Genomic DNA, 71,878 nt, shown 5'->3' on the forward strand with positions numbered 1-71,878 from the left:
TCATGAGGGCCATAAATCTAAGTAAGAAAAGAAACAACAACGGTTGGAGAATCCATCCACCGTTGTAAGTCAAGAATGGTTGGATGAGGCCAAAGATTCTAATGAAATCACTAAAATGCCTACTCATGTAAGAAGAATATCTTGTCAAGTCATGGGCATTTTTAGTGAAATTTGCTATGATCCTAGCCTTGGGATGAACATCATTCCTCATTTCCATGTTCAGAGTTCATCAAAGAATCACCTACTCCAATCCCAAAAACATCTTAGGCTCCCGAATGGTCAAAACCTTGATTGTTTAGGAGTTCTTCAAGGCGTACCTATGGTGGTTGATGATCTAAAGACCTCCCTAGATTTCCACATCTTTGACCTTCCTAGACTTTCCTTTCATCTCACTTTTATTGGAAGGCCAATTGAGCAAATCTTGGAGCATGCTTTGGGAATTGAGAAGCTTGGTCATAGAATAGGCAAGGAATACCTACCTGTTTGGTCTTCCCAACCTCTTAGCACAAGGGTAGAATCCAATCTTGTTCTTGATCCAAGGGGTGAGCTTAAGATGATTTCACAAACAACCATGACATATCCAAGTCTTGAGGAGGATTTGGAATGTCATGAGAAGGAAAGCGCTCACCCACTCCTTGAGATGGAGGATTTCATCAATGAACATGGAAGTTATCCTTTGATCCTCTCATCAAGTCCTTGCTCATTTGAGAAATCTCCCAACTCAATTCTTTCTACCACTACCAAACAAGAGATCTACAACTCCCTCACTCTTCCTGTGTCCAAAATCTTTGCAGTAGAGGTTGTAGATGCTTTTGTTTATCATAAGTTCTCCAAATCTCGTAGTGGTATGAGTTCTTGCAGTTAGGTCCCCACTAGTTGGCTTCGAATTAACATCATGCAACTTGTGTGCCTAACTTGAGTAGGTTAGTAAGACTTGTGGTTCTGCTGGTGTGTTGCCACCAGTAGAAGCCCTGCACTTGATGTTGTCTTGGTTTCCATGACTCAAGGCACACCTTACACTAAGTGTGGGGGGTTCATTTGACCCCCTCAAGCACATTTGGACATTGAGGGACATCTTGAGCAAAAAGCATCAGTGCAGGAACACATCATTAGAGGTAAGAATGCACCAGGAAGGGACTAAGTGGTTGGAGCCTCCAAGGTAGGGTCGGCCGACCCCACCATGGGCCCCTCAGCCCACCAGTCAAACTATACTATGTTAAGACATACTTCTTGACTGGTTTGTCACGTTCCATCCCTCTTGTTTTGTGCATTTCTCTTACTTTTGTCTTTCTCCCTTCAAAGTAAAAAAATGCTTCTTGTCTTCACCGATCAAACTCTTGTCTCTAATTGAATGAATCTTGTATATCCTATCATGTTTCCTTTTTCTATGTTAGCATGCTTTGGTTTGGGTGTACTGATCGATCGATCGATCATACCTCCATAGTCTTTTTAAATTAAGCATGGTGCTTAGGTTGAATAGACTACCTTAATCAAACAAGACATGGTGTTAAGCTTGATTATTGAATCAAACATGCTTGCATGGAACTTGGTTGCACTTTTGGACTATCCCTTGTAGCAAAAACATTGATATCTTAATGGGATATAGTCATGACATCATTCATAGAGACAAATTACTCATGCTAGAGGCTCAAGTTATTTGGCCAAGGAAAACTTTGAAACTCTTAATGTTAAATGACCACCATCTTAAAGTTTTCCTTGAACGTGATCCACTAAAAGAAGAATTTGACATGTTAGAATTTATTCTTGATAATGAATTGACATAACTAAAATCTACATGCTTTTCTTCTTTTTGTTTCTATATAACTTGACCACTAGAATAGCATGCTCATATCTATACCACTCTTCACCTGAAATCTGGGCCCAGGAAGCCCCAAGACATGGGTCGGGCGACCCCCTCTTGGTGGCTAACCAAGCCCATATTTGGCCAAATCATCTCTTACACTTGGGTGAGTACAAATCCAGAATCCGTTTGCTCCAAACCTCCGATACAGGGGTCGGGCGACCTGGGCATGGTGCCCACTTGGGCCCAAACTTTGCCAAGCCATCCCACAACACCTAGAGAGCATAGAACCAATATCCACGTGTTCTGAACCTTTCAAGTAGGGGTCGGGCGACCCCAACTTAACACGATACAAAAGTCTCGAGACTGGTTCTACGATAAGGAGAGTTTAGAGAGATGGTGGATGAAGTTTAAACACTTGGTTCCACCAAGTGGGGGTCGGGCGATCCCTAGTTTGGAGGTCCAGCCTGACCCGTTTGTCCCAGAGCACTGCACCAACACTTTGGCAATAGCTCCCTTTTACCTCTCCTCCTCTTCTTCACCCCACTTCTCCTCACCTTAAATTCAACACCTTCTAGCCTCCTTTATGTCGCCTAAGTTACCTAGAGTAACTTCACCATGGCCCCCACTAGCACAAATGTCATTATTTCCTTTAATGAGGGCCCTTCCAATCATGAGGGAGACCTATTTGAGAACCTAAAGGTCGCCATGGAGGTCAATGTGCTTGAGGCTAAGCCCTACCATGCCTTTGATGCCCACCTTTCATGAAGAACCACAAGGGTAGTTGGCGGTAGGCTGGGACAAGGGAAGGTGTTTGTTCCCTTGTTCACCTTAGAGGGGAAGAAGCAGTTGTGGGAATAGCTGAACTCCACTACTCCCCCAAAACCATATGATGAAAGTTAATCCTCCATGATCAAGGAGCCGTCAAAGCTATTCGAGGATGACCGCTTGAGAAGAGTGTCATGGAGAAGGTCCTTAGTGCGGTTTGCACACTTAGAAACAACAATAGGGCACGAGGACCTCCTCCTTCCACATCTCAGAAAATCTCTTCACAAATATGCTAGGCACATAGCTAAGTTTATTCAATCTTTGTAACTTGTGCCTATGATCCATTAAATGAAATGAATAAAATTTTGTTCTGCTGGTGTGTTGCCACCAGCAGGACACCTGCACTTGATGTTTTCCCTGTCATGGCAATCAGATTACGCAGATAACCAAGTGTGGGGGGGGTCGGGCGACCCCCGAAACACACTTCTGTATGTCTCTGAATGTACCACGACACAATGCATGACACGACATGTTGGCATGACAAGACCTGGCTCAAGAAGCCCAAGAAGAGGGGTCGGGCGACCCCCACTTTCAAGGTCAAAGGGAAAACAAAACTGCAGGGGTACGTCTTCAGAGGTGACGATTCGAATGGTGGTCACCGAAGTGGCCAGAGACCCCAGAGAGGGGTCGGCCGACCCCTCCTTGGGTCCCTGGACCCACTAGTCAGCATCCACTCATCGACTACATGCCTCCTGACTGGTTTGCCACTCCTACTCCCCCTCTGTTCTTTCATTTTTACTTTTATCTTTTATTTACTTTCCTTAGATGAAATAAAAAAACAAGAAGACTTGCATCTAAAAATAAAAAGGTGACATGATTTATGACATTTAAGGGGTAAAAGGCATCCAAAGTCTAATTCTTGCATATGCTTATGCTTGTGGGATACATATCTTGATAGGAGTATCATATTGACTAAGTTGTTGATAAATGTGATATAGTTCTTGGCTCATGATTCATACCTTTTCTATTCAAAGTGCTTAGAGATTCATTTTTTTTGAAAATGTCATAAAACCATAGTGTCACTTACTCCTCAATAGTGAGAAAATTCCTACCAAAGCCATATATGTTCATACCATGTTCAAAACCCCTTCTATATAAGCTACTTGCACTTGTTTTGAGTTTGGTCAAACCTTGTAGACCTTTGTTGAGAATTATGTCATAGTCCCAAGATCAAGATCATGTACACGCCACATATACACATGCTGCTTCTACACTGGAAGTACGCAAAAACATGCCATCCATTTCCACCATATAGATGCTCCATGTTTTAAAGTTTTAGAATATCTCTCTAAGTATGGCTTAGTAGATGAGACACAAAGGCTATGCAAAAGAAAAGAAAAGAAAAAAAATGTGGACACATGAAGGTCCATTGCTTTGAAAAAAAAATTGAGCACATGAAGGCTCATAAAAAAAGAAAAATGCTAGCCATGTCTCAAATAAAATAAAGTAGAGAGAGATCTTATCAAATAGAGGAGCATTCTAGTCCACATATTTCCACACACTTGCACATCTTGATCTAGGACTATGACATTCTTCTCCTTGGATCCTTGTTTTGACTTTACAATATATGCAATGCAAGTACGCTATCTTGTTTATCCCTACCTAAGCCCCACATAAGCTTGATAGATGTAGGATGAAACAAAAGAAGGCAATCTTATGCTATGCCTTGGTGAGGAATCATATACTTACTGAGTGACTAGAGAGTACTATTTGAGGAGTAAGAATGAACTATGTGCTCTTTCTTTTTGAAAACCATTATCAAAAGCTCTAAGTACTAAGGATATGAAAATGGGAAGACGACCTTGCTTTGAGAACTATTCCATTTTTCAACATCTGAAGGATATATGCTAGACAGTACCACATAACCCACTTGTATGAGATATGTCTTGAGTAAAGCTTTGTGTTTGCTAATATCCTAAAGATGTCATAATCATATTTTATCATTCTCTCTAACCTTTGCTCGAGGACGAGCAAAGACTTAAGTGTGGGGGATCTTGTTGATGGTAGATATACCATGTTTTTACCCCATCAAAACCGTCAACAAGACATTCTTTCTGGAAGGAAACAACCAAATACATAGTGACTTAGGTAGAAATAACTTGGTTCCACATGTACTTGTCATTATTTGGTTGCAGGCACTCAGAACAGGTACTTTTAAGTGTCCGGAAGCTCCATATGTAGGTTGGGCAACCAACCAAGTATGGACAAATGACAAACTAACTTCACAATCATCAATGTCATAGCTTTTGGAGACAATGTGCAAAAGATGGGCACAAGGTAGGGGTCGCCTGACCCCTACTTGGGCACACCAGGGCCCTGCTGATGTGCCATGATCCATGACACACTCCCAAGAGTCCATTTCCACCCTTGGATCGCAAGTGTGTTTCCTTTCAACGGTAAAAGATGAAGTCACATGGATCCATGGGCCCACAACGAAAGAACCGATGTGACCAATACTTCACCAACACATGAGACACACTCTATGACACATGGGGACACAGCAGGTGGGCCAGACCTATCATAGGGGGGTCGGGCGACCCCCACTTGGTGGGCCCAGGAGCTCAACTTTGCTCCACCGCCTCTCTGCATGCCTCCATGCATGATGATCAATCCAGGGCGTCCATCCAAGGTCGGTTCTAAGGCGGTTCATCCAAGGGTTGAGAAGGAGAAGCACACGGATCACTGACGTGGCACTACCCTTCACCCCCCCTATAAATATGCCCCATAGGCCTTCACTTTAGAGCATGAAACTTAGGAGAAAACCACTATCTAGAATCTTTTAGAGTTATGCTAGTAGAGATAGAGTGATGAGTCTCCAAGGAGGAGTCCTAGCCTGTCGAGAATCTTCTCCAAGGTGCGCCTCAGCGGATGCGAGCTTCTTGTAAGTAATACATCCGAGTTCTTTAATAGTAATTGATATTCTGGTTCTGGTATTTTAAGTATATACTCTTGTTACTAGTACATTGCTTTACTTAGTGAAGTGCTCTAGTCTCTTGCAAGGATTAGAGTAGTAAGTGTAGTGTAGACGTGGTGTCTACACTATATCTTGCCTGTGTAAGTTTCTTGTCGCACCAGCAAGGCGCCTAGCAAAGTGGTGACCGGGCTTGTTAGGTCTAAGGGTCCCTATGCGTGTTGTTAGACAAGTTGTTAAATAATTGGGTAGCAAGGTAGCCACCTCGGTAGGGGTTCTGTCTCCTACTATTTCGCCTATCGCCCCTAGTAAGGGAGGAGGTGATCAACCTCTTTATTCTTAGAATACCTTAACCAGATATCTTTACTAGCTAGAACCTCTCTACCCTATTATCATAGATCCTTGGTTTCATCACTGGACGATCTTGAGCCTAGTTAGTTCACTTCGCGTTCCCAGTGGACAAATACGATACCTGGAATACTCCTGGTGATGGCTACATTGACTACCGTACGCTTGCGGTATAACCGTTTGCCACTTCTGGTGTCAACACCAACATGTTGTGCGTTGGGTTTTCTTCTGAGTCCGAGGTCTTCGTCTTTTATGTTTTTCCTTACCACCTGAGAGTCTCTCCACTTCTTGGTTTGGGATTGATACTTTGCAATATTTTTGATAGCTTCTAGTCTTGTGGCTTCTATTGTTTCTTTTGCATATTCTTCATCTTGCAACATTAACTGTTTTGTTGTGCGGAGGCTTTAATGCTTGATTTCGTCTGGCATCATGGCCTCTTCGCCATATAGCAGTTTGAAAGGTGTGAATCCTGTGGTTCTTGAGACAGTTGTGTTGTGTGACCAAGTAACTCTGGGTAATTCATCTACCCATTTTTCTTTGCGGAGGCCCAGCAAAGTTTTTGATATTGCTGAAAACACTGCTCTGTTTGCTCTTTCCACAGCACCATTGGACTCTGGGTGATAAACTGAGGCGAAGGCTAGTTTTGTCCCAATGTTATGACAGAATTCTCTGAAGTTCTCTGAGTCAAACTGCTTTCCATTGTCTACTGTTAGAATCCTTGGTACTCCGAATCTGCAAATAATATTTTGCCAGAAGAATTTTTTGATCATTTCTGATGTTATCTTCGCTAGTGGCTTTGCCTCAATCCATCTTGTGAAATATTCTACTGCTACCACTACAAATTTGTTTTCTCCCTGGGATGGTGGTAATGGGCCGACTAGGTCCATACCCCATCTCTGTAGTGGCCATGTTGGAGGTTTGAGTTGGGTCTCCGACGATGGTTTTGACTGCTCTGGAGAGAATGTCTGGCATGCTTTGCAAGTTTTGACCGTCTGTTTTGCATATTGTATATGCATTGGCCAGTAAAAACCCTGCCTTATTGCCTTTTCTGATAGGGCTCTTGACCCAATGTGTGACCCACAAATTCCTGAGTGTATTTCTTGTAGCAACTCTATGCCTTCGCTCTGAGATATGCATTTGAGGAGAGGCTGGACTACTTCTTTCTTGTATAACACTCCATCTATGATTGTGTAGTTTCTTGCCCTGGCCTGTACCCTTGCTGCTTTTGCTTCATCTTCTTGGGTACTTTTTCCTTCTAAGAATTTTGTTATTGTCTTTCTCCAATCCTCATATTGCAGGGATAATACTGCCTTTAGTGCCTTTGATGTCTCCGCTGTCGCCGGAGACTGTAGGATCTGGTAAAAAGTGTCTGGTGGCATTGGCAGGTTGTTTGCCGCAGCTTTTGCTAGCTTGTTTGCCTCCATGTTTTCTGATCTTGGGATGTATTTTAGGGTGAAGCCCTTGAACCTCCACTCTAGGTTTCTGACAATGGATAGGTATTTGACTAGTGCTGGCTCTCTTGCTGTGTACTCTTTCTCTACCTGGCCTGTGACCACTTGAGAATTTGTTTTGACTTTCAGTGTTTTTGCCCCAAGGGCCTTTGCTTTGCTGAGTGCTAGGATTAAGCCCTCATATTGTGCAATGTTGTTTGTTGATTTGAACTCTAGTCTTGCTGCGTATTTCAGTCTGACACCGAAGGGTGCCACTAGGATGGTGGAGGCTCCTGCTCCAGCTTGGCCCTAGGCTTCGTCTATGAATGCTGTCCAGCCTTTGGCAGCTGGCTGTGTCTTGGGCTCTATCGGAGGTGTCCAGTCCGCTACAAAATCTGCTAGGGCCTGAGACTTGATTGCTGTTCTGGGGACATATGAAATGTCAAATTGTGATAACTCTGTCGCCCATTTGCTTATTCTACCGGAGGCTTCTTTGTTTTTGAGCAAGTCTCCCAGTGGCAGCGATGTTGGTACTGAGATTTTGTGGGCTTCGAAATAGTGCTTTAGTTTTCTTGATGCCATCAGTACGGTGTAGGCAACTTTTTCCACCTCAGTATAGTTTAGCTTGGCCCCAGACAGTGCTTCTGAGATAAAATAAACTAGCTTTTGAATTTTGCCTGATTCTTTTTCTAGCTCGTGAACTAAGACTGCGCTGACTGCATGGTCAGAGGCCGCTACATATAGTAGTAGGTGGCTATTCGATTCTAGGACGGAGACCACCAGTGAGCTTGCCAGATACTCTTTCAACTTATGAAATGCCTCTGACTGCTCGGCCCCCCACTCGAAGTTGTCTTCGCCCCTCAAGGCTTTGAAGAAGGGGAGGCTGCGTTCTGCTGATTTTGAGATGAATCTGTTCAGTGCTGCTATTCTTCCTTTCAACTTCTGCACTTCTCTCTTGTTTTTTGGTTCTGCCATTGACATTATTGCCCTGGTTTTGTCCGGGTTCGCTTTGATGCCTTCGGCGCTGATGATGTATCCGAGCATTTTTTCCCTTTGTGACTCCAAATATGCATTTTTCTGGGTTGAGGTGGAGGACAGCTGTCCTAAGGTTGGCGAAGGTCTCGAGTCGGAGATGTGATCATCCTTGCATTTGCTCATGACCACTATGTCGTCAACATAGGCTATGATGTTTCTTTCTAGCTGTGAGCCCAAGACTTCCTTTGTCATTCTAGCGAAGGTTGCTCCGGCATTTTTGAGTCCCTCCGGCATTCTAGTGTAACAATATGTCCCGAATGGAGTGGTGAAACTTGTCTTGTCTTCATCTTCTTTTTTCATCCAGATTTGGTGATACCCCGAGAAACAGTCAAGGAGAGAAAACCTCTGGCACCTAGCTGCCTTATCGACGGAGGCATCTATCCTTGGTAGTGGGAAAGGGTCTTTTTTGCAGGCCTTATTCAGGTCTGTAAAATCTATACACATTCTCATTTTGCCATTCTTCTTTGGTATTAGTACTACATTTGTGAGCCATTCTAAATATTTGACTTCCCCGATGACTTTTGCATCTTACAATCTTTGCACCTCTGCCTTTGCTGCCAAGACTCTGTCCTCTGACATTTTTCTCTTCTTCTGCTTTCTTGGTCTCATGTTTTCATTGATATCCAGCTCGTGTTGTATGACGCCCCTGCTGACTCCCTGGAGGTCGGAGGCCGACTAGGCGAAGATGTCCTTGCTTTTCACCAAGGTTTCCATGAGTTCTTCCTCTTCTTCTTTACTCAATTCTGAGCTAATGGTTACTTTTCTATCTGTTAATTCCTTTTCCAAAGGGGCCACCTTTGTCTCTTCTTGTCCTGCCATGTCTGTTTTTCCTCTAGGCATGTCTAGAGGCTCTGATTCTTTATCGGGTGATTCAACTGTGTTGATGTTTCTTTGGGCCCTGTAGATTGCTTTCTCTATGTTTCTGGCTTCTTTTTGGCTGCCTCGGACAGTGATGATACCATGAAGGGCTGGTATTTTCATGCACAGGTAGGCCATGTGCAAGGCTGCATTGAATCTTGTTATGAACCCTCTGCCTAGAATGGCGTTGTAGGGGTAGTACAGATCGATGACGTCGAAGGTTACGTATTCAGTTCTTGCATTTGCTTGAGTCCCAAACGATACTGGCAGTGATATCTTTCCCAGTGCTTGTATCTGCTTGCCTCCGAATCCTATCAAAGGCGATTCTGAGGGCTGTAGTTGACTTCTGCTAAGTTTCATTTGGTCGAAGGTATTTGCAAAGATGATGTTTGCTGAACTGCCTGTATCAATCTGTCGATGTTTTACCACCGATAGCCTGCCACGGGGGTTCCCAGGATAGTTGTTCGGTCTTCGGCAAATAGTGGAACTTGACGGTTACGCAAAGAGACTCACAATTTATACTGGTTCGGGCCCTCGACTTAGTCGAGTGATAACCGTACGTCCAGTCGGCGTTAGCCTGTTTGCGTCGTGTTGCTTTGAGTATTTAGTATGCGTTGTTTACAGGGGATACCCTCAACAGCCCTTTATAGTCCAGGCACTACCGAGGGCTTGTTTGAATCCTACTCGGATACAAGGTTAGAGTCCTAATCTATGCTTCGGGTATCTTTCCTTGTATAGTCCGAGTTATAGAATTGATTCTGCATGTTGCTTTGCTCTGTGTTATCTTGATGATTGGACCATGAGCCTCATTACTAAGGCCCACTTCCCTATAGTACAGTCTATGGGGGCCCATAGGGTTTCCCATCGACAATCCCCCGAGCATTTTATGATTGATCTTCAGGAACCGGGTCGTTGTAGATATGATCCGGGTTCTTCTTGAAGTGAAATCTTGAGATGATCCTTCTGTTTTTTCTTCCGGTTGAAGTGCACTTTTATATGAAAAAGTGCACTCAGTGAGTGTAACCCCCGAGCCTCTTGCTATTTGGTACAAAAAGCCAGAGGGTCTTCTTGTCTTGGCGCCTTCCGGGTTCTTTGAGTGCAATTTTCTCAAAATTGCACTCACTGAGTGTAGCCCCCGAGCCTCTTGTTTTTGGTACAAAAAACTAGAGGGTCAAAAATTTGAAAATATATTTTTCTATGGTGGGTACTTGCAGCCCCCGAGCCTTCTTCGGGTTCTTTTCTAACAAGAAGTCGGTTGAAGGGTCTTGGATTGTCTTTTGTTGTCTTGTTTGCGTGGCCACGAGTAGATTCAATATATCCACGGGTGGACGTTCTTTGCTTCTACATGGGTTGAATAGTTGCCAGGAATCTTTTGCTTTTTGACATTGTTTGCTTCTTTTGTTGTTTTGCTTCTTTGTTTCTTTCTTCTTTCCTTTCTCATGATCCTTGTCCTTGTGTGTCTTTGACTGGGTATAAATACCTCCCTTGTGATCTGTAGTTTTGCCTTGAGTAGGAAAAAATTTTGAGTCTCCTTTATGCCTTTCATCTATAGATATGCTGGTGTGCGAGGTTGAGCAGCCCCCGGGCTTCTGTCCGCTTGGTAACGGATATGCTGCCAGTTAGAAGAGTTCTTGTGAAAGGGGTTAGAAGCAGACTAACCCCTTGGGGAGATTTTCCTGAGAAGTTTGAGGGAGCAGGTACAAGAGTTCTTATGATGTGGCTTCCATGCCTGCTCTATCTGCTTTTCAATCTTCGGGCTATCACTGTTGCTGGTCCTGGGTTGGTAGATGTGGTGCGCTCCACCTTTTTGGCGGTCAATGTTTTGCACCAGACTCCTGCTGGCTGATCCTAAGTTGGAGTTTGATGACCATATCAGTGTGCTCGTCCAGGACGTGGTTGTCTCCCTGTCCACAACCTAGGATTTGCTTCATCTCTTGAAGTTGTAGTGTATCCAGGTTGTTTTTATTCTGCTAGGCATTAACCAGGGTCTTCATGTTCTTTACCATGGTGATTCTATCGTGGCCTTCGCTTTGCCTTGTATTTTGTGACTTGTGGTCTTCTGTGGAAGACTACAAGTCATGGTATTTAGGGACTCCTTCTGTTTGTATTTGCCTGTTTATTGTGGCTCTGTAAACCATGTAATCCTGTATCCTTATGATTGATAAGATGAATATATTTACTTGTTCTATTTTGCCCTGATACTTGCTCTCCTTGTGACGATTTCTCTCTCGAGTTGCGAGTTGTTTGCTTGGCTGCTTATTGCTGCACCCGTTATCATACTGGTTGTTGGAGAATTCAACATATGTCCTCATGGGTTGCACTGGAATACTCTCTTGGATATGTTTTATCTTGTACTGTGGCCGTCCTGGGTACGTACTATTCCCTCATGTTGGTCTAGTAATGTCTAACTTTTACTATAGTTCCTGTGACTCACAAGACTGTCCTTTTGGAATCTTTTTTCTTCATGGACTCGGTGTATGTGCACCTGAGCTGTTCTATAAATACTGCTGGTCTGATGCTTTCTTGCTACATATCGCTTGTAGTTTCTTTTCATCTTTTGTATCCATGGGTATTGTAGTTTGTGATCTTGATGAGCCCCTGGGCCTGTTCTCTTCCTTTTGTTTCTTCTGCTGGTAAATGGTGTAGGTCTTGTGATAGGGGTTAGTAGTAGGCTAATCTCAGGGTGGTATTTAGCTATAAGGAGCATTGAGGCAAATGGTGTAGGACTTGTGATGCAAGTGGTGCGTATTGCGCTGCCTGATCTTCCAGTGCCTGCCCTTCATCCTTTTTGCTCTCCTTACAGTGATGATTGGCACATGGTCCGGTTTGTTCTTCAATAGTCCATTAAAGATCAGCCATTGTTCTGTCTTCTGTTGTGCCATTATGGCTCAGTCCGGTGCAAATCAGCACGTGTTGGGAGGTGGTGCCGGGTTCTCCCATATTGATGCGGTTGTCGCTGTCAATCTTGGATGACTTATGGGTGTCGCCTCTGCCATCTATAGCAACCTAGATGTGCGTCCTTCCTTTGGAGAAAAGTATGTTCGGGTTATTTTAACCTGCCTAGCAATATCGAATCTTGGTGCGGGGGGTTGCAACCTTGAATTCCACTGGGTTCTTTGCTGCCGTTCTAGAATGATTTCCTTTGCTTTCTTTGTCGAATTCATCAGATCTTGTACTCTGTTATAATCCTAATGTCTTTCCGATTAGAGAAATAAAGGAAAAGATTGTTTATGTTGGAGGCCGAGTTGTTGGTCGCTGTATCTGAGTTCTTTTATGTATTAATTCCTTCTTTGTATGCTAGGCTGTAATCTAGTGTTATTGCCGACTTGTTGTACCCCTCTTTCTGCGTTGTTTCCTTGTAAACAGATTAGTCTGGCATCTGACCATTACACACTGATTGGACCATTGCTTTCCTTATCTACCGTGTATGCCATTAATTGTGGAACGGTAATTTTTGGTAACTGCATCATTTGGGCCGCGTGGGCCGCGTATTTCTCCTTATAAGAATAACCGTCTTGTTACTATTTTGTTTCACTTGCTCTTGCCATTGGAAAAATTCCCCAATCTCCCTTCAAACCCTAGCGCCGCTTTTGGAATCCCTAGTCCTCTGCTTTCCGCTGCTGCACCTGGATTTGATTGATGGTGAAGAAGGGTAGCAAGGGCAAGGACAAGCTTGTTGACGAGGAGCAGACTCTGGAGAAAATTGTGAATTCTGACTTCATCGCTATGAGAAAGATGCAGAAATAGTTCCCCAAGCCGACGACTTAGGAAGCTAATTTGGATCTTCTCGTTGCCCATGGGCTTATCCAAGAGCAAATCTCTCTGGCTTCGAGCTGCCAGGTGGTCATGAGGTTCCTTCTCCAACTCCTAATCAATCCATTCTTTTTGTGCATTTTGTGCGGGCGGGGCTCTGTTTTCCCCCGTCTGACTTCCTTCTTGAGTTTCTGCAGTTTTATCAAATCCAGCTGCATCATCTTACCCCTAATGGGGTTATCTTTCTTTTTGCTTTCGCACATCTTTGCGAAACTTGGAATCCCTCCATGTCTTGTTCTGTTTCGTTATTTCTTCTGTATGAAACTTTCTGATTCTTCTAATCCTCCTCTCCTTGGTTGTTGTATCTTGCAATCTTGTCAGGGATTGAAAAAGAGCTTCCCCTCTTTTTCTCTTTCTGATTCTATCAAAGAATGGGCCGAGAAATGGTTCTATGTGCCTAAGCCTTCCTCTTCCTTTTCTTCTGATTTTTCCTCTGTTCCTACTATTCTTCCGGTTTGGAAGGACAAGATTTCTGCTGCCGAGCTTGAGTCAATCAAGCCTTTGCTTGCTCATGTCGACTAGCTCAAACAGGCCGGTCTTACTGGAAACGGTCTGGTTGCCAGTTTTGTCCATTGCCGGGTTTAGCCCCATATGAAGAGGGAGAACTACGGCTTTGAGTATACGGGTTCTGAGGATTCTTCTCATCTTATAACTGAGACCGAGTTGTCTGAAGAAGCGGTGTTCGAGAGGCTGAAAAGGATTTCCAGTAATGTGTCTGCGATGCTTGTCCGGGCTCCTGAATATGATGCTGCTCATCCTCCTCCTGAGGTAACTTTTGGCTCTGTTTGAGTTCTTTTTATTTCTGCTTTTGATTGGACTAGCTTTTGAGTATTATTTTTTGTAGGGTTATGGTCGGGCCGTTGAACTCGTTATTCCTGCTGCTGTTGCTACTGCTGATGATGTAGCTGTTGAAGATGCTGCTAATGATGATGCTGCCCCTTCTAGGGATGAGTTTGCCCCTCCTGGGCCGGGTTCTTCTTCCACCAGGTTGCTTCCTGGTTTAACTGAAGGTCAAGTCTCTTATGTTGAATACACTCCCGATCCTCGAATTGTTGGATATATAATGTCATCTAGGAGGCGTCAAACTGGTGCTGCTTCTGAGCAGCCGTTGCCCAAGAGGCGGCGTTCAACTCATCAGCATCCTTCGACAAGTAATGTATTTGTAGGTGAGCTTGTACTAAGCTTTCTCCGGGTTGTTTTCTGCCTTTATTTTTCCTTATTTATTAATCTTGAATCTTTATGTCTTCTTTTTCAATTAGATGGGCAATCTGTCGCCATTAATGAGAATGTTTCTGAAGATGAGACTCCTCTTGTCCATAGACCGTGAGTTCCTATTTTTACCTTTGTATCTTTCTGTTATTTTTGTCTTGACTAAGCTTTTTTGCTTTTCCAATCATGAATGGGCTCCTTGTACTCCTGTCTTATCAGCCATTCCTCTTTCTTGTTCTGGGGTGGCTATTGATGGTTTATTTTCTATGCCCCTGTCAATGTTTTACCACCGATAGCCTGCCACGGGGGTACTCGGGACAGTTGTTTGGGCTTCAGTGAATAGTGGAACTCGGCGGTTATGCAAAGCGACTCATGATTTATACTGGTTCAGGCCCTTGACTTGGTCGGGTAATAACCTTACGTCCAGTCAGCGTTAGCCTATTTGCGTCGTGTTGCTTTGAGTATTCGGTGTGCGTTGTTTATAGGTGATACCCTCAGCAGCCCTTTATAGTCTAGGTACTGCAGAGGGTTGTTTGAATACTACTCGGATACAAGGTTGGAGTCCTAAGCTATGCTTCGGGTGTCTTTCCTTATACAATCCGAGTTGTAGATTTGCTTCTGCACGTTGCTTTTGCTCCGTGTCATCTTGATGATTGGGCCGTGAGCCTTATTATTAAGGCCCACTTCCCTATAGTATGGTCTATGGGGGGCCCATAGGGTTCCCCATCGACAAGCCCCCAAGCATTTCATGATTGAGCTTCAAGGGCCAGATTGTTGTAGACTTGATCTGGGTTCTTCTTGAAGTGAAATCTTGAGATGGTCTTCTTGGTCTTCTTGCTGTCTGATGTGCACTTTTTGTGAAAAAAGTGCACTCAGTGAGTGTAGCCCCCGAGCCTCTTGCTATTTGGTACAAAAAACTGGAGGGTCTTGATGTTTTCAATGTTCTTTTCTTGAGTGCAGCGAGTGTAATTTTATAAAAATTGCACTCACCGAGTGTAGCCCCCGAGCCTCTTGTTTTTTGGTACAAAAAGCTGGAGGGTCAAGGAGTTGAAAAATTAGATCTAGTGTGGTGGGTACTTAGCAGCCCCCGAGCCTTCTCTGGGTTCTTTTCTGTTTAAAAGAAGCCGGTAGAAGGGTCTTTACTTGTATTCCTCTGGTCTTTATCTTTTGTTGTTCACGGGTGGGTTCTGTATACCCACGAGTGGATGCCTTCTTGTGATTTTGTCATTTTGCATTTTAGGAATCCAGGCAGGAATCTCACTGTTTGCTTCTTTTGTTGTTTTCCTTTTCTCTTTCTCGTGATCCATGGCTTGGTATGCCCTTGACTTGCTATAAATTTCTTCCTGGTGGTTTGCATTTTTGCTTTGAGTAGGAAAGAGTTTTGAGTCCCCTTTGTGTCTTTGATCTATGGATATGCTGGTGTGCGAGGTTGAGCAGCCCCCGGGCTTTTGCTCTATCTGTCTTTTAATCTTTGGGCTATCACTGTTGCCGGTCCTAGGTTGGTAGATGTGGTGCGCTCCACTTTCTTGGCGGTCAATGTTTGCACCTAACTCCTGCTGGCTGACCCTGAGTTGGAGGTGACCATATCGGTGTGCTCATCTAGGATGTGGCTGTCTCCCTGTCCACAACCCAGGATTTGCTTCATCCTTTGTAGTTGTAGTGTATCCGGGTTGTTTTTATTCTGCTAGGCATTAAACAGGGTCCTCCTGTTCTTTACCACGGTGATTCTATCGTGGCCTTGGTTTTGTCTTGTATTTTATGACTTGTGGTCTTTTGTAGTAGTTGAATTCCTCAGGGTTCCTTATCATGGTATTTAGAGAATCCTTCTTGTTGTCATTCTGTAAACCTTGTAATCTTGTATCCTTGTAATTGAGAAGATGAATATATTCCCTTGCTCCAATTTGCCCTGATGCTTGCTTTTCCTATGATGATGCGTTCTTTTCTGAATTCCGGGTTGTTTCTTTAGCTGATCCTTGCTGCTGTCAATCTAGTTGTTTGAAGAATTTAATGCATGTCCTCATGGGTTGTACTGTTGTTGTAGAATATTCTTTTGGATATGCTTTATTTTGTACTGCGGCAGTCCTGGGTATGCACTGTTCCCTCGTGGTAGTCTAGTCATGCCTGACTGTTACTGTAGTTCTTGTGACTCATCAAGATTGTCCTTTTGGAATCTTTTTTCTCCATGGACTTGGTGTATGTGCAAATGTTTTTGCTCTATAAATACTTGTCGGTCTGATGCTTCTCTGTTCTTTTGGAATCTCTGTTCTTACCTCTGCCATCTATAGCAATCTGGATGTGCATCTTTCCTTTGGAGAAAAGTACGTTTGGGTTGTTTTATCCTACTTGGCAATATCAAATCTTGGTGCGGAGGGTTGCAACCTCGAATTCCACTGGGTTCTTTGCTGCCACTCTAGAATGATTTCCTTTGCTTTCTTTGTTGAATTTATCAGATCTTGTACTCTGTTGTAATCTCAATGTTCTTCCAATTAGAGAAATAATGAATAAGATTGTTTCTGTTGGAGGCCGAGTTATCTGTTACTGTATCCGAGTTCTTTTCTGTATGTGCATGCTTTGGCTGTAGTATAGTGTTTTTACCGACTTGTTGTACCCCTTTTTCTGCGTTGTTTCCTTGTGAACGGTTCATTTTGGTATGTGACCGTTGTGATCTGAATGGACCGTTGCTTTCCTTTTCCGTTGTGTGTGCCATTGATTGTGGAACGGTAATTTTTGGTAACCGCATCACTTGGGCCGTATGGGCCGTGTGTTTTTCCCCTTATAAAAATAACTGCCCTATTACTGTTGGCTCCACCTACCTTCACGGTGAAAAAATTCCCCAATCTCCTTTTGCTGAAAACCCTAGCCTTGCATCCGCCATAGCAATTCCGGCTCTCTGCTGCTGCTACTGTCCTCTATTCGCGTTTGATGGTGAAGAAGAACAAAGGCAAGGGCAAGCTTGTTGATCAAGAGAAGACCCTCAAGCAGATTGATAATCCTGAGTTCATGGCTATGAGGCGGATGCAGAAATAGTTCCCAAAGCCGTCAACATAGGAGGCGGAGCTGGATCTGCTTGTTGCCCATGGGCTTATTCAAGAGAAGCTTCTTTCCAATTTCTTGCCACGTGAGCATGTGATTCCATCCCCTTCTCCTGATCAATCTATCTTGTTTATTCCTTTTGTGCGGGCGGGGCTCTGTTTTCCCCCGTTCAATTTTTTGCTAGAATTTCTTGAATCTTACCAGATTCAGCTTCACCATCTTACCCCAAACGGGGTTCTTTTCCTTTTTGCCTTCGCACATCTTTGCGAAGTTTTATTGGAATCTTGCCTTCTCTGCTTCTCTTTTGTTATTTCTTTCGCATGCGACTTTCTGACGGCAAGAATCCCCCTTTTTTGGTTGCTGTCTCCTTCAATCTCGTCAGGGACATAAGGAAACTTTTCCTTCTTTCACTCTTTCTGATTCTGTCAAGGACTGGGCCGAGAAGTGGTTCTATGTCCCAAAACCGACCCCTTCTTTTTCTTCTGATCTTTCTTCTACTCTGAGTTCTCTTCCTATTTGGAAGGACAAGCTTTCTTCTTCCGAGCTCAAGGCTCTTAAACCCTTGCTTGCTCGAGTTAGCCAGCTTAAGTAGGCTGGCTTGATTGGTAATGGGATTGTTGCTAGTTTTTTGCGCCGCCGGGTTCAACCTCTTATGAAGAGGGAGAATCTTGGCTTTGAATATACTGGTCCGAGGGATTCTTCTCGGCTTATCCTTGATGCCGAGTTGCCTGAGGAAATTTTTCTTGAATGAATGAGGAGAATTCTCAGCAACGTGACTACGATGCCAGCCTTGGTTGCGGAGTATGATGCTGCTCACCCTCCTCCTCAGGTATGGTTTTTGCTCTTTTCTGGGTTCTTTTATATTGAGTTTTTTATCTTGTGCTGATTTTGTCTTTTTTTCACAGGGCTATGGTCGGGCTTTTGAGCTCATCATCCCTGCTGCTGCTGATGATGATGATGTGGCCGAGGAGGAGGCCAAAGAAGATCAAGATGATGTTGTTGCCGCTGCTGGCAACGTGACCGAGGGTGCCATTCCAGGGCCGAGTTCTTCTTCTGCCAGGTTGTTTACTGGCTTGTTTGAAGGTCAAAACTCCTACGTTGAGTATGTTCCTGATCCTCGAATTGCTCAATATATCTTGTCATCTAGGAAGCAGAGGTCAAAGACCGCTGCTAAGCAGACTTTGCCCAAGAGGTGGCGTTCGACCCGTCAGAGTGCTTCAACAAGTAATGTTCTCATAGGTGAGCTTGTGCTGAGCCTTTCCCAAGTTGTTTTCCTGGCTTTGTTTCGATTTGTCTTGCTAATCCGAGCTCTGTTTGTTGCTTTGATAGATGGTCATTCTGTTATTGTGCAGGAGGGGGAGTCTGACAATAACATCCCCTTAGCCTTCACCCGTAAGTCTTTTGTCTTAGATAAACCTTTGTGTTGTGCTTCCTGTGTTGATTCTCTCAGTGATATAGTTCTTTAATATGTAGTCGCAGGCCGGCAGCTTGTGCCTCTAGTGTGACAGTTGCGTCTGCTTCTGTCCCGCCGACCGTCCCTCTTTTTTCTTCTAGGATGGCTGATGATGATTTGTTTTCATGCCACTTCCTGACTTCACTTTCTCGGAGGTGGTCGGCGACTTTAAGAAGGTCATCAAGTAAGTCTTTCTTCTTGATTCATTTTTCGATATCTTGCTTTGTTCTTGATGAGTCTGGGTTCTTTTGTTGCAGGCCTTCTGAAGATGCCACTTCTTCCCTTGCCCTTGATGCTGGGAAATCTTTACAAGAATCTTCTGCTGGTGAATTTTTGTTTTGTCTTCCCTTTGCTTTTTAGTCCTTTTTCAGTCTGTTTTTTCTAAAAAAAATTGTACTTCTTTTGAAGCTTCTTCTCCACATGTTGTTTCACCTGAACCACGTGTTGAGGAGCAGAATGTCGGGTCCCTAGTGTCCTCTCAGGAGGAGCACCGGGTTGTGGATAGTCCCTCGGGCATTTTTGCTGCTGCCCGTCTGCCGCCTGGGTCGTCTTTGTTGGACTCCCTCGAGGCTGCTGCTCGAGTTGATGAGATAGTGGGTGAGGGTTCTAACAACCACCCTCCCCCTGCTTCTGCTGCTGATGTTGGTCGGCCCTCAACATCTGGGCCGACTACTCTTCTGTTAACTCAGTCAGGAGAGGAGATGGCTCAGCTTGGCTGTGTTGAATGACTAGCTGAGTTGGTTTCTTCTTGGGAATCTTGCTCTGGTACTTATGGTGCCAAGCTCAAGGTAACAAAGTTTTTTTGCTTCTTTATCTTGATTTCTTTTTTATTGTTGCTTTTTCATCAGATTTCCTTCTACAGGCTTTATTTGATGATCAGGATCTCTTGTTTGGTCCTCAAGAGATGCAATCTGCTACTCTCATTGAGGCCAATCCAAAGAATGCTGAATCCGAGTTGGCCCGGGTTCGTGTTGAGCTGGCTCAGGAGAGGGAGCAGCGTGGAGTTATGGAGGCTGCCCTCAATGCAAAGGTTGCAGATGCTGAGTCGGTGCACCAATCTGCTTTGTAGGCTATAGCTGAGGCTCAGATCGAGAATTCTGACTTGAAATGTGATCGAGCTGGTGAGTTGCTTTAAATATAATTATTTTTCCTGGGTTCTTCCTTTTGTTTTTTATTCCTCTGACTTGGTTGTTCTTTTCTAGCTCTTGCGAGGGAAAAAGAAGCTTGGTTGAAGGAGCGGGAGGAGATGGTCAATACCCTCCACACCTCTGAAAATAATGCTGAATCTATAAGTGCTTTTGCTGACCAGAGGTTGAAAGAGGCCCCAGATTTGTTTGCTCAGGCCGCGTTGATTCGATCTAGAGCTGATCATGATCTTATTCAGGCGATGAAGTCAGTGCAAGACTTGCAGGGGAAGTTGACGGCTGCCCAAAATCAATTGCGGGCTCTTTATGCAGCTGTCACTCCTGTGATTGCTTCTGTTTGCCGGCGGGAGGACAAGGAGCTGGGCCTTGGAGGCATAATACCGATGCTTTCTTCCCGATTTTATGATTTTGTGAAGGGTGTCTTCCACCGGTGCATCAACAATGTAGTTTCATATGTCCGGGTTGTTGCCCCTGATGCACCACTTGAGCAGATCACTGAAGCTTCCGTAACGGCTAAGTTCTCAAGACGGTGGGAGGAGGCCAAAGTAGAGCTTAGTGGTCTATCAGACCAAATTCTTGATCAAATGAATGTACTTCCTCCATCTCCTCCATCTTCTTGAACAGATGTGTAAAGTCAACTTTCTTTTGATGTCCTTGTAATATACTTTGTCTCTGAATTTTTAAGATGTGAGCAGGCTTCGCCCTGCCTTCTTTTTTAATTTATATTTCCTTTATTGATATAGGCTTCGGTAGCCTCTTGTGCCTTGTCATAGTTTGTTCCTTTCTTGGAACAAAGTAGTTGATTGCACCCTTTTTGGGTAGACTGCCGGGTTGTAGAAATGGTTGCGCCGCTCTTGGGGCGAGGTAGTCGATCGTACCATTCTTGGGGTAGACGACTGAGTTGTAGAAATGATTGCGCCGCTCTTGGGGCGAAGTAGTCGATTGTACCGTTCTTGGGGTAGGAGACCGAGTTGTAGAAATGATTGCGCTGCTTCTTTGGGCGAAGTAGTCGATCGTACCGCTCTTGGGGTAGGCGACCAAGTTGTAGAAATGATTGCGCCGCTCTTGGGGCGAAGTAGTCGATTGTACCGCTCTTGGGGTAGTTGACCGAGTTGTAGAAATGATTGCGCCGCTCTTGGGGTGAAGTAGTCGATTGTACCGCTCTTGGGGTAGGCGACCGAGTTGTAGAAATAGTTGCGCCGCTCTTGGGGCGAGGTAGTCGATTGTACCATTCTTGGGGTAGGCGACCGAGTTGTAGAAATGATTGCGCCGCTCTTTGGGCGAAGTAGTCGATCGTACCGCTCTTGGGGTAGACTACCGAGTTGTAGAAATGATTGCGCCGCTCGTGGGGCGAAGTAGTTGATCGTACCGCTCTTGGGGTAGGCGATCGAGTTGTTTTTGGCCGTTGGCCGTTAGTCATACCATCTCCATATGGTTGAGTGACAAAATTGCCCGTATAGCACAACCGTTTCTGGGTTGGCTGTTAGCAGGGCTGCCCCTTTTATCCCCAACCTGATTACGGGTTGGTTTGTCGGTTCAACAGGGCTTATGATTGTTTTGAAATCTTCTTTGAGGAACTCTTCTTTATTTCTCTTGAATATTGAGTACAGTATGCTTTGCTAATTGTAGAATCTCTTGAGTTGGCTAATGTGCCATGTATTCTTTACTGGAATTTCATCTGGAGTCATCAACTCGTATGTTCCGGGTCCTGTTGCCGTCTTGACGATGAAGGGCCCTTCTCATGGACTGAGTAGTTTGTGTCGTCCATCTTTTTTCTGGATCAAGCGCAATACTGAGTCCCCTGGTTTTAGTGATCGGGGTTGAGTGCTTTTATCATAATGCCTTCGTAGTCCTTGTTGGTATCTTGCATTTTGAATTATTGCACTGTCTCTTATTTCTTCAATTGTGTCGATTTCTAGCCGCCTTGTTTCTTCTGCTTCTCCTTCTTCATATTGCTTGATTCTTGGAGATAGCCATATTAAGTCGGCTGGTAGTACTGCCTCTGATCCGTAAACCAGAAAGAAAGGTGAGTAGCCGGTGGCTCTACTGATCTGGGTTCTTAAACCCCATACTACTTTTGGTAGCTCGTCAATCCATTTTCCACCATAATTTTTCAAATCTTCGTATAATCTTGGTTTTAGGCCTTGTAATATGAGTCTGTTTGCTCTTTCGACTTGTCGATTGGCCTATGGGTGTGCTAACGATGCAAAATCGATTTCTATTCCACAATCTTTTGCCTAGTATTGGAATTCTCTTGCTATAAATGGTGAACCAAGATCTGTGATTATTCTGTTGGGCGTGCCAAACCTGTGCATGATGTCTTGTATGAATTCTACTACTTTTTCTACACTGTATTTGACCAAGGGTTTGTATTCAATCCACTTTGTAAATTTGTCGATTGCCACAAATATGTATTCAAAGCCTCCTTTTGCTTTCTTAAGTGGTCCGACTTGATCCAGCCCCCAACATGAGAAGGGCCAAGCCGGTGGTATGCATATCAGATTGTGAGCTGGTACATGTGATTGTCTTGCAAACATTTGGCAATTTTTGCATGTTCTGACGAGCTCTTCTGCATCTTTGAGTGCTGCTGGCCAATAGAACCTGGTTCTGAATGCTTTGCCGATCAGTGTTCTAGAGGCTGCATGATTTCCACAACATCCTGAGTGGATTTCATCTAATATTTCTTTTCCTTCTTCTATTGGCACACACTTGAGTAGTACTCCTGATGAAGCTGCTCTTTTGTATAATTTGTCTCCCACTAGGACGTAGTTTTTGCTTCTTCGCACAACCCGTGTTGCTTCTGTTTTGTCTTCAGGTAGCTTCTTTTTTTATATAATCAATATACACTTGTCTCTAGTCTGTTTGGATCATCATGACTTGTCTGGAGTGAATTGTTTCTTCTATTTGATCAATGTCCATTAGATCTGTTGTTTCTTTCTCTGTGTTCCTGGGTTGTTTGATGGATGGAGCTGTGAGTTCTTCTACAAATATGTCAGGTGGTACTTTTGCTCTATCTGATCTCAATTTGGCTAGTACATCTACTGCAACATTGGAATCTCTTAGTACATGATGGATTTCGAGTCCTTGAAAATTTTTCTCTAATTTTCTGACTTCTGCACAGTATGCATCCATATTGTCTTTTGTACAATCCCAATCTTTGTTGACTTGATTGATTACCACGGCTGAATCACCATAAACAAGTAGTCTTTTGATTCCAAGTGAGTTTGCAACTCTTAGACCATGTATTAATGCTTCATATTCTACCTCATTGTTAGTTGCTTGCCAAAGTATTTGTAGCACATATTTCAGCTGTCTTCCTTCTGGTGATATGAATAAAACCCCTGCTCTGGCCCCTCCTAATTTCAGAGAGCCGTCGAAGTACATTTTCCAATGATTAAGAATTGGTTCGAGTTCTTTCTGACTGATTTCTGTCCATTCAGCGATGAAGTCTGATAATGCTTGTGATTTGATTGCTATTCTTGGCTTGAAGTTTAGGTTGAGGGCACCGAGTTCTACTGCCCATTTGGATATCCGACCTGTTGCATCCTTGTTGCGTAGAATGTCTTGTAGTGGAAAATTGGTTATCACTGTAATCTTGTGCTCGTGGAAGCAATGTCTTAACTTTCTTGATGATATCAATATGGCATAGAGCAGTTTCTGTACGTGTGGGTATCTGACTTTTGATTCTATTAGTACCTCGTCCGTTTATGTAATAGACTGGCCTTTGCACTTTATATGCGTGTCCGGCTTCTTCTCTTTCAACCAGTATTGCTGTGCTGACAACATTTTTGTCGTTGTAATATATAGCATCATGTCTTCCTTGCCTTTTGGAGGTGTCATCACTGGTGATGAGGCTAGGTATTCTTTTAATTTTTGAAATGCTCCTTCTGCTTCCTCTATCCACTCAAAGTTTCCTGTCTTTTTTTGAAGAACGGTAATCCTTTTTCTCCTAGCCGGGAGATGAATCTGTTGAGTGCTGCCATACAACCTGTAAGCTTCTGTATGTCTTTGACCTTTTTTGGAGGTTTCATGTCCATGATGGCTTTGACTTGCTTTGTGCTAGCTTCAACTCCTCGGTTGCTGACTAAGAATCCGAGTAGTTGTCCTGATGGGACTCCAAAGACGCATTTTGTGGGATTCAACTTCCACTGCCATGCTTTTAGGTTCTTGAAAGTTTTCTTGAGGTCTTTTATTAATGAGCCGGGTTCTTTTGTCTTGATCACTACATCGTCAATGTATGCTTCTGCGTTTCTTCTGACTTGATCTCCCAAACAAGTTTGAATTGCTCTTTGATATGTTGCCCCTGCATTTTTTAGTCCAAACGGCATTGATTTGTAGCAATATGCCCCAAAGGGTGTAATGAAGGATGTCTTGCTTTGATCTTCTTCTCTCAGTGATATTTGATGATAACCCGAATAACAATCCAGAAAAGATAGTAGAGCTGATCTTGCTTTTGAGTCTATGATTTGATCAATCCTTGGCGGGCTGTATGGATCTTTTGAGCAGTGTTTGTTGAGGTCTGTGTAGTCAATGCACATGCGCCATTATTTTGAGTTCTTCTTCTCCACGAGGACTGGGTTGGCTCGCCAATCCGGGTTGAGTATTTCTCTGATAAATCCTGTTGCCATGAGCTTGGTAATTTCTTTTTTGATTGCTGCTTTTTTGCCTAGAGCGAATCTTCTTAGCTTTTGCTTGACGGGTTTGGACCCTTTGTTTACATCAATTATGTGCTCAGCCAACTCTCTTGGGACCCCTGGCATGTCGGCCGGCTTCCAGGCAAAGATATCTTTGTTGTCCTGAAGAAAGTTGGTGAGCGTGAGTTCCTATTTGGGATCAAGATTTGCGCTGATGATTGCCATCTTCTCTGGGTCACCAAGCAGCAAGTCGATTATCTTTGTAGCGGCTTCTTTTGGAGGAGCGAAATTGCTTGGTTTCTTAGCTAGTATCTGAATCTCGTCTGGGTTCATTTCGTTGGCTAGTGTTGCAATCTCCTTTCCTTCCTTTATGTCTTGCAATCTTTCTGATATTTGTACTGCCTGTACATCGCAATCATGTGCTTTCTTTAGATCTCCTTTTAATGACAACACACCCCTTGTTGTTGGCATCTTGAGTAGTAGGTATGGATAGTGTGGTACTGCCATGTATTTTGTCAAAGCTGGTCTCCCAAGTATTGCGTGATAGCATGATTCAAAATCTGCTACTTCAAATTTGATGAATTATGTCCGGTATTTCTCTGGTGTGCCAAAGGTGACTGGTAAGGTTATCTACCCGAGGGGCATAGCTGCTCTGCCGGGTACTATCCCATAGAATGGTGTGCTTGTTGGTGTCATTAAGCCTTCACAGTCTAGGTTCATCCTTCTGAGTGTGTCGGCAAAAATAATATTGAGTCCGGCTCCTCCGTCGATGAGTACCTTAGTTACTGCAACTCCTGTAATGGTTGGACCTAGTACCAGTGGGTAGCTTCTTGCGTTTGTTGCACTGGTCCATTGGTCTTCTCTTGTGAAGTGGATGGGGTACTCCGACCAGTCCAGATATCTTGGGGTGGCTGGTTCAGCTGCCATGATGGCTCTGTGAGCCAATTTCTCTTGTCTTTTGCTTCGTGTGTTCGGAACACCTGAAAATATCATTGCTAATTGGCATTGGGGTTCTTGATAATCCCCTTCAGCTTTCTTTTCCTCCTTCTTGGGTTCTTCTTGCTTTTGCTCTGAGTTGTTTTGATTTCTGTTTTCTCTCTTCATGAATTGTCGCTGAAAAGTGCTGCATTCAACCAATTTATGTCTGGCCCCTAGGTGTATATGACATGGCATGTTTTCTATGTTCTCCGGTGCTCTTCCTCGGTAGTTGTTGCCCTGATAGCTACTATTATTGTTGTAACCATTGTTGTGGCCGCCATTGTTGTTGTTGTTGTTGTTGTTGTTGTTACCATTGTAATTTCCACCGTTGTTATCATTGCTATTGCCATTGTATCTTCTTTTGTTGTCTGTTGTTGCCACTATGTTGTCTTTCCTCGGCCTTTTGTCTTGATGTCTGTAATTGGATATTCTATTTTGTGGGTTGTTCCTAGAGAATCTGTGCCGGGTTCTTTCTTATGACGAAATCAGCTTTTCAATAACCCTCTTGAAGTCTTCATTTGTTCTTGGGTTCTCGTTGAAATAGTCCTTGAATTGCCAATTTGCCAAGATTCCTTCCACAAAGGTTTCTATTACTTCTCTGTCAGTGATATCGTGGATTTGAGCTCTGAACTCCCCAAATCTTCTGTAGTACTCCCTTAGGCTTTCTCCTCTCCTTTGCTTTACTCCTTTCGGCTCAGCTGCGGTCATTGGGTGGGTAATAATGCCTGCAAAGTTGTTGCAGAAAGCTTCTTGCAAGTCTTCCCAGTACCTGATCGATCTTGGCCTTAACTTGTCAAACCATTGTAGCGGCATTGCCTCGAGAGCCATTGGGAAGAATAGAGCCTTGATGTCGTTATTTCATCCCACTAGTTCGATGGATTGAGAATAAACTCTTAGCCATTGTCTCGGTTCAACCTTGCCATCATACTTGGAATGATTTGCTGGCTTAAATTTATGTGGTAGCTTCAATGTTTGTAGCCTTCCCACGAAACAAGGGAATCTGTCGTATGGTTCTATTCTTTCGTAATCTGGTGATCTTGCCCTCCTGTAATATGGTCTATGGTCTATCTTTTTTCAACTCGGATTCTCCGTAATCATCCTCTTTGTCAAATCTTCTTGATGCTTCTGGGTATCATTGACTCAATTCTGGTTTGCCTTTGTTTTGTTGCTTCGAGTAATGCTCTTGCCTTCCATTAATGTCAGTATTCTCTTCTGGCCCTAGCCTCTGAAAAATTGACTTTTTGGGTGGTTGTTCTCCTTGTGGCTCCTGTGGAATCTCTTCGCCGGGTTGTTTTTCTGGTCCTTCGACTTCTTTCTTCTAGTCTTCCTTTGCCTTGTTTTTATTCATGAGGATATGCAACTCTTTTGTCAATTCTTCAATTCTTTCTCTTTTTGTATTGTTTGCAGCTTCTTTTTCCACCTTCTTCCTGTTGTATTAAGTCAATTCTGCCTTGTATTTATTCCAGATTTTTTCCCTTTATTTAACCTGGTTCCTTCTTCCAGCCTTCAATTTATTCTTCCTTAATCTTGCTAGTCTCTGCTCATCATTTTCGTTGCTGTCGCTTTTCTCATCTGGCGAGATGTTGTCCTCTGATTCGTCTGAAGATTTTATGTCTAGAATTTGTGGTGGTTCCGATGGTTGCTCTAATTGTTCTGCCATGTATATAATGTACCTCTTCCAAGCTCTCCTTATATGATACTTTGTCCATCGTTCAGTTGAGCTGTCTATTGCCTCTGAGCTGGATCCGAGTTCTTTGCCTTCTTGATATGGTAATTCTTCAATGTACTTGCTGGATTGAGCTTTGTTTGATACAAAGGAACCCGGCCCACACAGTCTTGTGGGGTCACCGTCATGATCATCCCTTCTTGTGCTCCCCTTAGGAGTATTTTTCTTGTTGAATCCATCTTGTCTTGGGTAAAGTGCTGGTAGATTAATGCCGTGTTGCGCAGTCCGTACGTTCCTGAGTTCTTCTTCAAGGTGTATGGATTGTATTTCTTCACGATCATTGTTGTGTTTTTTAGTCCGACGAGGTGTGTTCCCTGTATTTTCAAATTTGTACTCGAGTTGGAGTCGTGTGTCATCTCCTTCTTGGAATCGGTTTCGTATCCATCTTCTTCTTCACTCCGAGTTGGTTCAGAAATTGCAAGCTTTGTTAACTTTTCGGCAAGTTCGGATTCAATCTTGTCTTCGAATTCTTTTTCTCCTCGGAGACGGGTACGTAGCCTGCCGTCGCCGTCAACCTCGCAGATCCAGGATCCGAAGATGAAAGTTGTTCCCGCCGAAAAATCATTTTGAGGTCGCGGTCCGCCGAGCTCTCGAGAAAAAATTCATCGAAAGCCCCTATCTGGCGCGCCAGCTGTCGATGTTTTACCACCGATAGCCTGCCACGGGGGTACCCGGGACTGTTGTTCGAGCTTCGGCGAATAGTGGAACTCGATGGTTACGCAAAGAGACTCACGATTTATATTGGTTCAGGCCCTCGACTTGGTCGGGTAATAACCTTACGTCCAGTCGGCGTTAGCCTATTTGCGTCGTGTTGCTTTGAGTATTCGGTGTGCGTTGTTTACAGGTGATACCCTCAGCAGCCCTTTATAGTCTAGGTACTGCAAAGGGTTGTTTGTGTACTACTCGGATACAAGGTTAGAGTTCTAAGCTACGCTTTGAGTGTCTTTCCTTGTACAATCTGAGTTGTAGATTTGCTTCTGCACGTTGCTTTTGCTCCGTGTCATCTTGATGATTGGGCCGTGAGCCTTATTATTAAGGCCCACTTTCCTATAGTATAGTCTATGGGGGGCCCATAGGATTCCCCATCGATAGCCCCTCCCTGATTTCTCTTTCTCAGATGTTGCTGGTAGCTTCAACAAAACTATCAAGTAAATTTCTTTCTGTTTGCTTTCTTTTGCTTTGACGAATTGCTCTGCCTTTGATTGATCTGAGTTCAATTGACAGGTCTGCTGATAATTCTTCGTCTTCTCTAGCTCTTGATGCTGGGAGACCTGTTGGGCAGACGTCTACTGCTGGTATCCTTTTTGTTCTATTCTCTTGCTTCTCATGATTCCTGTATTCTGGTGAATTTATACTTTTGCCTTTTGTAGCTTCTCCTGTGCGTGGTGCTCTCCTTGAGTCACGTGTTGAGGAGCAATCTATTGATGACTTGGTGATCTCTCAAGAGGTGCACCGGGTTGAGGAGAATGCCGTGGATGAGCTTGCTGGTGCTCATTTGCCGAATGGTTTGTCTATGCTTGATGCACTGGAGGCTGCCGCTCGTGCTGATGTAGTAGTAGGGAAGGGTTCTAACAATGATTCTCCTCCTGTTGCTGCTGATGCTGGTGCTGCTTTAGCCTCCTCATCTAAGCCGGGTTCTCTTCTTTTGACCCGTGCTGATGATGATCTGGCTAAGCTTAGCCGGGTTGAGCGGGTTGCCGAGTTGTTCTCCTCTTGGGAGACTTTTTCTAGTGGATTTGGCGCCAAACTCAAGGTACTATTTTTGCTTGCCTTTTCTTTCTTCTGTTTGAGCTTTTCTTCTTTGTCTTTTGACCGATTTTTCTCTCTTTGGCAGTCATTTGTTCAGGATCAGGATCTTCTTTTTGGCCTTCAAGAGGAGCAGTCTGCGACTCTTATTGAGGCTGATTTGAAGAGGAGTGAATCTGTGCTGACTCAAGTTTGTGCTGAGTTGGCTCGAGAAAAGGAGCAGCGTGGCATCGTGGAGGCTACTCTGAATGCCAAGGTTGCAGATGCTGAGAGGGTTCGTGATTCGGCTTTGAAAGCTGTGGAGGAGGCTCAGACTAAGAGCTCCGAGTTGAAGCGGAATCAAATTGGTTAGTCTTTTGTTTTACTGCTTGATATATTTGATTTACCGAGTTCTTTTCTCTCTTTTCCTCTGATTTTTTCTTCCTTTTCAGCTCTTGCCAAGGAGAAAGAACTCTGGTTGAAGGAACGGGAGGAGATGAATAATACACTCCGTACTTCACATAATCAGGCTGAGTCTATAAGTCTTTGTACTGATTTCAAGTTGAAAGAGGCCCAAGATTTACTTGCTCAGGCTAAATTAATCAGATCTGGAGCTGACCGTGACCTTATTCAGGCTCTAAAATCGGTTCAAGATCTTAAGACCAAACTGGAGGCCTCCCAAAATCAGTTTAAAGCTCTTTATAATGCCATCTTTCCTGTTCTCACATCAATTGGCCAGCGGGGAGATAATCAATTGGGTCTTGGCGATTTGATCCCTTTGATTCCTTCTTGTCCCGGATGCTCCTTTAGAAAGGCTGGCCGAGACCACTGTTACTGCCGAGTTCATAAGGCAGGTAGAGGTTGCCAAGGTAGAGCTTTGGGATTTGACATATCAGGTGCTGGAACAAATGAATGTACTCCCTCCTTCTCCTCCTCGTGTTGTTTAAACAGGCTTGTAATTGACTTTTGAAGATGGTGACTTATCACTGTATATTCTTTTCTTGTTTTTCTATTTCTGAATTCTGAGCAGGCTTCGTCCTGTCTTTTCTCTGTTATTCTGCCTTTGATCAGTCCCCTCTTTTGGGTGTGTGATAGATAGATTGTTGATCAGGCCTCTCCTTGGGTGTAAGACGAGTTCTTTTGAGTAGTTGTCGATCAGGTCCTCCTTTGAGCCTATGAGGAGTTCTTTAAAGTAGATTGCCCCTCCTTGGGCGTATGACGAGTTCTTCAATAGATTATCGACCAGGCCTCTCCTTGGGCGTATGATGACGAGTTCTTCAAATAGATTGCCCCTCCTTGGGCGTATGATGAGTTCTTCAATAGATTGCCCCTTCTTGGGCTTTAGATAGATATTTGATTGTGCCGCTCTTGGGGCAGATGATTGCTTCATCAATATCTTCTTTATCAAGAATATTGTGCCAATCTTAGGGCAGTTAGCCAAAATATTGTGCCACTCATAGGGCAGATAACCAGAATATTGTGCCGCTCTTGGGCAAATAACCAGAATATTGCGCCACTTCATGGTGCAAATTTATCGGAATATTGTGCCGCTCTTGGGGCAAATAACCAGGATATTGTGCCACTCTTGGGGCAGATAACCAGAATGTTGTGCCACTTCTTTGGACAGATAATCATAATATTGTGCCACTCTTGGGGCAAATAACCAGGATATTGTGCCACTCTTGGGGCAGATAACCAGAATATTGCGCCACTTCTTGGTGCAAATTTATCGAAATATTGTGCCGCTCTTGGGGCAAATAACCAGGATATTGTGCCACTCTTGGGGCAAATAACTAGAATGTTGTGCCACTTCTTTGGACAGATAATCATAATATTATGCCACTCTTGGGGCAAATAACCAGGATATTTTGCCACTCTTGGGGCAGATAACCAGAATATTGTGCCACTCTTTGGGCTGATAATCATAATATTGTGCCACTCTTGGGGCAGATAATCATAATATTGTGCCACTCTTGGGGCAGATAATCGGAATATTGCGCCACTCTTGGGGCGATGAGTCGATTTTCAATAATTTTGATCGTACCACTCTTTGGGGTAAGCGATCGGGTTGTAGTATTGATCGCGCCACTCTTGGGGCAAGCGACCGTGTTGTGATACTGATCGTGCCACTCTTGGGGCAGGCGACCATGTTGTCTTTATAGACCCTAACCGTTTCCAGGTTAGTTTGTTGTTTGGGTCACTGTGGACTCGCGATGGGTTGCCCCCTTTAATCCTCCATCTGGTCTCTCCATAGGCACTTGATGGATTCGTCCTTTTTGGACCCCAACCATTTCCGGGCTAGTTTGCCGATCGGACCGACTAGCGGCTCGCGACAGGGTTGTCAGTCGTACCATCTCCATATGGTCGAGTGACTAATTTTTTGCTTACTTGAATCTCCATATTCAAGCAGCTCTTGACCGTTTCCGGGCCAAGTCCAACCGTTTCTGGGTTGGTCGTCAGTCACACCATCTCTATATGGTTGAGTGACGAATTTGCCCTTTTAAACCCAACCGTTTCCGGGTTGGTTGTCGATCGTATACGCGACATGGCTTCCCTTTGAAGACCCCAACTATTTCCGGGTTGGTTTGTCGATCGGACCAGCTAGTGGCTCGCGACAGGGCTGATGTATAATTTTTAAACTCTCTTTCGGTGAAAAGGAAAAATTCTTCTTTATTTCATCGAATATTGGGTACAATGTACTTCCAGTTGTAGAATCTTTTGAGTTGGCTGATGTGCCATGCATTCTTGATTGGTATCTCATCTGGAGTCATCAGCTCGTATGTTCCGGGTCCTGTTGCAGTTTTGACGATAAAGGGCCCTTCCCAAGGGCCGAGTAGTTTGTGTCTTCCATCTTTCTTTTGAATTAGGCACAAGACTGAATCTCCTGGTTTTAGAGAACGTGGCTGAGTGCTTTTGTCATAATGCCTTCGTAATCCTTGTTGGTATCTTGCATTTTGAATTATTGCGTTGTCTCTGACTTCTTCTATTGTGTCGATTTCAAGACGCCTTGTTTCTTTAGCTTCGCCTTCTTCATATTGTTCTATTCTTGGAGATAGCCAAATCAAGTCGGCTGGTAGGACTGCCTCTGAGCCATAGACTAGGCAGAAGGGTGAATACCCTGTGGCTCTACTGATTTGGGTTCTTAGCCCCCATACCACTTTTGGTAGCTCTTCCATCCATTTTCCTCCATAATCTTTCAAGTCTTCGTATAATCTTAGCTTTAATCCTTGTAAAATGAGGCTGTTTGCCCTTTCAACTTGTCCATTGGCTTGTGGATGTGCTACTGATGCAAAGTCTATTTCGATTCCACAATCTTTTGCCCAATATTGAAATTCTCTTGCTGTGAAAGGTGAACCAAGATCTATGATTATTCTGTTGGGCATGCCAAACCTATGCATGATGTCTTGTATGAACTCCACTGTTTTTTCTGCACTGTATTTGACCAAGGGTTTATATTCAATCCACTTTGTGAATTTGTCGATTGCCACGAATATATATTCGAAGCCTCCTTTTGCTTTTTTGAGTGGTCCGACTTGATCCAGCCCCCAGCATGAAAAAGGCCAAGCCGGTAGTATGCATATCAAATTGTGGGCTGGTACGTGGAATTATCTGGCAAACATTTGGCAATTTTTACATGTTCTGACTAATTCTTCTACATCGTTGAGTGCTGTTGGCCAATAGAACCTAGTTCTGAAGCCTTTACCGACTAGGGTTCTAGAGGCTGCATGATTCCCACAGCATCCAGAGTGGATTTCATCTAGTATTTCTTTCCCTTCATTTGTTGGCACGCATTTGAGTAGAACTCCTGATGATGCTACCCTTTTGTATAGCTTGTCTCCTACTAAGACATAATTTTTGCTTCTTCGTATAACCCGGGTTGCTTCTGTCTTGTCTTTGGGTAGTTTCTTTTCTTTGATAAAATCAATGTATGTTTGTCTCCAGTCTGTTTGAATTATCATAACCTGCCTTGAATGGTTTGGTGCTTCTGCTTGATCTATGTCCATTGGATCAGTTGTATCTTCTTTCTTTCCTGTGTGCTCGGGTTGTTTGATGGATGGAGCTGTGAGTTCTTCTACAAATATTCCTGGTGGAACTTTTGCTCTGTCTGATCCTAGTTTTGCTAATACGTCTGCTGTGATGTTTGAGTCTCTTAACACATGATGAATTTCTAGTCCTTGAAAAATTTTCTCCTATTTTCTGACTTCTGCATAGTATGCATCCATGTTGTCTTTTGTGCAGTCCCAATCCTTGTTTACTTGATTGATCACTATGGCTGAATCTCCATAGACAAGTAATCTTTTGATTCCAAGTGTGCTTGCAACTCTTAAGCCATGTATTAGTGCTTCATATTCCGCCTCATTGTTTGTTGCTTGCCAGAGTATTTGTAATACATATTTTAGCTGTCTCCCTTCTGGTGATATAAGTAATAGTCCTGCTCCAGCTCCTCCTAGTTTTAGAGAGCCATCAAAGTACATTTTCCAATGATCAAGAATTGGCTCGGGTTCTTTTTGACTGATCTCTATCCATTCAGCAATGAAGTCGGATAATGCTTGTGATTTGATTGCTATTCTTGGCTTGAAGTCTAAATTGAGAGCACCGAATTCTACTGCCCACTTAGATATCCGACCTATTGCACCTTTGTTGCGTAAAATGTCTTGGAGTGGAAAGTTGGTCACTACTGTTATTTTGTGCTCATGGAAATAATGCCCCAATTTCCTTGAGGATATCAACACGGCGTAGAGCAGCTTCTGTACGTGTGGGTACCTTACTTTTGATTCTGTCAATACTTCGCTTATGTAGTAGACCGGCCTCTGTACTTTATATGCATGTCCGGGTTCTTCTCTTTCCACCACAATAGCTGTACTGACAACATTTTTTGTTGCTGTGATATATAGCATCATATCTTCTTTGCCTTTTGGCGGTGTCATCTCTGGTGATGAGGCCAGATATTCTTTTAATTTCTAAAATGCTTCTTCTGCTTCTTCTGTCCACAAGAAATTTCTTGTCTTCTTCAATAATTTGAAGAAAGGTAGTCCCTTTTCTCCTAACCGGGAGATGAACCTATTTAGGGCTGCCATGCATCCTGTGAGCTTCTGTATGTCTTTGACCTTTTTTGGTGGTTTCATATCCATGATGGCCTTGACTTGTTTTGTACTTGCTTCAATTCCTCGGTTGCTGACTAAAAATCTAAGTAATTGTCCCGAAGGGACTCCAAAAACACATTTGGTAGGATTCAGCTTCCACTGCCATGCTTTTAGATTGTTGAAGGTTTCTTGGAGGTCTTCTATTAGTGAGCTGGGTTCCTTTGTTTTGATCACTATGTCATCAATGTAGGCTTCTGCATTTTTTCTGATTTGATCTCCCAAGCATGTTTGTATTGCTCTTTGATAAGTTGCACCTGCGTTCTTCAGCCCAAATGGCATTGATTTGTAGCAATATGCTCCAAAAGGGTGTAATGAACGAAGTCTTGCTTTGATCTTCCTCTCTTAATGATATTTGATGATATCCTGAGTAACAATCCAGGAAGGATAATAGTGCTAACCCAGCCATTGAATCAATAATTTGGTCAATTCTTGGTGGGATGTATGGGTCTTTCGAGCAGTGTTTGTTGAGATCCGTGTAGTCGATGCACATGGGCCATTCTTTTGAGTTCTTCTTCTTCACGAGAACCGGGTTGGCCAGCCAATCTGGGTTGAGTATTTCTCTGATAAATCCTGCTGCCATGAGCTTGGTAATTTCTTTTTTGATTAATGCTTTTCTGTCTAGAGCGAACCTTCATAGCTTTTGCTTGACGGGTTCAGACCCTTTGTTTACATCAATTATGTGCTCAGCCAACTTTCTGGGGACCCCTGGCATGTCAGCCGGCTTCCAAGCGAAGATATCTTTATTGTCCCGAAGAAAGTTGGTGAGCGCGAGTTCCTATTTGGGATCAAGATTTGCACTGATGATTGTCGTCTTCTCCGGGTCACCAGTCAACAAGTCGATGGTTTTTGTTGCGGCTTCTTTTGGTGGAGCGAAATTACTTGGCTTCTTTGCTGGGATTTGGATCTCATCCGGGTTCATTTCCGTTGCCAAAGTTGCGATTTCTTTTCCTGTCTTTAAATCTTGTAGTCTTTCTAATATCTGCACTGCTTGTACATCACAGTCATATGCTTTCTTCAAGTCTCCTCTCAATGATAGTACACCTCTTGTCGTTGGCATCTTGAGTAAAAGGTATGGGTAGTGTGGTATTGCCATATATTTGGTTAGAGCTGGCCTTCCAAGTATTGCATGATAGCATGACTCGAAGTCGGCTACTTCAAATTTGATGAGTTCCGTGCGATATCTTTCTGTTGTTCCAAAGGTGACCGGGAGGATTATTTGTCCAAGAGGTATTGCTGCTTTGTCGGGTACTATACCATAAAAAGGTGTACTGGTTGGTGTTATCAATCCTTCGCAGTCTAGACTCATCTTTCTGAGCGTATCAGTGAAGATAATGTTGAGTCCGGCCCCTCCATCGATGAGGACTTTTGTCACCGCAACTCCTGCAATGGTTGGGCCCAATACCAATGGGTAACATCCTGCATTTGCTGCACTGGTCCATTGATCTTCTCTTATGAATTGAATAGGATATTCTGACCAGTCTAGGTATCTTGGGGTGGCGGGTTCTGCTGCCATGATTGCTCTGTGTGTGAGTTTTTCTTGTTGTTTGCTTCTTGCGTTGGGCGCTGTAACACCCTAAAATTTGGATAAATTCAAATTAATCAAAATTGCTTTACTTTTATTTAGGAGAGCATTTAAAACCTAGGCTAAATAATAAATTTATAAAAATAAAATCAACTTTAAAATTAGTAAACATGCTTGAGCATACATGCTGCTGCATATTTTTGTTTGTGATTGTTTGGCTTTGTTCAAATTCAAAAAAGAGATTCAAATTCATTTGAAAACCTATTCAAAATGTTTGTAAACAAAATGGAAAAAGGAAAAATCCCCTCTCTCTCCCTGTGTCTGGCTTTCAGCCCGGCCTCTTTCCTCCTCTCTCTGGTTTCTTTTCCTCAGCCCGGCCTGCTCTCTCCCCCGGGCAGCCCAGCAGCCTAGCAGCTCGCCCGCACGGCCTCCTTCCCTCTTGGGCCGAGGCAGTCGGCCCATCATGTAGCAGGCAGCCCGCAGCGCGCCGGCAGCCCGCTCCCTCTCTCTGTGCGCTGACAGGACGGCCCCACCTGGCAGCACCGTCTTCCACCTCTCGCCAGAGTCCCGGCCGAACATGGACGCCGAGTCCGGCCGCTCTACGCCCGCCTTGGCGTGCCCCGAACGCCACCATCCCCATAAAACCCGAGCCCACACCCGTCTGCGTCCAAACAATCCAAAAACCGAGCGTTTTCGCCTTCATCTCGAGCTCCTCGCTCACCGAAACCCTAGAGGCCGCCGTCGTGCCAAATTCGCCGCCTCCGGACCTTAACCGCCCCGGTAAGCTAGCTGTAAGTCATCACCGTGACCCCTCGCGTCGTCCCGTCCGTTTTCCCGTGACGATTTGACCTTCTTCCGTGCCCTCACAGTACGCTGGAGAGCCGCCGCCGCCCCGATGAGCCGCACGCCCTCCTCGGTCCTTCGCCGGCATCTTCTTTGAGCTTGGTGAGCTGCCCTCTTCCCCCTCTTTCTAATGGTACCAGCCGCGTGCCGTTTGGTGCCCTAAATCGCCCGGTCTACGAAGTCCGGCGAGCTCCCGGCCGCCGGCCATGGCCGCCGCCGTCTCCTTCCTCGGTTCCGCCCGGTTGCGCCGCCCGCCCCCTCGGGATCTAATCCGAGCCGTTCATCCCAGATCAAACGGGTCATAACGGCCGATACCCTTTTGTCTGTTATTTTTACAAAATAGACCCTGCAGTTTTTATATATAAAACCTGCAGTCCATTACATATTCCCCAGAGTACGTTTTCCCAGTTTGAAAACGTATTTTCTATTTTTCAGATTTAAATTAAAGTTTCAATTATTTACAGTTTTGCCACTGCCTTTAAATGCTTATAACTTCTTCGTTTTAACTCCAAATTGATCCGTTCAAGTTGCGTTAGATTCGTCTTTTCAAGATCTATCTGTTCGTATAATTTGTCACCATGTTTTTTAACTTAAAATTTGAGTTTATATTTAATCTATTTCTTTAATAGGAAAACTTGCTTTAATCATAACTTTCTCGTTCTAGCTCCGTTTTTCGTGATCTTCGCGACTGTGTGATCATAGCAACGAGTAGAATAGATTTATAAACTTTTCAAAATTGTTTGTCTCTATTGGTGTACTGTTCTAATTAAATCTATTTGTTTGCTTCGTGTATGATTACTCGGATGATTGTATGTTGCTGCTTGGTGTTGTTGATCGAGTATAGATGGTGAGGTTTTCGTTGGTGATCAAGAATTCATCTACGACCAGCAAGACCAGCAGGATCTTCAGGAGCCCTTTGATCAAGGCAAGTATAGTTTGGGACCTTCCTTGTTGTCCTATTCATGAGATACACTAAAATTCATTTGCATGTGTCTATTTGCTACCCTGTGTAGGAAATCCTAGAATTTGATCTTGAATACCTTGAAACCTGGGATTATGCATTTGGGTAGAGTTATGCTAGTGCTAAATAATCACCATGATCTTGATACTTGACTCAATTGAGCTTTAAATAATTTAAGATGACTTGTTAGCAATAATAGGAGGGTTTTATTCCCTCTCCCCAAGAACTTGTTTGTAAGTGACCATCCGGGACTTATAGTACAGCTGTGAGGGCCATATGGCTCTGGCTCTAGTTGCCTGGGAGACCTTTTCTAGCAGGCTTAGAGGATACTGCGAGTTGGGTATAGGACAGCCTCTGTCCTGTTGTGCCTTGCTATGGAAGCGGCCTTTTTATTGGAAGGGGGGTTCCTATATCCGATGACCCTGCGGCCCTTCCCGGTTAGACGAACTCCTGAGTAGCTTTATATGGTTTCCGGTGTTTGGACCTTGCAAACCCATACATTTGGAAATCATGACTCACAGTGAAAGTGTACAACCTCTGCAGAGTGTAAAATTGGTATACTAGCCGTGCTCACGGTCACGAGCGGCCAAGGGATTCTTACACCATAAATGAGCTCTTGCTTAATTGTGCTTTACTAAGTCTTCTTTAGCTAATTATTGTCTTAGTATATCGATCATGTGTTATGGGAACTATGGAACTACCTTGATGATAATAAAGCTAAAACTTGATCATACACTAAAAGCTACTTGCAGATCAACCAGTGTCAGCTTTTTGAGCCTCATGAACCCCTAGCTATTCTTGTTAAGTACGACATGTACTTATACCTTGCTTTTTACATTCTTTTGGAAAATCCCGGATGGGTGAACAGAACAAGATTGGTGTGAAGACTGCCGTCAGGAGTACTAGGTTTGGTGTCAACCAGTCGACGTCCCTGTGCATGGGCTTCCGCAAGAGAGTTATCATAGTATCTACTACTTATATGTTAAAGACTATGTTTGATTATTGGTTCGTTATGTAATAAACAATGTGGTGATACTATTTATAATTTGTCATCTTATGTGTGCGACCATTCCAGGGGTGCACATAAGGCTTTTTATGCATCCACTTTTGTTCTTAAAAATGGGTGTGACAGGCGCTCCTCAAAAGATAACTGCCAATTGTCATTGGGGTTCTTGGTAATCGCCTTTCGCCTTCTTTTCTTCCTTCTTTGGTTCGTCCTGTTTTCTCTCCATGTTATTTTGGTGCCCGTTTTCTCTTTTTGTAAATTGCTGCTGGAAAGTGAAGCAGTCGACCAGCTTATGCCTGGATCCTGGGTGGATGTGGCATGGCAGATTTTCTAGATTTTTGGGCCTTCTTCCTTGATAGTTGCTGCTGCGGTAATTGTTGTTACCATTGCTATTGTTGTAGTTGCTGTTATAGTTGTTGCTACTGTTGTTGTACCTTCTCTTGTTATCTGTAGTAGCCACCATGTTATCTTGTCTTGGCTTTTATCTTGTTGCCTTGGATCCGGTCTCCCTCTATTTTTTGGGTTGTCTCTGGCGAACCTATGCCGGGTTCTTTCTTCTGATGAAATTAGTTTTTCCACTGTTCTTTTGAAGTCTTCATTTGTTCTTGGGTTCTCGCTGAAGTAATCTTTTGAATTGCCAATTTGCGAAAATTCCTTCTGCGAAAGCTTCGATTACTTCCCTATCGGTAATGTCATGGACTTGTGCTCTAAATTCTCCAAATCTTCTATAATAATCTCTTAGGCTTTCTCATCTCATTTGCTTTACTCCTTTCAACTCGGCTACCGTCATTGGATGAGTGATTATTCCTGCAAAGTTGTTGTAGAATGCTGCTTGCAAGTCTTCCCAATATCTGATTGACCTTGGTTTTAATTTGTTAAACCATTGAAGTGGCATTGCTTCGAGTGTCATTGGAAAGAATAGAGCTTTGATGTCATCATCACCTCCTGCTAATTTAGTAGATTGAGAATATACCCTGAGCCATTGCCTTGGTTCAACTTTACCATCGTATTTGGAGTGGTTTGCTGGCTTGAATTTGTGAGGTAATTTCATTGTTTGAAGTCGCCCTGCGAAGCAAGGAAATCTGTCATAGGGTTCTACATTTTCATAGTCGGGTGATCTTGCTCGTCTGTAATATGATCTTTTCTCCCTCAACTCGGATTCTCCTTGGTCATCTTCTTTGTCAAACCTTCTTGATGTCTCTTGGAATCGTTGGCTTAACTCTTGCCTGCCTTTTTCTTGTTGTTTTGAGTAATGTTCCTGCCTTCTATTGGCATCACCGCTCTCTGTTGGGCCTAGTCTTTGAAAAATTGATTTTTTTGTGGTTGTTCTTGCTGTTCTTTGCGGGAGGTCTTCGTCGGGTTGTTTTCGGGCTCTTCGGCTTTTTTCTTTTGATCATCTTTCTCCTTGTTTTTGTTTGTGAGGTTATGTAATTCCTTCGTCAATTCTTCAATTCTTTCTCTCTTCGTATTCTTTGCAGCCTCTCTTTCTGCCTTCTTTCTGTTATATTCAGTAAGCTCCGCCTTGTATTTATTCCAAGTTTGCTTCCGTTGCTTGGCTCGGTTTCTACGTCCAGCCCTCAACTTGTTTTTATTTATCCTTGCTTGCCTTTTTTCTTCATTTTCATTGCTGTGACTTTCTTCGTCTGGGGATATATTGCCTTTTGATTCATCAGATGATTTTATGTCAGGGATTTGAGGTGCATTAGCGGCTGTTCTGATGGCTCTGCCATGTAGATGGTGTATTTCTTTCGAGCTCTTCTTGTGCAGTGCCTTGGCTTTTTCTTAGTTGAGTCGTCTGTGGCTTCTGAGCTTGATCCGAGTTCTTTTCCTTCTTGATATGGTAATTCTTTGGAATAATTGCCGACTGTGTTTTTTCTGAGGTAAAAGAACCCGGCCAATGTACTATGCAGTCTTGTGGTGTTACTATCATGATCAGTCCTTCTTGTGCTCCTTCTAGGAGTATTCTTCTTGCCGAGCTCATCATGTTTTGAGTAGAGTTCTGATAAATAGATGCTGAGTTGTGTAGTCCGAAGATCTCTGAGTTCTTGCGCGGGATGTGTGAGTGAAAAGAACACGGCTTGTATCCCTTCATGATTGCAGTTGTATCTTGGAGTCCAATGAGGTGTGGCTCATGAGTTTTGAAGATTGTGTCTGAGTTGGAGTCATGTTCCATCTCCTTCTCTGTATCGGTTTCGTATCCATCTTCTTCTTCATTCCGAGTTGGTTCAGAAGTCGAAAGCTTTATTATCTTCTCAGCGAGTTCGGATTCAACTTCGTTGTCAAATTCTTTTTCTTCTCGGAGATGGGTATGTAGCTTGCCGTCACCGTCAGCCTCACAGATCTAGGATCCGAAGACGAAAGTTGTTCCCGCTGAAAAAGTCATCTTGAGGCCGAGGTCCGCCGAGCTCTCAAGAGAAAATTCGTCGAAAGCCCCTACCTGGCGCGCTAGCTATCGATGTTTTACCACCGATAACCTGCCACGGGGGTTCCCAGGATAGTTGTTCGAGCTTCAGCGAATAGTGGAACTCGGCTGTTACGCAAAGAGACTCACGATTTATACTGGTTTGGGCCCTCGACTTAGTCGAGTAATAACCTTACGTCCAGTCGGCGTTAGCCTATTTGCGTCGTGTTGCTTTGAGTATTCAGTATGCGTTGTTTACAGGGGATACCCTCAGCAGCCCTTTATAGTCCAGGCACTGCCGAGAGCTTGTTTGAATCCTACTCGGATACAAGGTTAGAGTCCTAAGCTATGCTTCGGGTATCTTTCCTTGTATAGTCCGAGTTGTAGAATTGATTCTACGCGTTGCTTTGCTCCGTGTTATCTTGATGATTGGGCCGTGAGCCTCATTACTAAGGCCCACTTCCCTGTAGTATAGTCTATGGGGGGCCCATAGGGTTCCCCATCGACACAATCAACACTCTGCTTATCTTCCATGCTACGATGTTGGTCTTGATCACCATTGCGTCTGTGTGTGGGTAGCTCTCTAGCTGGAGATCTTTTTCTGTGAAGGTGATTGGCACTCTAGACCAGTCTGTGTATTTTGCTAGGCCTTGAACTGCTACATTGTTCACCAGGCGGAGGTGATCTATTTTCTGTTTCTTCGTCTGAAACTCCATTGATGAACCTCCAGCAATTGGTAGTATCATGCCTATTGTTGGCAGTGCTCCGTGAGGGTTGACTTGGTTTTCTAGGTTTGGCTCATTTTTTGGTGGTGGTAGTTGATTGTGGGGTGGTGGCGGAGGCAATTGCTGCATGTGTTGCTGCTGCGGCAGAGGCTCGAATCTGCTTGTGTTTTGTGGTGGTGGGTTTGTTTTGAGGTAGGTTATGTGGGGTGGTTTTGGATTTATGTAAGTCAAGCTTGCCTCCGACCTGTAGTTGCCTGCCAGAGGTTGCTGCGAAGGCATTGGCCGCCATGCTGGCAAGAAGCTTGGGTAATAGGCGGAGGCTAGGGTTGAGGGATGTATTTGGTTTGAGTTTAGCGCTGGGTAAACTGGGTAGTACTGCTGGTGACCAGTTGTGAAGGTGTTGTTGACCTCTCTGGCGCTCTGCTGTGTCGGAGGTTGGGTAGTCTGCTTATTTTTCATCCTTTCTTGTGTCTCTTTTGTCTCCGGGCAATCTTTGGTGCTGTGTCCGGTGCTTTCGCCGTGAAAGACGCAATATGGCTTGCGTTGTTTCTGCTTGAGATTTTTGTTCCAGTTTTTGCCTTGATAGCCTTGACGACCTTGATTCTTTGTTTGGGCCTCCGGCGCTGCTAGCACTGCCAGCTGCCCTTGCTCTGGGTAAAACTGGCCCTCAACATTGAATACTTGTTGCCCTTGGCTTGGCCTCTGATTTGATGCGTTTTGGTTTGCATAGCTCTTCTAGGAGTTTTTGTTGCCGTTCTGCTACTTGTTTTGTCCCTGCTCCTCCAACCTTTTCCGGAGGTCGTTGTCTGATCTGCAGTACTTCTCAAACTCTGTATACAGCTACTGTACTGTGGTTGGTTTCTTTCTTGCTATGTGTGCTGCGAACGGTCCAATTCGGAGGCCTTTGATTGCTGCTTCAATGGCGATCTCGTCTGGGACGTCTGGTGCCTTCGCCTTTAGCTGCACGAATTTCTAGAAGTAGTCGTGGAGCGCTTCTCCCTGAACTTGCTTGCACTGGAACAAATCTGTAGATGTTAGAGATTGTGCGGCGAATCCTTTGAAGTTTGCCAATATCTTGTCCCGGAGGTTTTCCCAAGAATAGATTGTGCTTGGTTTGAGCATGGACAACGCGTCGCCCTCAGCTGCAATGACAAATGACTTTGCCAGGACGGCATCGTCTCAGCCAGCGGAGGCTACTGCGGCCTCATAGCTCATGATGAACTGATGGAGATCTGACTTTCCATTGAACTTTGGTAGTGCGATTGGCTTGTATGCTGTTGGCCACGACGATTGTTGAATACCTTCGAAGAGTGGGGACTTGGGGTCGATAGGCCTCCGTATTGCCTGAGATGGCATTGTAGGCGGGCTAATCACTGGCGGAGGTCCCTGTGGTATGGTTGCAGTTGGTGCTATTGCGGAGGCTGGGATTGTGGAGGTTGACGCTGCTACTGCATGCTGCATACTCAGCATTTTAGCATGTAGGATTGCCAACTGCTGCCTGGTTTCTGCTGCTTGTGCTGATGCTTGGGTTGCTTGTTGATTGGCTGCGAATGCTGCTGCCATTCTGTCCCTCTCTTGTTGTGCTCTCTGCAATTGTGCTTGCAGCTGTTGCAGCTCTTGCTCAGGTGTTGCACCTTGGGGTGGTTGGGCCTCCAGATCATGAGCCTCCGAACCTTCGGGTTCCCGAGGTTGACCTTGGGTGTCTTCTCTGGTGTCATCCTCCGTTTGCAGGGCTACGTAGGTGCTACGCGCAGTGCGCCTGGGCCTCCCTCTCTGACCCGTGGTCGCTGCTGCTCTTGCGGTGGTTTTTCTTTTCCCTGCCATCGTTGGTTTTTCTTGGCCAAACCACGGTGGGCGCCAATGTTGAAACTTAGCGGTCTCAGTGGAGTGGTAGTAGGGCCTCCACCCGTAAGGCGCTGCTCCTGGGTGGAGGCTCGGGAAACAGGCACAACAAGTGGGAGAGTAGTGAGATGACATGTAGAAACTAGGGTTTCATTAACTCATTCACCAACTTCCCGGTACTGTTATAAGCATTTCCTATTTATAGGGCTCAACTACCGCTTTATAGAGTTTACAATAGTGCCCCTCAACTGCTACGGTACATTCTTGGAATATTCCACTACTAGCCTCTCGTCTCGGGGCTAATCTTGTTGCACCGTCCTCAGGTATTGGGCCTGCACGATCAGTCGGCCCATTAGACCCCAAGATTCGGCCTTGGGTCTTGAGCTCCCGTCGTTGGCCTCCGCCTCTGGGAGTGCTAAAGCTGCTGGCCTCCGACTGTTCAGGATCGCCGATCTCCTACTCGGGTCTTCGCCCCGAAAAGCGGAGACCATGCCGGCGCGCCCGCGCAGTCCACGAGCGCCCTCCTCCGGTTACCTGCACATACTTAGGCAATGTTGGCACTTAATTAGTCTTGTGGTGGGGCGGCCTCCGCCCTTTCCGTCCGGAGACACCTGTGAGTCACCCAGGCGGAGACCGCGCCAGGACTGCCTGCTGCGTCCTGCAAGCAAAGTCTAAAAAACATTCACTTCTCTCGGGTTTGGAGGCGTGAGTGCTGGGCCCCGTTTGGTAATCGGTCGGAGATGTCCTTGTAAACTGCTGACTGCGTAGGTCTCCGCCACTCACGGTGGCCATGTTACAACAACATGATCATCAAGGGCATGAGTGTTCATCAAGGACACGAGTGTTGTGGTAGCATACTAGCTTGGCACGTGCTCAATAGGCATATCTTACTTCTCAAATTAAAGCTTTGGTTGTAGCGGTGTTGTAACAATAATTGGCACAGACGGTTACGGTGTTCTTACCCTGGTTAGACGTACTTATTGGGTCACGATCTAGTCTTAGAATACATTTTGGGTCACGGTCTAGTCTTAGAATTGATAGTTATTATTAGAATGCTAGGCTCTCGTATCTTAATTCTGTTTAGACCGTGTGCTTTCCTACGGAGGTCAAAAAATTCATGATTATTATATCAACTTAATAAAGTCGTTTCTTTATAATAAAAGTTGTTTCATGATTATTATATCAACTTAATAAAGTTGTTTCTTTATAAGAATGTTCATGTCTTCTGCCTGCCACTACCAGCCATGACCGCGACCTCACAATAGTGTTTTCAATAAGCTAGTCTTTAATTTCTGCAGCGATTTATTTGGGTGGCGACCGTTGTCGACTTGCCGTCGGAGAGGGAAAGGAGAGAGAGGTGGTGGGTGTGGGTGATACGAAATGATACGGGAAGGGGGCCAGGGTTTTGGGACTTAATGGGGTGGGTACCAGGCACGGCCGTGGCTAATACAGTAGATATACACTAATAATCGCTACTTGCTACCATGACAACGAAATTCATGAATGTAGTACAGCAGCAGGACATGCGCATGGTGTGGTGCATGCGGCAACAAGTGCTGTCCAACGCTGCATTCAACACGCAGGTATTACTCCAGGTGCGCACTACTGCATGCCACTCTTTGCTTTTTTTTTTTTTTTTTTTTTTTTACAACAACCACTCTTTGCTGTTGAGGTGACTGTGGAACTGGCCGACGATCTTGACTTGAGAGACTCGCCACACCACTCTTTTGCTACTATGATCTATAGTTCATATGTCTATATCGTATCATCCTGATTAGTAAGTGAACGTGACCTATAGTCTATAGATGAAAGTTTAAATATTTAACACTAGAATTGGGTTGTAGTGTAAAACTACAATTTATCAGTGAACGAAAAATTGATAGCATGGAACACGACACAATAGAAAACAAAATGGAGATTTCAATGTATTATTGGTCATTTTCATTCTGTAGTTCTAGTTGAAGTCTTTAACATAAACAACCCGTGAGTTCAATTTATTCAATGAGAAATGGAACACAGGGCTGCTCTTCATTACTTGTTTTGCTGTGCACCATGTGCCAGACCGAGCAACCAGCACTGTAGGACCCACTCGCTTACGACGTCGTTGGGAATCGGTGCTGCTCGCGTCTAGGTCTAGCCTCCAGGCACCGTGTCCATTTTTTTTTTTACATCACCGTGTCGAGGTTGGGCCACTAAGCCCCACCAAGCCCCGGCTAGGAATTGGTTGGCCAAGTGGTATTTCCCACAACTATGTGCACCAACTCAAGTTATCAGACAGCTCTGGCTTCATCAAGATTCGTGCAGGTCAAACGACGCTCTCGCATCCGTGAGCACGAGATTGAATTTGTTTTCTCACGATAAGTAATCGTCTCCGCTCCCTTCTCTCAGTTCTCTCCGTTCTCTACCTTTCCCTCTCAGTTCTGCTTTATCTGTTTCCCATTCTTCTTCCTCTGCTCTCTCTTCTGTCTCTCCCGTAGCTCTCTCTCTCTCGCACTCTTGCTCTCCGTTTCTCTCCCCATCTCTTTGTTTTTCTAGCCACTTGTCAGTCCACTGGTTCATCCAACGCACCATTAGCTTGTTCATCGAAACCACCGCAAACCTCCAGTCGATGATGCGCTTTATTTTCCACATCGCTCATCAACGCCAGATCCTCTTTCTTCAGTGTTTAACTGGTTGAGAGGATCTATCTGCAGGTCTACTAGACATAATTTTAGCTTTTTTGTCAAAGATTTTAGATTCGTTTTGTACTCTATCGCTGTTCTTCAATGAAGTATATTTTGCTCTCTCGGGTGTTGCCTTTTACTCATTTTTTAACCGGGACAAGTCCTTGCATTTGTCGAGTTCCTGATTTCGTTGACCAAAACTTTTTTTTTGTCTAAATTTCAGATCCGCTCGACCTCCGCTCCCTCTTCCGCCGCCCACTTCTCCGCCCATTTGCCGCGCTCGGACCTACGACGCCGGCAACATGCTTGTGCCGCTCAATCTTTGCAACTTGCATCTTTTCCTCTCTCCGATTCCACCCTCTCGGCTTCTCTTCTCACCATGATTTAATTTCTCTTTCTCCATTCACGACCTATGAAGATTCGATCCCCTGCTGCCGCTTCCCCTCATCTCCATGATTCTCACTCTCTATACATCCACGAGCTAACACTGCTCTGCTCCCTATGTTTTTGGTTGTTCTTCTTGAATCCGACAGATATGTAAACTCGATGGTTCTCTGATTTTTTGCTCCATTCTTTCTCTATCTATTCTCTCTCTTTCTCCATCCACGAGCTCTGAAAGATTAGGTCAAGTACACACTGCTGCCGTTTCCTTGTCTCCCCTCGATTTGATCCTCTCGATCCTCATCTCCAGATGATTTTAGCTTTTATTTGTCAAAGATTTTAGATTCGTTCTGTACTCTATCGCTGTTCTTCACTGCAATATATTTTGCTCTGTCGGATCTTACCTATTTCTTTCTTTTACGGTGACAGATCCTTGCATTTTTTGCTTTTATTTGCCAAAAAATTCAGTTCCGTTGTGTACGATATGGTTGTTCCTCAGTGCGTTTTGGTTTGGTCCATCAGATTAAACGGTTTCTTTCTTTTAAGGAGACAGATCCGTGCTTTCATCCAATTGCTCATTTTGTTCACCTAGTATTTTTTTGGTGTCTTTAAATATATATTTGTTGATATTTTAGCTTTTACTTGTCAAAAATTTCAGATTTGCTCTGTACTATATCGCTGTTCTTCACTGCGTTTAATTTTGCTCCCTCAGATTTTAACTGTTTCTTTCTTTTAGGGTGACAGATCCTTCTTTTATCCAATTGCTCAATTCGACCAGTTTGATTTCTAGCACTACACAAGATTAGATCAGTTCTCTCCTTTGTTCAATTCGACTAGTTTGATTTTTAGTTTGTCGTCTAGGAGTACTCAACTTTGGTATCCATATTTAACTAGCGGTTAGCAGCTACACTTCTAATTATTCATTCCTATTAATTTCTTCGGCGCTTCGTAATTTTAAATTTTACCTACAGCATAGTTATTTCTGGTGTGCTCATATATCTAGATTTTAATTTTAAATTTTACCTACAGCATAGTTTGTGACCTTGTACTTGTAGTCATTCTTATGAAGAGTAGCTGGTAGTTTGCACCTCATTGTGGATTGCTTGTATATTTTGATTCTTGCATCTGTGGCACATGAGTACATAGGTTAAACATACATGTACTGTTGTACACATAACAAAGATTTGAAACATAGAAGAATTTATATTTACAGTGGTAAAAGAATTTATCACACAACATTTTATTTGTTAAAGTGCACTCAGGAATTTCTCCTTTTTTGCAAACAACATTTTAGTATGGTCGAGGGGAGGCAAGGTCTGAGATACAATTTTTTTCAAGAAGTATATTGATCTATAATAGTTCTTGTAATTTTCACTTTTTTCCTAAAGAAAATCTGTCAGTATTATACTTTACTTTTTTTTTACCGTGAGATCTCTAACCACTTCAATTTGCTCCCATTTATGTACACATTGTGAAATACTTAAAATAGACCTGTAAGCTGTTTGATATGCTCGTCCATAGATCTGTAAGCTGTTTCTTCAACAAGGGTCAAACCACTAGATTCCTCACCTTTGTTTTGAATTTCAGTCCTAAATTTATCAACTACTGTTTGTCCCTTTTGATTTTCACGCTTTTGGTCTGTGCCTTTGTTTTCCGTCTGAGCTATCCTTTTCCTTTTACAGCAATGACAAGAGGTTTTGTAGATGACATTATATTTAGCTCAGTTTGGATTTTCCCCTATCGTGTAGGCATTACATTTTGGATCTTATATTATGTGAGACCCATGAGATTCTGACTGTATTGGACAAGAGCATGGCATCTGCATATTTAGCACTGAGCATTTAGCCTCATTTGTTGAGGTCAGCTTATCACATATTTACTGCAAAATTTATAAGCAATAAAATTAAGTGTATTCTACTAGTGCAATTTTCATTAGTGTTGGTTAAGAGTATAAAAAAATGTGGAAAGCATGTGGAAAGACCACAGATTAATGAGTGCTTTGTGTGTATTAGGAGCTGGGCTAAGTGCGTTCAGTATTTAAGAGTGCTATGTTAATTTCTCTTTTACACAATATTTTCCTCTTGCTCAACTTTCATGCTATCAATTCTCGGCATTTTTTAAAACTCTTCATATGTACCCATCTAACATCTGAAAGTATGATGTATTCTTTAATCAAATAAATCAGTTTTTCATTCCAAAAGGTAGTTGATACTGTATTTAAGAACACTTGAGTACCGGCCAAACACTTTTACGCACCACTACTTTGAATCAATCCTTTTGGACAATTTTATCTAATTCTGCATATTGTTATCAATTATAATTATGTTTATCATATTACCCTTACCCGCCTTGTTTTTCCTGGTTATATTAATTTAATTTCTCAAGTTACTAAAGCTCATGTATTCTCTATGCTCGTATATGTTTACCTTAATTTATTTGATTCTGTTATTTTAATAAATGCCTAGCACTGTGTTGCTGAGTATTTATTTACTTTCAATAAAAAATCTTTTGTACCAAATAAGAACAGATTCAGGTGGTGGTACAATTGTATCATGTTTTAGTGATATACTTCTTCTACACTATTGACCTATTACTTGTATTTATGTACTTGTTCAATGGATGTACCTCTCCCTGACAATTCTTTGACTACACCATGAACATCAACTAGCAGATTTGGTACAAATTGTTATCATGTTTTAGTAATATACCTCTTCTCGACTAATAGCCTATTACTTGTATTTATGTACTTGTTCAATGGATGTACCTCTTCTCAACAATTCTCTGACTACACCGTGAGCATCAACTAGGAGCTTTGGTACAATTGTTATCATGTTTTAGTAATGCACCTCTTCTAGACTATTTGCCTATTACTTGTATTTATGTGCTCAATGGATGTAACTCTTCTCAACAATTCTTTGACTACACCATGAGCATCAACTAGCAGCTTTCCAAATAAGTCTCTTTTAGTTTGGTGGATTTATTAATATATTCTTTGCTGATGAATTTATTTGCTCTATCAAATGTAATGTACCCCCTTTAAAATCATTAAGTCAAACTGGTACTAGTGTACTACTATTTAGCCCCAATGCCATTTGTTTAGCACAGGTGCCAAGAACTAAGGGAAATAAAAGACTAAAATGGTCTTATTCAGCTTCCATGCTTTTTTATTATTTTAGAAATATTCACCAGGCAGATTGCATATTTTTCGTGGGTGGTAGGATTTTTTAAAACAATATAATCCGGCCGACATAGGTGTTGAAATGTTGGCTCAGCATATTTTCTGACAGCCAGCTAAAGAAAAATACTAGAGTGATTTGCCACCATAATGTATCTCGAGTTTGAATTTAAATTTTGCTATTTTTTTAGCAGAGCTTGTGAAAACAGTCATGGGTATGTTGCTTCAGTAGTATTGGTTGTACATGGAGTGAGGACTATTTCCACAATAGGTCACTGTTTTTTTTGTTAGGACAGCCTTACTTTAGGGTCCTATTAGGCTTCCATGTGGTATCAGGTTCGTTTGACTATCAAACACTGCCTTGTGGGTCGCCCTCTAATTCTCTATTCCTTTCATAGTTAGAAATTGGTTGCTTTCCTTAACGAGCATGAGCCAATGTGTTTTGGAGACATTGTAGCTCTACAGGCCTCTCATACAATCATGTCATCTTGCACGCACTAACAAATTAACAAGAAAATGGAAACATGTAAAGTTTTTGTATATATAAGAAAATCATATAGCAGTTTGTCCTTGCAGAATTGTATATATAATAAATTGGACACTTGCCTATTTGATCGATTTTAGGCTTACTCGATATGCTATTCAGCCATATAGGCCATTTAATGTTTATCTCTTTTTTCTATTTTCTTAGATTTGTGTGACATCATAAGGATTCGTGTGGATGTCTTTTATGATCATCCAGATAAAGAGGGAAATAAAGATACTTCAGAACTTATATGGATGGCCTAATATTGTTTAACTACTTGATGGTGTCAGAGAATATGAATCAAAGACGCCTACTATGGTCTTTCAATATGTCAACAACACGACTTCAAAGTGCTATACCCTGTGTTATCTAGTTATGATTTCAGATATTATATTTTTGAATTATTAAATGCAAGAATCTAAACCTTAAAAAGTGCCCATATCTGTTGCTTCTGTTGTCTTCTTCATGGTTCAGCTATTTCATTTTTACTTCTTTTTCATGATATATATACCTGTTTGATTATGGGAACCTTTGCAAACAATGTAAAATTAAATGTCCATTTTTTATTGCACGTCACTGACCTTAGAGCCTTAGAAGTTTTAAGAGTTGGAATAGTTTGATAAGTGTTCTCTGATTCATCTTATTTTAGCAAATACAATTTATGAATATGAGACATACCATAAAATAGGAAAACCTCATAATTGAACTGCAGAAAAATAGGACAGATGACCTACAATACGTTCCCATTTATGTACACATTGTTGCAATATCTCCTATGTACTACCTTTGTTTTCATTGCCATTATTGCATCATCCCCTTGTGCTGCTTTTGAGTTCATTGTGATTGGCTAATCACATCTTGTATATGTGGTGCAACACAGTTGAATATACCCCTAAAGATCCTAAACTGAACCTTAGCCATTTTAGCTGTACAATATCCTCTGATCCTGTACTCCTGCATTTCCTAAAGAAATGGTTGTTTGGAAGCAGTTAATATCGTATTTGTTTGTATGATACACGCAATACGTGGTACTATTCTGCAGGTTCTTGGCAGAGGAGATTTCTGTATCTACCCAATTTTGGACTCAAAATGCTATGGCGCAACAGGAGTGTTAGCTGGAATATGCTAAGGAACTTGCTTACATTGTCGTTGCCTGTAGAATTTAATTGTGTTTTTTGAGAAGGCTTTTCTCAATTGTTTCTGAAATTTGCAGGCACTATAGTTGATAAGATTATCTGCCACCCAATAGAAATTGATTTCTTTCTGTGCAGCCATGCTGGGATTAAGGTATGTGCATAGCACGTCGCGACTAATTTAGACATTTTTTTCCAATTTCATCTGAAGATTAGCTGCTTGTGAAATTGCAGGTAACAAGCTGGCCTACTCTTTACCGTGTGCTGCCAGATGACAAGTTTACTGCAGATGCTTTGCAATCTCTCACATTAACTTATGCTACCTATAAGCATGCCTTTCTCTGCCATCTTGTTTCTTGCTCCACTCATTTGTCTAGCAGGTCAATCTTTTATTTTTCTTCCAGGATTCAAGCTGCACTTGCTCGGTGCCAATTGGCATGTCCTCTAATGTCATTGAGAACTCAGTGTTTATGTAATTTCCAGTGCAAAACTTTGCTATGGGTTTTTGTATTTCATAAAACTGGAGAAGTGCAGAGTTCTGTTCAATATCCATACATAAATTCATTTATGAATGGGGAAAGGAAAATGGCTTGGAAAATAACTCCTTTTAAACTGATAGCTACGCCCACACCACCTTCTGCGTCAGCCAATGGCAAGTGCCAGCTCCTGCGGGTCATCAATCAAGGCAGTTGCTGCTCATCCGAATGGCCATGATGTCTAGAAACAGGGCTGACCTACATGTTATTTTCGAGAAAAAGGCTGACCTAAATGTGTACTGAGTAGTAAGCAAGTTTTTATTTTCAGATTTGGAGACTTTTTTGTTTTACTCATTCCAACTTGGAGTACATGCAGAAAGAGCAATGTTTGTAGTAATTTTCTTGATACCTATGTACTATTCTCTGGACCAAAAAAGAGCAGTCTGCCGAACAATAGTTCACTGCCTTCAATTAAATCAACTACTTTCTAGTTGATACATGCATTCAAAAAATATTTCCTTTAGCAGATTCTCTCAAGTAACAAAGAAGCTATCTTAGAGAAATGTTCATATATGTTTATCTTAATTTAGTTGATGCCGTTATTTTAAAGCTCATGTATTCTCTAAAAAATGATCATATATGTTTTTTTATGTTGTTGTTTTAATAAATGCCTAGCACTATGATGCTGAGTATTTATGTACTTTCAATAAAAAAATCTTTTGTACCAAATAAGAACAGATTTAGATGGCGGTATAATTGTTATCATGTTTTAGTAATGTAACTCTTCTCGATTATTGGCCTATTACTTGTATTTATGTACTTGTTCAATGGATGTACCTCTTCTCGACAATTCTTTGACTACACCATGAACATCAACTACTAGCTTTGGTACAATTGTTATCATATTTTAGTGATATACCTCTTCCCCACTATTGCCTATTACTTGTATATGTACTTGTTCATTGGATTTACCTCTTCTCAGCAATTCTTTGACTACACCATGAACATCAACTAGCAGCTTTGGTACAATTGTTATCGAACTTTAGTAATAATACATGACTTTATAGCATTCAAATTTTGTTCCAAAATACATGACACTCTCATTTCCTTGCTACAACGCATGTACTTAAGCTAAACAAAGGTACAGGAATGGTAACCATTGAAACTCCCTCCAAACCAAAATACTTAGACCTTATAGGATTCAACTTTTATCTCAAAAATACTTGACACTCTCATTTTCCAATGCACACAGCTGTGGAACCGATGCAGCTGAACAATAAATATAACTGCTACTGTATGCAAGTACTTGAGCTAAACAAAGGTACAAGGACGGTAACCATTGGTACTCCCTCCGAACCAAAATACTTGACATTATAGCATTTAAATTTTGTTCCAAAATGCTTGACACTCTCATTTCCCTGCTACTAGTAACGCATGTACTTGAGCTAAACAAAGGTACATGAGCGGTAACCATTGGAACTCCCTCCGAACCGAAATACTTAACCTTATGGGATTCAAATTTTGTCCAAAGATACTTGACACTCATTTTCCAATGCACACAGCTGTGAACCCAATGCAGACGAACAATAAATATAACTGCTACTAGTACACATGTACTTGAGCTAAACAAAGGTACACGAACGGTAACCATTGGTACTCCCTCAGAAGCAAAATACTTGACCTTATATGATTCAAGTTTTGTTGTCCAAAATACTAGACACTCTCATTTTCCAATGAACATTTCTCTTATCCCAATACATCTTTTCGTTTTTCCAATACATCTCTATCTCTATTTCTCTCTATCTCTCTCCTTTTTTTGAGCACACTACCTTCTCAATTCTCTTTAATTCTCGTGTCCAAAACTAAAACGTCATCTATTATAGAACGGAGGGAGTACAAGACATGATGCGTCGCCATACAATCAAAACATGCTCCGTTATTTTCTTACTCAAAACAAACACTTACTCCCTTCAAATATAAGTGCACATCTCGTATTCGAGAAATCAAGCATTCACAAGTTTGACTAGATTTAAAAAAAAATATATTAACATTGTTATTTTTAAATACATTTACTATAAAAAAAATATAATGTGATTCATGTAATGGTTTTCATTTGGGATCATAAACATTAATAGTTTTTTTGTTTACACTCACCCCAGTAACCAGTATCGTGTCACTGACAATTGTTTGAACCTAGCCACCTTAATGACATGAAGCGGCTCTCCATCCAAACCAACAAGAATAGATTGTTGACCCACAGCTACCACCTAGAGGTAGTTGATTAATGCAGCGGCGCTTTGCTTGCTTTTCTGAATTGACTTCCAAACTACTAATGACCCCCCCCCCCCCCCCCCCTCATCCCCTAAAAAAACTATTAATGAAAAAAATAATTCAATAGAATTGAAGTGAAAGAAATTAGTAGCGGCGCTTTGCTTGCTTGAAAACGTAGCAGATGGAAGTAGCAGATTTTTTAGTAGAGGTAGCCCTCTTTCTTGATACATATGTACTATCCTCTAGACCAAAAAAGAGCAGTCTGCGGAACAATAGTTCACTATCTTCAATTAGATCAACTACTTTCTAGTTGATACATGCATTCAAAAAATATTTCCTTTAGCCAAATTCTCTCAATTAACAAAGAAGCTATCTTAGTGTCGGGTTCATAAACCCGGGGTCCCTCGGGGACCGGCTTCCACGCCAAGGCTCAACCCACGTTGCCTGAACCAGTATAAATACCGTGTCATTGAGTGCTAGGCCACCTCCGATCACAACGTACAACAAAACTACAAATATTTACTAGTTGATGCTGTTATTAGTAGCGGCGCTTTGCTTGCTTGGAAACGTAGCAGACGGAAGTAGCAGATTTTTTAGTAGAGGTAGCCCTCTTTCTTGATACCTATGTACTATCCTCTAGACCAAAAAAGAGCAGTCTGCGGAACAATAGTTCACTGTCTTCAATTAAATCAACTACTTTCTAGTTGATACATGCACACAGCTGTGGACCCGATGCAGCTGAACAATAAATATAACTGCTATTGTATGCAAGTACTTGAGCTAAACAAAGGTACAAGGACAGTAACCATTGGTACTCTCTCCGAACCAAAATACTTGACATTATAGCATTTATAGTTTTTTTGTAATCATAAACATTAATAGTTTTTTTTTGTTTACACTTTTTTTTGAATATTTTTTTGTTTATATTTGTTCAAACTTAAAATATATTGACTCCTTGAAGTACGAGGTGTGCGTTTATTTTGGGACTGTTGGAGTGCTATTTATAGGAAGTATAGTAACCGGTTGTAAGTAGGCTAAATGCTTAGGTGGAGAAGATTGAGAGAAGAAGCGGGCTGTATGGTTACAACTGGCTTGGACACAAGAATTAAGAAACTTTGTGAGAGAGATAAGTGGAGCCATAATATTAATAGTGAAGAGATAACTACTGTATGAGTGGGCTAAGAAATGGACTGCAAAAATCCTTACGGCTACAGTCAGCTATATTTTTAGCCTTGCTCTTAGAATCATGTGTCGGCATAGAATCAAAACCTGCTTTGTCAGTGTTAATGTACCATTTAGAATGATCAAATGTAAATTAGATGTAATAACAAGTCAATAATAATTTACTAATTTATATGTTAGCTATAACAAGCCCACGATCGGCTCATATATACAGCCATAGCCATAGTAAACTATGGATCGCCACGTATCATCCTTTCCAATTAGGACATTCATCTATAGCCTTTTCTACATAGGCAATCTATGCATAACCCTTTTTTTTTAAACGTATTCCCTCTGTTCATAAAAGAGTGCAATTATGGTATCCGTGGCGGTTAATTGAGTTCAAGTTTGACCAAGTTTATAGTAAATAGTATTAGCATTTATGTCTCTAAATAAATTTATTATGAACATATATATTCTATAACTAATAGTATTAGCATTTATGTGTCATTAGTTTAGTTATAGAATATATATTCATAATAAATTTATTTGGACACATAAATGCTAATACTATTTATTATAAATTTAGTCAAACTTGAGTTTATTTGACTGGCACGAATCTCGTAATTGCAATCTTGTGTGGATTGTTGTTCAAACCTACCAAAAAAACTAGTACCATGTTTTACGATCAAAATGTAAAAATACCTAAAAAATTCTCCGCATAAGTTTTGATTATTTTTTGAGCTGAATATATTACGCCCAACCTGCAAATGATCCCATCCTATGCTAGTACTACAGTAAACACCCCCTATTCGTATTCTAATTAGTGCTAATTACATCTTGAGGAATGTGGTTGAGGTTTAAATCATCGTTTGTACTGGGAAATAATTACACCCCCTATGCAAAGTATGAATGTTAAGTGGAAAATAATTCGAAACGTCAGATCAAAAGAAATGAAAGAAATGGGGAAAGTAAATATTCCTCCGTCCACAAAAGAAAACGCAATTCTCACTTCCCGAGAAGCCAATTAGTTTGAACTTTAACTAAAATTCTATAAAAAATACTAACATTTCTGATGTAAAATTAGTATCATTAGATTAGACGTAGAATATATATTTTCATAATAAATTTATTTAGAGACATAAATATTAATATTGTTTGATATAAACTTGGTCAAACTTGAGCGATTTTAATTAGTATGGATCCCATAATTATATTCTTTTCTGGACTGAGCGAGCGAGTCCGAATGGAAGAGGAGGGGATTAAAGGAAAGGGAGACGAGCAGCGGAAGAACAAAAGTGATGGAGGAGACGTGCAGGTGTAAATGATTCAGGGGATGGGAGAGAAGAGAGAGTAGACTGGGATGGTATAGTAAAAAATTGTGAAAGAGAAGACGAGATGTAGAGGAGAGAAGAAAACGCGATAAGCTGGACGAGAAACTGACTGGAAAGGAGGAAAGGACGGTCAAAAAGGCGTGGACAGGTGGAGTGATGAGATTGAATCAAGAAAATAGACCAAGGGTGATAGATAAGGGGTGCGGCCACACATAGTTGTGGTTTGTATTTATCGTTGGTTGGCGCCTAGCAAGTTGGAGTGGCTGAAAGAGGGAGTGTGAGACCCAAGCAAGAGGGAGTATGAGATTGTACAAGAGGTCGTGCTAACCTCAAGTTATATTTTGATCCTAATACAATGATCACTACTCCCTCCGTCCCTAAATATCTATCGCTTGCGCTTCCCAAGAAACAACTTCAATTAAATATATTTTAAAAAATATTAATATTTATAGTACATAGTTAGTATCATTTGAAAGATCTTTGAATCTAGTTATTAACAATCTAATTTGTGAATAGAAATGTTGCACGTATTTTTTATAAATCGAGTCAAATTTGTGGCACGCACACCAATAACGACTAATAAAAAGGGACAGAGGGAGTACATATCAAAAACTAGGGAGGTCCTCCTCCATGGCTCAAGATATTGATTTTTTCATCCTTGTGTGGTAGTATTTTTATAAAATAGGTGCTTGCAATTATACATCAATATATAATATTTTAGTGATATAATGTATTAATATTTTTCAATGTAGCAGCTGAATCAAAATTTCATTTTAAATTGGTTTTTCTATGTCAATAGTAAAATAATTGGGTAACTTAAACATATATAGGTGCAATCTATGGTTATTTAAGAATTTTCATGATAGCATGGGTTGGTAATTTGAATGTACCTTTCGTCGGGGGATATTTTTGTTTACTTTTAATAATCCATAAGTGGCAATTTAGATGCAAATTTTAAGGTTTAGAATGGAAACGTGGGTAATTCAAATGTAAATTTATGGGGTTCTACTATATGTTTGATGGCATATATGGTAGATGTAAGTTTTAGGGTTATAATAAATCAAATTTCATAATGTCATATGTGGATAATTAGATGCAACTTGAGATGTTACTCTTTGTTATCTTTCATAATGACAAATGTGGACAATTTAAAAAAAACAGAATATAAAGGTGGTTATTGTTGTTGTCGTCGTCGTCGTTGTTGTTGTTATTATTATTATTATTATTATTATTATTATTATTATTATTATTATTATTATTATTATTATTATTATTATTATTATTATTATTATTATTATTATTATTATTATTATTATTATTATCAAGTGATAATCTATCAAATTAGTAGCTATTAATTATAATATACTAATAGTTGCTAGATCCTTCTGAATTGTATGAGAACTTTTAGGATTTATTTTTTTCCTAGCGTATCTTACGAGAATTAACATAATTGCAATCTCTATCTAGTAATAATAGTAAGATAAGATGGTAAAATAAATCCAGAGTTTCTCTCCTGCTAAGGTAGGAAAAGGACATGTCAAGCGGCATGGATTAATTTTCGTGTTTGTACGGCAGCTTATGTGGAAACTTTGATTTCCACATGAAACGTTTAGGCCACGTTGAAATGCGCTCGACGGAAGTTATGTCGATTTGCTTGCAGTTGCCAGTTTTTGTTTCGTGATCGGGCCATTTACCCGTAATTCATTATATGTCTGTGAGGAGCCTTTAGGGAACGCGCGACGCACCTAGCTACTGGGTATTAGTTTGTCGATTACATGACCAAAAAATTTTGCGACCAGTACGGCACCGCCAACGTCATGAACCCGGCCATGACCCACTCTTGTGCATCACGCACCACTGCTCCGAATAGATCTTGAGCTCCTACAACCACCTGTTGGAACGTTCTGTTGTTCTTTTTTTCCAGATGGACCACGTATAATGGGTACGACGATGGGGACTCCCGACGGCGAGGTCGTGGGCACCCGGCGGCGCGTCATGCTGGGGGTGGCGGCACGGCTGTAGGCAGCGGCGCTAGGGCTAGGGCGGCACGTGCGCGAGGGGAAGGGTTTGGACGAAGACCGAGGCTTAGAAGAGGAAGGGAGAGAAGCCTTTCGATGATTATGTTTTGCTTAAAATTCAACGGTACAAGGCCCCTTGTATTTATAGTCCCAGGAAGACTTAGCCCCAAGCTATCTAACCCTAACTTGCCAGGGAAGCGACGGCGGAGGCGGCGGCAGCGCGGGCGCGCGGCCCCTCTTGGGCCAGCCGCATGGGCCACAGCCCATCGATATGTTACATCACTCCCCCCTTTTCCACGTGGCGCGTCCTCGCGTTGCATCCTTGATGGTTTGTCGGTGGCGATGTTGGGGATGACGTCGGCTCGAAGTGCTTTGTTGCAAACTCCAGGCCTGAATGCCTGAATGGTTTTCGCAAAATCGGTGATGACGATGTTCTCTGGCATGTGATTTGTTGCAAACTCCAGGCCATAGAGAAGGTTGCCTTGGCAGCTATCGATGTAGTCGTTGTTCAAGCCCCTGACGTTGCCAGCGCCTGCTGTTTGACGACTTGTCATGAAGGAGGGCCAAGGTACAGGGAACTCCTTGCTGAGGTGGAGCGTCTGTCGAAGCCAGGTGATGAAGTCGTAGGCACGATTGCTGCTAACAACCGTGACGTAGGCGTAGTTGATGTAGATGAGCTGGTCGCCTGAGCTATCGATGACGACCACGTCATTGGCAGACACCATGCAGTGCCTACGGGGGATGCTCCTCGGTGCTTCATTGCCATATGCCATAGTTGGAGGTCGGCGCGAGCTGAGCGCCAGTTGTTCCATGTGCGATGGTTCAATATGTAACATCACCTGCATTATGTTAGCTAGAATGGATGGTGCAGTGGGTATGTAGAGACGACCGTTGATGAAGATCAGCCCTTTGCCCATGAACCATGCCGGCATTGGCATGTCGTCCGCTATGGCGGCTTCCTGGACGCTGCTGGTGGTGCATTCATAGCTAATCAGGTTCACTGCCCTTTGCATGGCATTACTCCCCCCTTTTCCTATCAGCGCGTCCTCGCGCTGAAACACAAGCCAAGCTGACATGTTGATGGGGGTATTATTGCTGTAGTCGTGATGAGGGCGACTTGTGTTGCGATTTGGGGACTTGTTGTTAGGGGTGTAGAAGCAAGGTTGTTGTCGGTCATCCTGCGGATCTCCTTGGGTTGGCCCGTCAAGGTAGTCGATGATGTTGTGGCCATCGTGCTCCGTGTTAGTTGCTGGTTTGGTCCCTGTCGATTGTATGTACCATAGCTGTTTTATTTTTATTGGATAAAAAAATATGTACCCGATTTCTATTTGCTGAAGGTCTCATGCCGTCCAAGGAACAGTTTGCAATTGCTCTTGTTGTTGTTGGTAGGGAACCACAGCTGCAATGGCGATGTGGCTGGTGGTGCTGCTTGAATCGATCTCGATTTCCACGAAGGGAAATCCACAGAATCGATGTGTAATATGACCATTTAAATCACATTACCCAAATTCCAGCTGTATATCAAAATCCATACATCGTAAATAGAGAGTGCAATAGTACGGTTACATTAACTTATTACATCACCACAAGGCGGAATCACAAAACAGGTAACAACTTGAACAGCTTGGAAAGGCGGAAGCGATCAACTCCAATCGGCTTGAGCGTAAGACGAACCCTCAATCCTCATAGTCATCCCCATCGTAGTCATATTCCTCCTCAGAACCTGTGTGCCAAAGTATCAGTACGATTTGTACTGGCCACTCCCACCCTATGCTTTGCTTTGTGGAAATTGGATGCAAAAGTGGATATAATCAAAAGGCCTAACTCTGGTTGTGGTTTCCTATGCGAGTAATAAACAAGTTATCAATATAGTAGTAATAAGTCCATTTTTAACCCAATCTCATCCACACGTTCTCCTAGTCCATCACACACATCTCACCACTCTCACACTCCGGTGACAAGGACAACTCCCTCTTGTCCTTGCCTTAACAACACCCAGGGGAGGTAGAAGACTTCCTCTCACTAGTCCGGCAACCTCCGTAGGAAAGGTCCATAGCTGACAAATCGGCATATGTATCGATCGATCAACCAACACTCTGCAGAGGTTTCACTATTCCACCAGATAGCCATCATAGGTGCTGATAATCACCTAGGCAGATGCCGATCGCCACAAGCCTAGAATAGTACCATCCTGCCGGCTCCGTCTGGCTCGTGACCGGATGGAGGAGACCCTCCTCGACGAGCGACGCCAACGTCTTCGCCGTGACGTTGGAGGGAACCCACGGGTCCGCCGGAAGGACGGAGACGGTACTGCTGGCCATGGAATGGAGAAGCGCAATAACGAACGGAGGTTCTTTCTCTCTCACCCTTCTCTCCCCTCTCTCCTTCTCTCCTACCCTTCCGCTCTCTCTGCTACAAGCCGACGTTCAAGAACGGCAATGGCAGAGAGAGGCGACGATGGCTAGGGCAAAGGGCAAGAGAAAGACGAAGGACGCGAGGTTTCGATATTTATAGGGGAGACAGGAAGGCGAACTGACGGAACCGAGAAATCGATCTCCAGATCTAATGCAATTAATGCGCACACCTACCAGTTTTATTCCGAAATTTCCTCGCTAACCGCGCGCGTGTGCGCCGTAATCGATTACATGCAGGAAACCGTCCCATCCTACGTCAGCGCCGCTCTGTTTCCCCGAGAAACCGCCTCAAAAGGCGCGCCTGCGCAAAATAGCCGATGGGAAGGGAATATTCCCATCCTCGGCCGAGGCCTCACGCGATGGGAAGGGAATATTCCCGCCCGATTCCTTTCAGACTAAGGAACTGGGCGCCGAGCCCACTACGGTCCAGGGGTTCGAAGGCTGGGCCCTCGAGGGTCTCGACAGCCACCCCAGGATAAACAGAGTCAGGGATGACTATGGACAAGCCCGTACATGGCCGAGGCCCGGGCAGGCGACTGCTCGGGATGCCCTAAGTCGTGTCCGAGACCAGCAGTGAGGTCTCTGAATGGGATCCCACCATAGGGAGGCGCCGAGCCCCCGGGACCAATCGAACGGCCCCGAGGCCCACTAGAGAAACCCTCTGGTACTTTTGGAGCGCGTCTCCGGACCGCTAGCCGACCCCTATCGAATGGGGCACGGGCCTCCACCCGGACCTGCCCGGTAACAGCTCACCGGAGGTGTCATTGCTCGCCCGCCGAGGGTAGCGTGACATATTCCACCCCTCCTTCCGAGCGAAAAGGATGTGCGAGGGCCATACAAAAAGACGGGGGACCCCTGATCGCCCTCTTGCTCCGAGCAGAGGCTCGGGGGCTCTTCCTGCAACCGAACAAAAAGACGGGGGACCCTTGATCGCCCTCTTGCTCCGAGCAGAGCCTCGGGGGCTCTTCCTGCAACCGAACCGAGACTCGGTGACCCGAACTCGCACTCGGGGGCTCGGCAAATGCAATAAAATCCCTCACTCAACGGGAAAAAAGCCTCTGGAGGAATAGAAATCTACTCCTCCAGAGCCTCGGGGGCTACACCCAGCGGGTGCGCTCGCGTGCACCCGCCGAGACCTCGAGCACAAAATGTGATCCCAACAAGGGCTGACGAAAGCCAAGCCTCGACAAAGCCTCAGGAAGAGTGCTCACACTCTCCCAGAACCTCAGGGGCTACTGTCGGGTACCAGAAAATGGGGTACCCCTAGCAAAAATCAAAAAAGATGCTTTCCTAATACATGTCGGCATCAACAAACAGCAACAGGTAAATCTCCGCCTCGCCCGAGGCACAGCTGGGCCGCACAGCCCACCACGCACAGTGTTCGAGCTCATCCAGAGCAGGCTCGGCCCAAAAAACGACATCGCAAGGCCTCGGACGAGGTACCCATTCTCTGACTCATCCGAGGCCCCTCATCCGAGGCCTCGGACGGAGGACCAATTCTCCGACTCGTCCGAGGTCCCGCGCGCTCGGCCTCGGCAGAAGCTTCAACTCTCCAACTCGCCCGAGGCCCCCCGCCATAAGGCCTCGGATAACCACCCAGTTACCGACTCGCCCGAGGCTGGCTCGACACCGACCTCGCCACCTTGACTAAATCCTCTGACAGGACGTCACGTCCAACTACAGCATCAACCACTCCCGCGACGTCAGCCGCACGATGGCCCGACACAGCGGAGCGACTGACGGGACAGGGGTCACATCGACGCCCTGCTATCCGGGACAGGACGGGGCAGGGGCTACCGGCCACTGTGCTCGGCACTGTGCCCCCGGCTGACATCCGCACTACGCGGTGCTGCCTTAACTCCTGCTCCAAGTACAGCAGGGCCTGGGAAGTCACGTCCGGGCCCCTGCACCACGAAATCAACGCACGTGTGCCGACTGCTCCCTCCGAGCCTCGGCTCGACCGCTCATGGGCTCCTGTAGCCTCGGGACTTGCACCCGCCGAGCCTCCCACGACGGCTCAGCCTCGGCAACAGCTAGGCCTCGGCACTCTACGCGGTCAACACCTCGGGACCAACACGCCGCCTGCGGAACACTCCATGCCCTGTGTCAGGCTGCAGAAACTCCCACATCATGTGCAGGGCCAGGCTTCTGTAGCCTCGTAATTAGCATGCCTATACCATCGCGTCAACCCAGCCTCGGCACCCCTCTCCGGTCAAACCCACAGTGACCAGCACGCCTCCAACAGCAGAAGGCGTGCCCGCTATTACCGGAGCTCCCCGTGACGCACGGGCTCGGACAAGACCGCTCCACCGACCTCCTCGGCACAGTGACGAGCTGCATGGCTCGGACAAGACTGCTCCACCGACCACGCCGCCACAGTGTCAAGCCGCCTGGCTCGACCCTGTCGCCTCTACTCCCAGAGCGCCACGTAGTAGAATACATGTACCCCCTATGCCTCCCTTCAGCTATAAAAGGGAGTGACCAGGCCACTTCTAGGGGGGATCTGAGGACGGAGGACGGACTAGCAGAACACTCACACCTACACAAGTGACGATCCACACTCTGTAACACATATGTTCCCACACCGCTAGAGATCAACATCTCAAGCAATCCATACCACCCCACGCAGGGACCTGAGGCTACCCCTGCGTGAGTATGAGCAGATTATTTAACCATACATAATATTTATATCTCATAAAATTCTAACCCACGGGTTGATGGACTAGTAACTTATACTTTAGAATGGAGTGAGTATGAATTAAGATTTTCGGCCATTATTTCTACCCTTAGTCCAGGCTGCACTCCTTGTTAAAAATGGCAATGGGTAAAATCCGCGCGGATACATGAATTACAAACCCGCACCCGCGAGCATATTTCTGTGCCCGCGCCCGCGCCCGTCACCCGCCACGGGCACCAGTATGCGCCCGCGCCCGCTATCCGCGGGCAAACCATGCCCGCGGGCATACCCGCGTGCCCGCCAGAAGCACACGGAGGCGGGGTCGGAGCAGCGAGGCCGGTGGGGAAGATGACGGCGCGCCGCGGGGTCGGAGCAGGGAGGACGTCGGGGAAGACGACGACAGCCCGCGTCCTGTGCGGCGCGGTCGGAGCAGGGAGGGCCGGGGGCTTGGAGGCCAGTGGCCGGCGACGTGCTGGAGCGGGGCGAGCGGCAAGCTGCGGCGCCGCGACGGCCACAAAGGGAGGGGAAGCGAGCGGACCTTTGCGGCGCGGCGTGGACGCGCGTTGCGATTCCGCGAAGGACGGCGACGCGGGCGTGGGGAAGCGGGGTCGCCGTGTCGCGTGAGGAGGCGGGGTCTTGAGGTTGCGGCGGCTGGTGGTGGAGTGGTGGCCTGGTGGGATTGGGGAATTGGATGAGGAAGCCCTAGAATCTGAGATTATATACCTCTCGGCAGTGGCCCCACATGTCAGTACGTGTATGGCGGGTTTGCGGGTGCGGACGTGCTCTAATCTTACCCGTGTAGTTTTGCCCGTCGGGCACAACTTCCTGCCCGCGCCCGTGCCCACGGGCACAGGTTCACGCCCGTATCCACGCCCGCCGGGTCGGGTGTCCGCGGGTACGCGGATATTTCATGCCGGTTGCCATCTTTACTCCTTGTCGCCATTTCGCCAACAACGTCTGCCACGGTCACATGTTAAAGTCGTTGGCGTTGTTGACTTGCGGTCAATGGTCATGATACATGTTAAAGTCGATGCAGACTTTAAAGCACTCTATTCGCCGTGAGAAGTGACAGTACGGGGACATGCTTCCACGCTCATCTTTCATGTACAGTTGTGTGTGAATTTGGCTTTGACGGGGTATGCTGTATGTATAACGCGGAAGCGCTTTCGGACTTAATTTTCCATGTGAGTGCACCGACGCAGTATTTGCTGCATATTTTTTTTCTGATAATCAGTACTTGCTACCTTGGTTAGCTCTTAGAACTTTTTTTTTTTTTTGCGAACTAGAACTTGAACAGCCACGTACGTTATACCACGAGAGCACGAGACAAAGGCTGTATTGCTCGTGATTTTTATGTCTAATAAGCTAGCTGCTGCTATTTTATTGTAAGAGAAAAACATCATACTATGGTTGATAAGTTCAAGCGAACAGTTGCTCATGCAATTTATTGGGCCGTTTGGTCGGGGTCATCTCTATAATATTAAGGGTCTATTTGGAAAGCAGAATTTCACATAAGTTATGTAGAAATTTTGTAGAAAACAGTTTAATTTCACACAAAAGATGCAGGAACAAGAACATTCTCCATGTTCCAAAACAGATGAATTAATTTTCTGTGAGTACCTGCTAAATACTTTTAGACAACGTCTAACATGGAAAATAAATATCCCGAACTAAAAATTTAAAACATCTATCACCATAATAAATCAGTAATAAAAGGGTAAACAATAAACAAGGAAAAAAAATCAAACAAATAAGATACTACCTATGCCTAATCGATAGCCTAAATACTTATATAATTAGTAGAAAGGAATTGAAGCCTAAAGGCTGCGTAAACTAACTAAAGCTACCAAAAACCACAAGAAATATGAAAAAAAAAATCTCAATGAACATAGTAATAATGGACTGACCTGATTAGCAATTGTGAATTAATAATTATGATTGGTTGATGGAGTGATAGGCGGCCAGACGTCCGCGGCCCCGCATCTCTCACTCGCACATCTGGTCATCCGGCGGCGAACGTCAGGCACTCCACACTCTCGGGTGGGCGAAAATACAATCGGTCTGACTGGTCGTGGACTCGTGGTGTGACCGTGTGAGCGTGATGAGGCCGCGAGAAAGACAAACGACATTGACCAGTAATAGAAAAAGGACGCTGGCCCTCAAAGTTCTCACAGTCACAAGCTGGTATACTAGCGGCTTCAATGCTTTATTTTATTGTAAAAGCCTTTACAATAAAATAAAGCATTGACCAATATAGGAGTTAGCAGTGTGGCTTAGCAATTCTATGTTTTTTTAGTGTTCCAAAGCTAAACTTGCCTTACATTTATAAGGCCACTCTCAATGGGATGTCACGGAGGTTTCATGTACATTAAATAAAGTGATATATTAGCAAAAACTATCGTTTTACATGTATCAAGGAAAAGAGAGAGAGGATTGAAGTTTCATGGCCATGAAACGATCTAACATTGTTTCCCACGTCTTGGAAAAAGTACGAAACTTGCACTGAGCCGATTCCTCTAGTTTCATCGGATCCGTTGTGGCTAGTTGCGGCGAGGAACTCCTCGCGTGCTCACCGTGCCGTAGGCGCGCTTTGTCCGTACCTAACCGGCAGCCGCGCTCCATAGGTTCGCCTGGCCATGCTCTGCTCCAGGCCGCGACCAGTCGCACCCACCTAGCAGTACTTCGGCCTCCCTCAAGCAATCCCACCAACAGCTGCGCCATCCCTAAAAAGATGCGACCGGAACCCTGACTTTGCCGATTGAAACATAGGACTTGGGTATTCTGCTGGAAAGCTCTAACCGATTGAGTTAGGGCGTGTTTGTTAGAGGGCCAGGAGGGTGGCCCGAGCCCCCCCAGCTGCAACGGCCCGTGTTTAGGGCACTTGGCCCGCCTCCCGGCCTGGCTGCGGCGATGCAAAAGCGGCCTCTCGGCCAGGCTCCCGAGCGAAGCTCCCCCCCCCCCCACCGTTTTTCTAGGGCTCGGCTCCTCGTGTCCTCCCTAATGGCGATTTGGGGCTCCCGCGCGCGGCGGCGGGTGGCTCGCGCGGAAAAGGTGAAACCTCCGCGCACGCTTCACCCCCGGTGAAATCCGCCGCCTATATATGCTGCCTCTCCTTCCCCGTGCTCCACTCTTTCGCCTCCACTCCTTCTCCTCCAGATTCCGTGAGAGACCGGCGGCGTGCGGTGGTGTGGGTGTCCGGCGAAGCAACTTTCCTCCCCAGTGGGCTTCCTCTCCGTTCCCCGTGCCCGGATCTGGTTCACAGCGGCGTCGCACTGGCTCCGTCGCTGGGACTCCGGGAGGCGGCAGTTTTCTTCCTCGATCCCCTTGTTGTGAGAGGTGGTGCCGTATAGCGGATCTGCTTCCTCTCCGTCGGGATCTGCTTCCTCTTCATGGCCTCGCTTTCTTCTTCGCCGTTGCTTAGTTGTTGCTTGCTCCGTCGACCACCCCGAGGTGAAATCCACCCCCAAGGCACTCCTGTTTTTGCTTTGCATGTTTTTGTTTCCTCGAAGCCTACAGGTGGATGCTATGGTCGATGATGTTTCGCACTGTCACCTGGAGGCATGTTGATTCATGCAGCCGTGACATATACTGTTCGTTATCTGAATGTGCTGGACGATTATGCTGCTTTATGGATTATGGTTTTTGTTGCTTGGTCAATGATGTTGTCCACTGTCACTGGGAGGCATGTTCATTCATGTAGCCGTGGCATTTTTTGATGGTGCATAGTTACACATCCATACTGATGCTTACCAGGGTCAACTCAAATTATTTTGTGTTCAATTCTTCATGCATGTAGATGGATCCTGCCCAGAAAAGAGATGTGCTAGCCAAGCAAGCTTCTGCCTTAGTAGTTGTTTTGGTGTCCTATGTTGCCAGTAGGATTAGGAGGCCAATCCCTGAACTAGACCCATTGCTTTACCATCTGAGGAGTGATGCTGAGCAGCACAGGCAGCATACACTACAAGCCATTTACAGGTCCATAGATGCAGAGTGTGTGTCCATGATTAGGATGACTAGAGCTCCCTTTTTTGCACTGTGTGAGCTATTTAGAACTAGAGGCCTTGTACCAGAGAAAGCTGGTTGTGCTGTTGAGGAGCAGGTTGCTATGTTCCTCCATATAGTTGGACACAACCAAAGGTTTAGGGTGGTTCACCATTCTTTTTGGAGGTCAATAGAGACAATTCACAGGCACTTTCACCAGGTGTTGTATGCTGTTGGTGAGCTAAGAAATGAGTTGATTAAGCCCCCACAAATGCCACTCATCCAAAGATTCTTGGCAGCCATAGATGGAACCCTTACTTGTAGGTAACTATCACTCTGCTGTTGTCCAACCACACCCAATTTTTTGTCCATCCATATGCCTTACCACACATCCACATTTTTTTAGGATTGTATTGGTGCCATTGATGGCACCCATGTTTTGGCTAGGGTGCCTAGACGCATGCAGCAGGCTTTCAGGGGTAGGAGGAAAGACCCCACACAAAATGTGATGGTTGCTGTGAACTCAAGTTCACCTATGTCCTGGCTGGCTGGGAAGGGTCAGCACATGACTCCCACATCCTTGCTGATGCCATTGAGAGAGAGGATGGGTTCATTATGTCTGAAGGTAACACAAATCCATGCTGATCACTGCACTTCTGTTATTAGAAACCATTGCACATTCCTCAAGTCCTTCACTGCTCCACTTGTAGGTAAATTCTACCTTGTAGATGCAGGGTATGCCTGCCGCAGTGGCTTCCTACCTCCCTACAGGGGGGTTAGGTACCATCTGTTTGAGTGCAACAACACTAACCGCCCTACCAATGCAAGGTAATTGTTCAACCTGAGACACTCCTCACTCAGGGTGACGGAGAGGGCTTTGGGGCTCTGAAGAATAGGTTTCGTATTCTAGACAACAAGCCATATTCCACCCATACAAGACACAAATTAAGCTTGTTCTAGCCTGTTGCATTCTTCATAACTGGATTCTAGGTTTTGGAATAGATCAGGTAGTGCCAGATGAGGATTGGATTCCACCAAATGTGCCTCCCACTCAGCCTGTGGATGAATTGTTGTCCTAGGACTCACTTGCCATGACTATTAGAAGGGATGACATTTGTAATGCCAAGTGGGAGGGTAGGGGTACCCATAGGACCTGATACTTGCATGATTATTGATGTATTTTTAAATTTGTTGACCCTGGTATGGAACATGTGGTTTGTGAACTATTCATGTAATAATTGATGGACAGGCTGAGACCTATTATTTATGTTGCCTTATGTGTGATGTTTATGTTGCCAATGATGTAGTCAAATATTTGAGTTGGCTGCTTGTTTTTGTACCTATCTTTGTGCATGGTTTTTCATGGCAGTCATCATATGTTCTTGCATCATCCATAGTTCAGCAACTATTGGGTCTAACCCAATTTGATGGCAAACTATGGATAGTGTAGAACATTCCATGGCAGTCATGTACTTGATCTCTGTTATTTTTCTTTTGGTTGTCAGCCACCAATGATAAGAAATTGAGTATTTGACAATGAGTATTTGACAAGAAACTAAGGCCAGAAACAGCTGTGATACAAACCTTCTATTCTCTTACATGTCTTGTGATTTTCTATTGGTTCCCACCTAGGATGGCTGCTGCTCCAGTTGAGGGTGGGTTTGTGGCTGCTGCTGATGTTTTGGGTGAGGATGTTGATGCTGTTCCAGCCCTAGCCCAAGCTGCACCTGCAGCCCCAGCAGCTGGTGGACCAATGAGGTGGAACAACAACACCTTTGGCTTTGTTCTTAGGAGGATGGCCCAGATGCTTTCTGATGAAACTAGGCCTAACAAGGTCTTGAAGGACAAGGATGTCAACCTTGTGGCAAAGTGCATAAAAGATTACAGTGGGGATGTAGTTAGCCCTAACTCTGGGCAAAAAAAACCAAAAACCGAGAACCGAACCGAATTGACCGAAACCGAAACCAAAATAACCGAACCGATCGGTTTCGGTTCCAAATTCAGTTCCAGGATCCCAGGAACCGAAATTAGTACGGTTAGTTCGGTTCCTGCCCTCGGTTAACCGAATTGACCCATAATAATCGAAATTTGCTAAGGCCCATATAAGGATACAATACGGCCCAACCCAACAGGCCCAACCCAACAGGTAACCCTAATACCCTCACCCCTCACCCTCAGGCCTCAGTCCTCACCCAAGACGGTGCCACCGCCCAGACTCCGCCCGCCCCCGCCCCAGTCGCGCCGATCTGCCATCCCCCACTCCTCCCCGGCGGTGCGCGGCTCCGGCGGCCGGCGCTCCCGACCGCCGTCCTCCACTCCTCCCCTCCGCGACCCCAACACGGTGCGCACCGCCCAGACCCCGCCTCGGCCTCCGACCCCGCCACGCCGATCCGTCGTCCCCCACTCCTCCCCGGCAGCCGGCACCTCCTCCACTCCGGCCCTCCGCGACCCCGACACGGCGCCCTCCGGACGGGGCTTCTCCGGACGGCGTGGCGGACCTCCTTCCTCTCCACCCCAGCGCAGAGGCTGGAGCCAGGAGGGACACCTCGTCGTCCCGGCGGGTCGGTGGGCGGCGGCGCGCCGGCGCGGACTGCGGCGCGCGGAAGCTCGCGACGGTGTGGAGGCGAGGCACATGGAGGCGCGGACTGCCTCCCGCGGAAGCTCGCAACGCCGTGGAGGCGAGGTGTGCGCCGCCGTGCACGGCCGATGCGCCGGCCAGATCCACTGGATCGAAGTTTTTTCTTGGTTTGGTGAGTGCGTTGACCGTAGACTCGGTTACTTCGGTTAGAACCGGAACCGAACCGAAAAAATCAAAACCGAAAATGGTCGGTTCCTAGATCTGAGAAGAACCGATCGGTCATTGTTTCTTGCAGAACCAAATTTCTTGAATAACCGAGGAACCGAACCGATCGGTTTCGGTTAACCGAATGCCCACAGTGAGTTAGCCCAACTCAGGTGTACAACCACCTGAGGAAATGGAGGCAGAAGTGGGCTAGGATCACTAAGCTAAAGGAGCTTAGTGGTGCATTGTGGGACAATGATGTCAATGCAATCATGCTTGACCAAGATCACTACCTAGGTCACTGCAAGGTAGAATCACTAAACTGTTCTTACCTACCATACCTCACTTAGCTGTAGTAGCCTCATCTTGTACTATATACCAAACTGCAGGACCACCCTAAGGATGCTGAGTACCTTAACTGTCCAATAAGGTTCTATCCTGAGATGGAGGCCATTTTTGGCCACTCCATGGCCAATGGGAAGTATGTTCTTGGCTCTGGTGAGGCCCTGGGGGTGAATCAGGTTGATAGCCAAGCTGCTAAGGTAGAGGAAGATGATGTTGTTCACAAGTGCCCTTCTGAGGTGGATGAGGGCAGCAAGGCCACACACCCAAAGTCCCATGATGCTGTGGGTAGCAAGAGGAAGAGGGGGGCCTTCACTGAGGATGAGATCATCATGCTGACTGATGCTGTCAGGGATGTTGCAAGTGCACTTAGGGAGACAGGGGCTGGTCATGTAGACCCTGAGCTGTACCTTGCTGTCATGGAGATGCCTGGATACATCACTAAGGCCCTCATTGTAGCCTACACCTACCTGCTGGAGAACAAGGCCATTGCCACAGGCTTTGTCAAGATGCAGGCTAAGCATAGGGACGTGTGGATGAGGACCTACCTTGCCAAGAACTACTTCATGTAGTTCTGTCCATTTGATTGGGCAGCAAGGTCAAAAGGGGTTGATTGTTGAGATGTATAGTTCCTCCACCTCCCTCACCCACTCTCTCACCTTTTGATCACACTTAGGTGTAGCTTTTGTGTAGGTAACTTGGCTGGATGACACCTGTCCTTTTGGTTAGTGTAGTTGGAGGGTGGCTAACTATAGGTTTGATATGAGGACAAGGAACTTATTTGAGCCCACATGTGTGAGGCTAGAAACTTGGTTTGTAATACACTATTGGTGGCCTCTGTTGACTGCCCCATTTGCTATTTTATCATATATTCATGCTCTTTAGATATCTTCTACTTGGTGGTATTTGTGGGACAATTTATATGGCCGATGATGCAAACATATTACTTGAAAGGTGGCTGCTGTTTTTTCTTGGTGTTTACTTGAATGTTCAGATTTGGTTTTTTCTAGGTGTTTACATGCTATTTCGTGGATTCTGTCTGGATTTGGCAAAGGCAGCCACCAATGGTACAGTTTTATTGAAAACCACCTCATTCCAATGCTAAGGCCACTGCTGATGCCTATGATGAAAACTTTGCCAATTTGTTGTGAATGATTGTATAGGGTCAAGATC

General features: G+C 44.3%; 1 protein-coding gene and 1 long non-coding RNA gene across 2 annotated transcripts; both read left to right on the plus strand.

Moving 5' to 3' along the window:
* The first annotated feature begins 18,844 nt into the window (after nt 1–18,844).
* LOC136506851 (uncharacterized) lies at nt 18,845–29,912 on the plus strand. Its single transcript, XM_066501759.1, has 11 exons — nt 18,845–18,903; nt 18,977–19,044; nt 19,128–19,360; nt 19,582–19,683; nt 19,789–19,840; nt 19,922–20,370; nt 28,295–28,350; nt 28,427–28,497; nt 28,573–28,955; nt 29,037–29,295; nt 29,380–29,912. The coding sequence occupies exons 1-11, from the start codon at nt 18,845–18,847 to the stop codon at nt 29,895–29,897; spliced, it is 2,250 nt and encodes a 749-aa protein (XP_066357856.1). The 3' UTR covers nt 29,898–29,912.
* Nucleotides 29,913–45,816: 15,904 nt separating this feature from the next.
* LOC136509087 (uncharacterized) lies at nt 45,817–52,244 on the plus strand. The gene is made up of 3 exons (XR_010772220.1): nt 45,817–46,064; nt 46,258–51,403; nt 51,484–52,244. It is a non-coding gene; the product is annotated as an uncharacterized lncRNA (long non-coding RNA).
* Nucleotides 52,245–71,878: the final 19,634 nt, after the last annotated feature.

Source organism: Miscanthus floridulus, chromosome 15 (genome assembly GCF_019320115.1).
Source record: "Miscanthus floridulus cultivar M001 chromosome 15, ASM1932011v1, whole genome shotgun sequence".
Classification (NCBI taxonomy): Eukaryota; Viridiplantae; Streptophyta; class Magnoliopsida; order Poales; family Poaceae; genus Miscanthus; species Miscanthus floridulus.

Excerpts from the sequence above, each read along its gene's own strand:
- LOC136506851 (XM_066501759.1), top strand. The coding sequence starts at position 18,845 with ATGCCACTTCCTGACTTCACTTTCTCGGAGGTGGTCGGCGACTTTAAG. Across the intron at positions 28,956-29,036 it reads GATTTGGCGCCAAACTCAAG|TCATTTGTTCAGGATCAGGA; the intron begins GTACTATTTTTG and ends TCTCTTTGGCAG. Across the intron at positions 29,296-29,379 it reads GTTGAAGCGGAATCAAATTG|CTCTTGCCAAGGAGAAAGAA; the intron begins GTTAGTCTTTTG and ends CTTCCTTTTCAG.